Here is a 72,089-nt window from a genome sequence, read left to right as displayed (position 1 = left end):
TTAGTCGTTATGAAGTCTCGAGCAATCTCATTTCCATCCCCACCGATGTTTCCGCCATTGGTTAGGGTGTGATACTTAGTGATGGTGTTGGAATTGTAATGACGATGGTGGAGGGTTGTTGTGTGGCTGCCACTAAAATGAGAGATGTCATTTTCTCCGATCGGTTTTTTAAGCCGGGAAAATGAGGTGTGGCGGTGCTTGGTGTCTGCCGACATGCGTGAAGGTGGCTGGAAACGAGGGGTTGGATTCGACATTGGTAAACGTCGGGGTGGTGGCTAGCAGTTGGTGGTGGTGTTTGGTTAAAGAAGAAGACGGTGTTAATGGTGGGCCCCATTTCATAAGCTTTTGATAAAATATCCTTAACCTAACGTTAAAAATGAACGGAGTTAACTAGTTAAGTGAAAATAACAAATTTTGGAAACTTCAGGGGCGTCGATAAAAAAAATTAGGTGAAAGTGACTATTACATTAGCCTCCTTTTCTACCATTCCCTTTCATACCTATCATGGGTGATGGTGTTTCCCTTCGTCCCTTCTATTTTCATTAATTACATTAAGAGAGGGAGAGAGAGAGAGTTCGGGCGTGGGGGTGGGGGGGGGGGATGGAGAATTCCCTACCATTGCACTAAATGGGGAGGGGTGGGGTGGGGTGTTCCCCGACCTTATCGACTCTACGTCGTACTCTCCGACCTCCACATCGATCCCACACCCCATGGCGTAACAATATTGTTTTTCATCTGAGCCCAAACCTTCGAATGCTTTTTCACACCAAACACGATCTAACTCCTTCATTGCAATAATACACACAATCTTTCTTAATAATTACATAAGATCCTTAGGTTAAAAGAAGGCTATAAAGTAATTGGTAGCAAATTGCTACTAGCAATAGAATATTCGGTCATATTCTTTATCAAAAGATATATATATTGTCCTTTATTATTAAAATATTTGTAAACTAAATTCATTGTCCTATCTCTTGTTTTGCTGATTAAATTATGGCAATTTGTTGGGATATTTGAATTAATAATTGGATTCATGATTTGGATTGGATGTTATGGCAATTGCATTGTTTTCATATGTTTGATGTATGAAACATGATATCACAAGCTCTTGCGCCATTCTCCAATGTCACACATTTAATATTATAAGGGAGTGGGTCATGTAAAAAAACAGTATGTTTAGATATAGGGGTGGAAACGAGCCGAGCGGCTCGTGAGCTACTCGAGATCGGCTCGAGAAAAAGCTCGAAATGAGTCGAGCCTTAACGAGCCCGTGCCGAGCTTGAGCCTAAAATAAAGCTCGTTTGTTTATCGAGCCCGAGCTTGAGCCTCGCATGTGAAGCTCGTTAGGCTCGTCGAGCCTTATCGAGCCTTAGTGTAAACGAGCCGAGTCGAGCCGGGCTTATTTAAACTTGTTTACAAGCCGATCTCGAACCTAAAAATAAGCTTATTTAGTAAACGAGCCCGAGCCCGAGCTTCACTTATCGAGCTCGCGAGCCTAAAAAGTCTATTATTTATATTATTTTTATTTAATATATTAATTAATAGGTAATAAATGAGCCGAGCTCAAGCTTGAGAAAATACCAACGAACCGAGCTCGAGCTTTAAAAACAAAGCTCGAATCGAGCCAAGCCCGAGCTTTCATAAGTTAATCAAGCCTGAGCTCGAGTCTGGTCAAACTCGGGCTGAGCTCCACTCGTTTGCACCCCTAATATTTAGATATGAATCCGTAAAGCATAAAAAATGAATAATATGATATGATTGTAACGTATTTCTGAACTGTTATATCAAAAAGACAAGAAAAAACAATATGATCAAATATGTATCCTTTAAGTCACTTAACTTTTATTAAATTTTTAAATTTAATAAAGTAATCGAAAAAGGAACATATATAAATTTTAGTTATTGTTTAGTGATTTATTTTTTTAATTCCACGTTATATCAAAAAGACAAGAAAAAACAATATGATCAAATATGTATCCTTTAAGTCACTTAACTTTTATTAAATTTTTAAATTTAATAAAGTAATCGAAAAAGGAACATATATAAATTTTAGTTATTGTTTAGTGATTTATTTTTTTAATTCCAAATATAATTTTAAGTAGGAGGAAATAATTTAGAGAATAATTAATAATAACCATGTTTTATAATTACTAAATCTAAGTTAACTTGGAAAGAAAAAAAAAAAACCATTGCTAGATAGTAAACACAGTTCATATACATTTGATTTAGTTCACTTAATTTATAAAAATCACAGCATCGAAATACTTAATAAAAGTTATTGAGAAAGTTGTTTAGTAGCTATGAAAGAATTTTTCTTCATACAAATAAAGAAGTCGTATGAATGAATGATGCTAAACACACGACTGTAGATGACGTCATATACATGCTGACAACATATGATGTTCGGTTGATGACGTAAACAATTTGTATTCTAATTTTTTAGACCACTAAAATAATTAATAATATTATTATTTTTGGCCAGATAATATTATAGTCTTATATTGATTATTTTAATAAGAACCTACATTTATAATTATGAAATACGGAGTATGTAAATACATATTACATATTATTATAAATGTCTATAAATCTATAAAATCATACACTTAATAAAAGCTTTAACATATACACAGAACAAGTAAAAAGTGCAAAAATAATTAGTGTGTTAGGTAATATTTATCTTAGGTAAAATTTATAAAATATAAAAAAATAATTGTTAATATATACACTTAATTCGTATATAATATACATGTGGTAAATAGTTTGCATTATATTTCCATACTATTTGTATTTATATATTTAAAAATTGATACATTAAATTCTATATATTACAGCAAAAAAAATGTTCTAAGTCTAAATTAACTTTTTATATAATTTAATAAATAAATATACTCACCAAACATGCATAGATTTGCAGTGATGGCTTTTGTAATTTTGGTTTATGTTAACTTTTTCTTATTTGATTTTATATATACATGTATATATATTATTTGCACATGTGATTATATGAATTAGGACGAATTGGAAAACATTTAGACCAGTTGCAATGGATCCTGGGAGTGGTAATTATATTTTGCAAGTTGACGATGATGATACGTGATTGGCTCATTATTATTTATTTATTTATATATAGGTTAAAGAATTATTATATCATATCATTTATTATTTAATATATTTCGTACAACTAATAAGATGGAAGAATATATTTACAATTTGTTTTATTATGTGGATTAAAAGAATCTCTAAAAGCTGGCTTTTTAATCTTTTATGGGATAATGGGGACCAAGCTAGTAAGCTACGACCAAATCTACAGTTATTCCTAATTAAATAAAATCATAATAATTGTATAATTAAGTTTTGAGTTAATTACAAAAATATCATGTGTTATGATCTATCACACTTTTAGGGTATAAATGTAAAAAGTTACACGTTTGAGTAATATAGTTTTCAATTTATAAAGTTTAGTAACTTTCTTTATTTATATAACCTATACATATATATAAGTTTTGTGTAGGCTTTTAACACATGCATAGGAAACAGTTTAAATGTAAGACCAAGCGTACTGGGGCGTGTTTTTTAAAAATTTTTGCTTTATAACGCCCCGCCTACCATTACGGTAGGCGTTATAGGGCGTGATTTTTGAAAAAAATTGCCCCCGGCGTTTAAATTAAAACGCTCCTCAACACTTGAACCAACCAATCAACGGCTAGTTCTCCCAACGGCTAGTTGATTTAATTTTTTTATAAACCTATTAAGTATATATACATATATATATATATATATATATATATATATATATATATAGGGCTTGGTTATATAAGAAACCCTATCTTTTTAAGAAAACTATGGAAACCCATTGTGAACCATTGATTAGCTTACATCAAACTTGATCAAAGGCCATGATTATTTTGGTATGAATAAAAATAAAAAGAAATAAAAAGGACTGCCATTTTGTACCATCCAAGGGCATTTTCGGAAGTGAACATACACAATGGGAAATAAAAAGGACTGCCATTTTGTACCATTGATTATTTCTCTTACACACATGTTATATCTCTCTCCTCTCTCCTCTCTCCTCTTTCCTCTCTCTTCAATCAAGATCATGATGAACACCAAACACAAGTTTCGATCTTCAAGTTCAGATCTACATCGTGAGAAAGAAAAATGTTTGAAGATTGTTGTTTTAGAGAGAGAACGACGGCAGGATGAAGGTTTTTAGAGAGATGATTTTTTTTGTTTTAGAGAGAGAAACAACAATCTTCATCATGTTCATCTATAATCTTTATTTTTTTAGAGAGAGAGAGATTTGAATGTTCAAGTGTGTGTGAGAGAAGAAGGTTTGAAGACCCTTCTTCGTGTTCATCGGACGGGTATAGATCCGGTAAGTGTTCTTGAAATATCATTTCACACTTGATTTTTTGTTGAAATGGTTGTTAATATGTTTTTATGTGCTGAAAGTGTTTTAGTAATGGTTAATGGGGTATCCATGGTTAATGTTCATGTATTTTAAATAAATCAAAAACTTTAGGATGAGATTTTGAACGAGTTTTTTTTGTTGGTTTGGTTGCTTGTTAGGGGCTTTTGATCTTAACAGTAGCTGTTCTTATGTTGGTTTGGGTTGCTTGTTTGGGTTTATGATCTGAACAGTAAGTGTTTTTTTTTTGGTTGCTTGATTCACAGACTCAGGCCCATAACATGTGTTAAGCCCCCTGTTAGAATCTTATATAACGTGTGTTAATTTATAGAAACAAACCCTTTAAGATATTCAATTGACAAGCTTGATGGATTTAAATAAATCCAACTTTAGGATGAGATTTTGAACGGGTTTTTTTGTTGGTTTGGGGCTTTTGATCTTAACAATAATTGTTTTTTTTTTTAGTTGGGTTGCTTGATTTACAGAGACAGACCCATAACATGTGTTAAGCACCTGTTAGAATGATATATAATGTGTGTTGATTTACAGAAACAGATCCATAAAAGATATTGAATTGACAAACTGGATGGATGTAGGCGACGTTAATGCGGGGACATTGAATAAGTCACATCCTTTGGGAAAGATGTCTTCGTTCATTTATAGCATGTGTTGGTGGTTCATGCTGTAACAGAACACCATGATGTAACGTGTAATATGAAACGAGCCATTTATGGTAACACATGTACCGGTAATTTTGGAATATATAATATTGTATTCATGTATAAGCTAGTGGTTTACAAAACACCATGATGTGTATATATTGATCTAACATGTGTTACAATTTGTCTGTTCGGAACATGTAATTGCTTAACATGTGACAAGGGTGAAAACAGTCGACGGGGGCGATGAGTTTAATGGGGAGCTTAGTTAATATCGTAATCTTGTTGTAACCCCACTTGTATACATATGATAACATGTAAGCATCCATTATAACCCGACTTGTATTCAAGTATATGAAAGTGGTTTGCAAAACACCATGATGTGCATATACTGATCGTAACACGTGAACAAGTTAACATGGAACATACAAGTTAATATCGTAACACCGTATACCTGAATAAAATGTGTTAAGCCTCTGTTATACCTGAATACATGAGTATAAGCTAGTGGTTTCCAAAACACCATGATGTGTATATACATACTGTAACATGTGTTAAAGTGACTGAAAATGTATAACGTGTGTTAAGCATCTATTATAACGTGTGTTAAGACTTCCATAATGGATGAATAAACTACAATAGTAACTTAACAACAACAGAGTAAACATGATATAACGTGTGTTAAGCCTCTATTATAACATGTGTTAAGACTTCTAGAATAGATGCATAAACTTCAATAGTAACTGTAACAGTAGAGGTACAAATACGGGCGCCTCCACCATTATAATCTTGTTGTAACCCGACTTGTATTCATGTATATGAAAGTGGTTTGCAAAACACTATGATGTGCATATACTGATAGTAAAAACGTGTACAAGTTAATATGGAACATACAAGTTAATATCGTAACACCGTATACCTGGGATAAAAATGTGTTAACCCTCTGTTATAATCTTGGTTTAACCTAACATGGTGTCATGTATAAGCTATTGGTTTCCAAAACACCATGATGTGTATATACATACTGTAACATGTGTTAAGCGACTGAAATGTATAACGTGTGTTAAGCATCTATTATAACGTGTGTAAAGACTTCCACAGTGGATGAATAAACTCCAATAGTAACTTAATAACAACAGAGTAAACCTGATATAACGTGTGTTAAGCCTCTATTATAACATGTGTTAAGACTTCTAGAATGGATGCATAAACTTCAATAGTAACTGTAACAGTAAAGGTACAAATACGGGCGCCTCCAACAGAAAATGTGTTAAGTCTAGACCGTTTTAACATCGTGTACTAGAGAAAACAAGAAGAGTCTCACATTACATATTACTAGTAAACAAAAATACATAGCACTAATACGTGTTACATTGTACATGGGTTTCATGTCACATGTAACACATGCATGTCCTGAAGTTCAAACTATAACACGTGTTAGTTGTGTTGTGCTGTAACATAAACATGGTCATGATCCTTAAGCATCTGATCCACGTTTGACGAAACCAACGGTCCCGAGAATTGGATCTTGTTTCCCTTGTATCCATCACCATCCTAATAACAAAAAGATAAGATAACCGTTAAGTCGTTAACCACACATAACTATTAACACATTTATAGCCAAAAAATCTTTTTCTCAAACAACATCACAACTTTTTAGCTAAATTGCAATCTTTTTCTCAAATAAAATCACAACACAACCAAAAATCAGTTCATATGCAAACCAAGCATAACTTTTTAACACAAAAATAAAAACCTGTAAATTACATTAGCAAGTAACCCCTTTTAAGAACCATTTTAACCAAAAAAAAAAATCATGTTTCATCTCTAAAACAACCATTACACAAAAACCTATTAACAACCAGGTTTTATGAATAATTTTTGATATTTTTTCGTCTTTTTTTTTTTGAAAATTGTGAAAAGCAAGGAAACAAGATTAAATATTTCAGAGATTTAAACCTGGGTTGCCTAGAACACTTCTTTTTTTTTCTTGATTAGTGGTTGACTTTGACTTGGAGGAGGATGAGCAAAGTATTTTGATGATTTAGATTATAACTGCTTCCATTTTCTTGACATATATTCTCATAGCAAGAATTAACAGTAGTTACATGAAGATTAGATGCAGAACTCAAATCATCTTCCAGAATCACATCGAAGGTTGGGAAACTACGGACCGGCGACATTAATTCTGAGGTTGGTGGATTTGTCTCCATGGATATTAATGGAGTTACTTGCTAATTTGGAGTAAAAGTGAAATGGGGTTTCTCTGATGAATGATGAAGAAGATATAAAGGAAAATATGAAAAAGAAATATGGGGGAGGGTGAATGGTACGATTTGATGGGCAATTAATGAACATGTCAATTCATATTGGGGATAGTGCTTGGGGGTTAATGTAATTTACTAATATAACCTTGATGTCAAAAGTAATAGAAAGGGATCTGTGCAACGTGGCAAAATGTAAGCCACATATATAGTTTGCTAAGTTTTCTAAAATAATGGGGTTTCTTACTAAGCATTATCCTATATATATATATATATATATATATATATATATATATAAACCACCAAAACTCATCCATTTTCAACAAAAACAATCTCAAAACCTCTCTAAAAAATCCCACCATTTTTAAAAAAACTTGATGGATTCTCCTAGTTCTTCATCCATGATAAATTTTTACTACAACGAGTATTTTGCGGATGGCGATGGTTCGACCGATGAGGAGCTTGAGCAAGAGGCGGTTACGAGTGCATGTCAACTAGCGGAAACTACTACCCCATGGATATTATTTGAGCGACGGAATTTATCCTAGGTATTCGATTTTCGTGAAGACGTTTAGTGATCCTATTGATGACAAAAGAGCATACTTTAAAAAGGTTCAAGAGTCTTCACGAAAAGACATTGAGAGATGCTTTGGGGTTCTTAAACAACGCTGGCAATACTTGAGAAATCCTTGTCGTGCATGGAGCAAGCAAAAAATGAGAGATGCTATGTACGCTTGTATAATCATGCACAACATGATTTTGGAAGACGAAGGAAAGGCGATATGCCAGAATTATGTGCCAGAAGCCGTTCAACAGGAGCATCCGCAGGCGTCAATGGAAGAAAGAGTGAATAATGCGCGAGAGTTGCGTTACGAACCGTACCATTCCCAGTTAATGGTTGATTTGGTACACCACGCGTGGTCGGTTCGGTACGTACCACCTGAGGGAGAGGAAGAAACGGTGGACGAGGAAGACGAAGTTGGCGAGGGTGAAGAAAGCGAAGACGAAAACTAGTTTTTTTTTTTAATTTAATCGGATGTTTTTTTTTATTTCTAGTATTGTTTTTTTTTATTTTCTGTTTTTTTTTTTCAGTTTTTTTTTTTATTTCAAGTAATGTAATTTTTATTTTTAAATTAATGAAGTTTTTTTATGTTTTAAATTAAAAAAAATAATTGTGAAATGATTGAATGTGGGTTATTGGCATAATGCCCCACTACGCCACTTTTGCTATAATGCCCCCTTGCTGACTAGGACGACACGTGTCGTATAATGCCCCATGGTAGGGGCATTATAACCCTCTACCACTACACATGGTCTAAAAAAAGGCATATAAAAAAATAATTTAATGGGTGTTTATGTATATGTCATACAAATTATACGTAAATAATAAAAATATATAAACCACTAATTTTTTTTTTGAAGATTTAGATTTCTTCTCACACTAAAATCCTTTTCTGAAATGAATCTCTATGTGTGTATAAACTCTAACCTCCACCCCCGTCTTCTTTGTGGCTTCCTTGATCTTGATTCTCTCCTACAACGCTCCTTTTCTCATAAGTCTTGTAAGCATGTAGAGAAGGTGAATAGATTATTTTCGAAAGACTTTTGCTTTTCACTTGGAAATGTTAAACAATTCGCAAGTAAGGGAGTATGAAACTAAAAAGATGGCACAAAACATATAGTGGTCAAATGGATGTTAGCAAATTCACCCTACGTCCGTTCCTCAATTTTCAATCGAGAGTTTGCTTCCACTAAAATATAGTCATCAACTCATCTCCCCTTAAAACTTCTCTTTAGAAAGGTGGTAATGATATTTATCTTTTCATCAACTTGGGTGATCATGCTTACAAATGTCTTCAAAACTTACTAGGATTATACCTCACTAAATATGAGTAAATGGATATGTGACTCTTTGTATTGATCTTGGTTTCGGATGAGCAAACGATTTTCAGTCGTATAATCAAAGGCTTGCCAACCCATGCTTCCTACTTTACACGAAAAACTGATGCAAGCGGTAGAGAGGGTTTATCTCCCATTTAAAAATGTACATGTGCCACACATTAGTTGGCATACGGCACATTTGGTGACTAATTCGATGAATACACACGCATTGGTGAAAGTGCTACCTTAGAATACATAAGTTTTTGCAAGTGTGTTACAAAAGTTTTTTCAAAAGAATATCTAAGAAGACCAAACGAAAGTGAATCCAATGGCTATTAGGGAATCATTCGGGGGTCATCAAGAACATGGTGTTTAAAAGTAATAAGCTATATAATGTATGCATGTATTTGTTAAAGAGATTAACATTCTCAGTTTTAATACTTTATTTTTTTTATTTATTTGTTTTCTTTAACTCTCTCTCTTTTGTTGCAAGGTTTGGACCTTTTCCTTGTCTTTTACGATGTGGGCTTTGGCTTCTTTGCTGGACCAGACTTTGGGCTGTGGACCATCTCTAAAGGCTGCAAGAGTCCTGCTAGGTTTTCCCTAATGTTATTTATTCTGGCTGCTGGTGGGTGTGTCGCAGACAAGAAGACATCATCAGCTCTCTTTTACAACACTTTTAACCTTCTTATTCTCGCATGTTTTTCGTGAGAATTCGGCTGGCATCATAAACTTTTCAATTTCTGATGATTGTATCCTGTCATCAGTAAATCTGTGCTGAATAAATCCTTTGTATTTTGAAGAGTATTGATAATAAAGATCTTGTTCTTCGGTTTTGTTCACTGTTATTGAGTCTTCTGATATGGTATCAGAGCTCAAAGGGTGAATCTTGACATCTTGGTGTATTCCGCTGCTAGTTATCGTCGACTAACGGTCCCTGTTATTCTGTCATCTTGAGCTCAGTTTTCGGATCTAGGTGTACGGCTGTTCTTGGTTCAGATCACACCTGGTTCAAGGAAGGCTTTATTCACTTCGTAAAGCTTCGGATTGTTCTTTTTTGCCTCACAGTTTGTAACCCTAAGTGAAGGTTACAACTGTGAGCTCTTTACTTAGCGAACCCTAACTTGGGAAATCCCCTCGGTGAGATCGTTATGTTTTCTTTTTTTTTCTTTCTCCGTAATTGTTGAGTTGTAGGTAAGGGCTCCTGCACTAAGACCTGCGCTGGCACCTCCTGAGTGACGATCCAACGATCGGGAACACTGGTGCAGTTTCGCCGGTTATTGATTTGGTTTTCTGTTACTCCTTTTTGGTGTCTTGGTTGATTGCTTGCTTGTTTTTCTATATCTACTAGTTTTGTGTTCTTTGCTATCTTGTTTGGTTATTGTGTTTTTACTATAGGGGATAAATCTGAATCATCTGTCACTTTGGTTAGTAAACTTGATGCTAGTGATCCACTTTATTTGCATGCCAGTGATTCTAGTGGTCTTACTGTTGTTAATATTAAGTTGAAAGGAACAGAAAATTATGTGGTGTGGTCAAATGCTATGAAACTTGCTCTAATGGCTAAGAATAAATTAGGGTTTATTGATGGTTCTTGTAAGAGGTCAACAACTGATGATGTCTTAGCTAGTCTGTGGGATAGATGCAATTCAATTGTTTTAACTTGGATTTTGAATTCTGTTTCTGATGAACTGTATGTTGGTCAAGTTTATTCTAAACTTGCATCTGAGGTGTGGGATGATCTTAAGGAAACTTATGATAAAGTAGATGGCTCGGTCGTATTTGGTTTATTTCAAAAAATTAACCCTGTTAGCCAAAATGGTACTAGTGTTTCTGAATATTATCACAAAATTAATACTATGTGGAAACAATTTGATGCTATGCTACAGTTGCCTTCGTGTACTTGCCATGCTTCTACTAAATTTAATAAGTTTAATCAGTTAATCAAACTCATGCAGTTCTTGATGGGATTAGATGACGTTTATCAACCGGTTAGAACAAATCTCTTAACAAGAGATCCTCTTCCAACTGTCAAAACTGCTTTTTCTATAATATCTAGAGAGGAATCACATAGGGATTCAAATAGTTCCTCTAAGGTCCCTAATGTTGGTTTCGCTGCTAAATCTAATCAATTCAATGATAATAAAAAACGTTTTAACAAAGGTCCTAATCCCAACTTGAAGTGCACTCACTGTAATAAGATAGGGCATGTGGTGGATAAATGTTTTGAGCTTCATGGATACCCATCGAATTTTAGACCACGACTTAATCAGAACAATAATCAATGGTTTAAGCCTAATAGTTCTGCTAATTCGTCTGTGAACAGTACTGCTAATCATTCTGTGAGTGACAAATCTGTTAATAATTCTTTGAATTCTCTCACTTCAGAACAGTTTTCTCAGCTTTTAGGTTTGCTTGGTGAGAAAAAGGTTGATGATGGGTCTAAGACTAATGTTGGAGGTAAAAGTCACAATGTGATTTCATCTTTAGGTTGTTACAAGAGGTCTTATTGCTTTAACAGTAAAACATGGTCACATAATATATGAGTTGGATTATTGATTCTGGTGCTAATCAACACATGATTATGTCAAGTGAAAATATGTTTAATAAAGTTGATGTTTCTGATTATAATATAACTGTTAAACACCCTAATGGTATTGATGCCAAAGTCACTACAATAGGGTGTTATAAATTATCCAACTCTGTTATTTTAAGAGATGTCTTTGTGGTCCCTGAATACTGTGTCAATTTGATCTTTGTGCATAAATTGGCCAAGGATAATCAACTTAGGGTTGTGTTTGATGAAGACACTTGTTATATTCAGGATTTGTACTTAAAGAAAACCCTGGTGACTGGTAGGCAAACTGATGGTCTTTATTTTTGTGGTAATTCTTTCAATTCTGTGATTGCTTGTTTTAATAAAGCTGAAACTATAAAGCTCTGGCACTCAAGACTTGGTCATCCTGCTGATCAAGTTCTAAATGTTTTAAACTTTAAATCTGATAAAACCAATATAGACCCTTGTGAAGTTTGTCATAAAGCAAAACAACACAGAGTCCCCTTTCCTTTAAGTGAACATAGAACTTCTAGAATAGGTGACTTAATTCATTTGGATGTTTGGGGTCCATATAAGGTTTCAAGCATAGAAGGATTCAAATACTTTCTCACTATTGTTGATGATTTTACAAGGTCTGTTTGGGTGTATATGATGAAATCTAATTTTGAAGTTTTTGAAAATATTCAAAGTTTCTATAATCTTGTGAAAACTCAATTTGAAGTAAATATTAAGGTTTTTAGGAGTGACAATGGAACTGAGTTTGTTAATTCTCAAATGTCCAACTTTGTTTAAGTCACATGGAATTATTCACCAAACATCATGTGCTTATACTCCTCAACAAAATGGTGTTGTTGAGAGAAAGCACAGACACTTACTCAATGTTGCTAGAGCTCTATTGTTTCAGTCAGGTGTCCCTTTAAAATTCTGGTCTGAATGTGTTCTCACTGCTTCATATTTAATTAACAGGACTCCTTCTTCTGTGTTAAATGGTAAATCGCCTTATGAGTTACTTTTTGGATTTGAACCTTCTCTTAGTCACTTGAAGATTTTTGGTTGCTTATGCTTTTTTACTGTTTTGAATAATCCTGATAAACTTGATGAAAGAGCTGAAAAATGTATTTTTATGGGGTATTCAAATTTAAAAAAGGGTTATAAAGTGTGGAGTCTAGATCAGAAGAAATTTATTTTTTTCTAGGGATGTCAGTTTTCATGAGAACGTTTTCCCATATAAAACTAAGTTGTTTTCAAAAACTGATCTAGATTACACTGAGATTTTAAATAATTCAAACTTTTTTGATCTTTATGATTCTTCAAGTGACATAAATCCCGATGATGATGAGAAGGTGGAAACTGATTCAGCTACTGTGACTCAGCAACACAGTAGTTCCAATGAATCAATACCTCCTGTTGATACTCAGCAGCCATCCTCTGATGGTATGGCTGGTAATCAACAAGTGTATGAGTCTGAAACTAATCCTGTGAGGGCTGAGTCTAGTAGTAGCAATGAAGAATCAAACCTTTCTGAGGGTACCTATACCACCACTAGAAAATCTACTAGATCTGTGTCTGTTCCTAAGAAATTTGGTGATTATGTGGTTGAAGGCAAGGTTAAGTTTGGTTATGAAAGAGTCGTTAATTATGCTAACTTACCTCCTGATAATATTTGTTTTGCTTCAAATGTTAATAAAATTCTTGAACCTAGTTCATATCAAGAAGCTGTTAAGGATAGTAATTGGGTGAATGCCATGAATGAAGAACTTAGTGCTCTTCATAGGAATAATACTTGGTCTGTTGTTGATCTTCCTAAAGGAAGAAAACCTATTGGCTGTAAGTGGATCTTTAGGGTTAAATATAAGTCAAATGGAGAAGTTGAGAGGTATAAAGCTAGATTAGTTGCTAAAGGGTTTAATCAGAGAGAAGGAATAGATTTTGATGAAACATTCTCTCCCGTTGTGAAAATGGTAACCGTTAGATGTATAGTTAGTTTATCTGTTCAAAATGATTGGCCCCTTTATCAACTTGATGTTAATAATGCTTTTCTCTATGGAAATTTAAAGGAGGAAGTTTACATGTCTATGCCTGAAGGTCTAAATGATAGTCATCTCAATAAGGTGTGCAAATTAAACAAATCCTTGTATGGTCTAAAGCAAGCTCCCCGAATGTGGAATGAAAGGCTTGTAAACGTTCTCATGAAAATTGGGTTTTGTCAATCAAAATGTGATTATTCTATGTTCATAAAGTCCGATGAAAATGTGTTTGTTGTTATGCTAGTTTACGTGGATGATATCATTCTAACTGGTAATAGCAAACAAGAAATTGACAATGTGAAAAACTTATTACAATCCGAGTTTAAAATCAAAGACTTAGGCCTTCTGAAGTTTTTTCTAGGAATTGAAGTTATTAAAAGTCAAGAAGGAACATGTTTATCTCAAAGAAAGTATTGTATAGATTTATTAAATGAGTTTGGTATGAGTGGATGGAAACCTGTTTCATGTCCTATCGAACCAAACTATGTTGTTACAAATTTGTGCAAAAAGGAAGAAAATAATTTTGTTAATGTTAATGAATATCAAAGGTTAGTTGGGAAACTGATTTACTTGTCTCATACCAGACCTGACATAGCTTATGCTGTTCATTTTCTTTCTCAATATATGCATAAGCCAACTATGGCTCATTCTCAAATTGCGTTCAAGTTGTTGAGGTATTTGAAAGGTGCTCCTGGTGCTGGTTTAATGTTTAAAAAAGGTGACAGGTTTGAATTGTCTGCATATGCTGACTCTGATTGGGCCAAGTGCATTGATAGCAGAAGGTCAGTTATAGGATTTTGTATATTTCTGGGAAAATCTTTAATTTCCTAGAAAAGTAAAAAGCAAAGTGTTGTATCTAGATCTTCTGCTGAAGCAGAATACAGGTCTATGTGTGTTGCCTTATGTGAGATAATGTGGCTGGTTAATATTTTACAAGAGTTACAGGTTAAAGTCACTTTGCCTATTGAGTTAAGGTGTGATAGCACCGCAGCTTTGTCCATAGCAGCAAATCCGGTTTTTCATGACAAAACCAAACATTTTGAGATTGATTTGTTCTTCCTTCGTGAAAAAATTGCATCTGGAATGGTCAAAACAGTTGGGGTTTCTTCCGTGAATCAGTATGCGGATCTTTTTACTAAAGGTTTACAACCCGTCGATCACCTCAAAATGTGTAAGTGTTTGGCGCTTTCTAATCCATTTAGTATTAAAACTGGGGGGGGGGGTGTTAAAGAGATTAACATTCTCAGTTTTAATACTTTATTTTTTTATTTATTTGTTTTCTTTAACTCTCTCTGTTTTGTTGCAAGGTTTGGACCTTTTCCTTGTCTTTTACGATGTGGGCTTTGGCTTCTTTGCTGGACCAGACTTTGGGCTGTGGACCATCTCTAAAGGCTGCAAGAGTCCTGCTAGGTTTTCTCCAATGTTATTTATTCTGGCTGCTGGTGGGTGTGTCGCAGACAAGAAGACATCATCAGCTCTCTTTTACAACACTTTTAACCTTCTTATTCTCGCATGTTTTTCGTGAGAATTCGGCTGGCATCATAAACTTTTCAATTTCTGATGATTGTATCCTGTCATCAGTAAATCTGTGTTGAATAAATCCTTTGTATTTTGAAGAGTATTGATAATAAAGATCTCGTTCTTCGGTTTTGTTCACTGTTATTGAGTCTTCTGATAGTATTATATTGCATTATATGATTGTACAAGATGGCGGACATATTATAACTGAGTGATCAAATGATAAAGGAGAACCACCAAGCCATGGAACAACAACAAACTTTAAATCATACTTGGCTAGGTTGAGAAATTTACATAATAATGAAGCTCGCGATTCACTTCGAACCGATTTGATGGAGCGTATTTGGTCTACTACTTTTTTAAGGCTCGAACCGATTTGATGGAGCGTATTTGGTCTACTACTTTTTTAAGGTTTATCCAGTTTTAATTTTTACGTTTAGGTAATTTTAATTTTTAAGATTATGTAATTTTAGTTATCAAGCTTATGTATTCAAATTTTAAGTTTTATATAATTCTGATTTTTAAGTTTGTGTACTTTAATTTGTAATTTTAATATAACTTTTAATCTATACATATAATAAAGTAAACCAATGTGTGACACGTGTCATTTATTGGATGCACCTATTTTTGGGTTTTCCCGCCTTTCTTTTATATTTATTTTCTAATAATTTATCTTCTAATTTGTAGATAATATTAAATAGAAAAATGTTTATCTGATAATTATAACCCTTTTATTGAAATTTGAAAAGGGTTTCATGCTTTTTTGGATTTTATTAAAATTCATGACTACATTATATAATTATAAGTTTGAATATATATGTCAAAATTAAAAATTATTCTTCAAAAATTCAGTAACATCCATACTCTATATATACATTAAGAAAAATGTTAATAATTGCAAATAATACTAAATAGAAAAATGTTAATTGAATACAAAAAAAAATATATATAGGATATCATCAAATGTATATCGATTACTTAAATGAGTATACACATGCATGGGCGGTGATAAGGGTGTGCGGGGAGGACCACCGCACAGGGTCTGTGATTTCGAGGAACACGTGTTTTTTATATAAATAAAAACCGATATCTATGTTAATTTTTTTAAATAGCATACCAAACATGCTCTTAGGGTGAAGGGGGTGCTCACCTAATAGGTGAGTCCCCTCTCTTACGCCAAACCAATCCCCGTGTGCCACGTCAACTCCCCTCTTAAACTCCCCTAACACCCCCATTTGATGGCGCCACTCCCCTCTTAACTCCCCTTATTTTTTTATTAAAAAAAAAAAAAAAAACCAAAGAAAATCTTTGATTGGTTGAAACTGGCATGGCCCCACACAATCAGCCTCTCCTCCATCGGTGAACCCACGCCCAATATACACCCCGAATCGGGACCCCGCTTTGATGGCGGCGGTGTTCCCGATCGGGGAAACCTATCACCGCAACCACTCCCCGAAGACGCCCCGTTCACCCTTAGTGAGCCCAATACCCATTGGCATCTACAAAATGATGTTTGACCATATGGGTGTATGTGAGAGGAAAAAACCATTAAGTCAATAAGTCACTCCATACTAACTTTTCCAAAATCCCAATAAGTCTATAAGTTGTTTCAAAAAACGTAACCAAACATTCTCTTACTAAGCCTAATACCCATTTTATTTTAAAATTAAATATTAAAACATTACGAAAGAACATATTTTTTCGAGCTCAAACAGGGTACATAAATTCTTACAGATGACGATGACTCTATACACATGTATGAGATTTTTTTACTATTATTATTAGTTTCATTATTTATCAAATATATATAAATGTCTCCATCTTTAATTTGCATTTATAAGAAATATTTATTATATAGTTTAAATTGTTCAACCCGTGTAACACACGGGGAACTAACCTAGTTAACAAATATAGTACATTACTTTAGTAATACGATACACAAATATACATATTCTGTTATTTTAATAAAAGGAAATATAAGAAAATAGATTATTAGAAAAATATATAGTTTATAGAAAATAAATGTAAAAGTAGATGATGCCGACGACGTTGAGGTAAAAAGATATTTGAAAATGTTTAGTATTGAAGGTGGAATGTGTGTCTGTGAGTAGGTAATAAAATGCTATCATCATTATACTAATTTGATATGTCTAATTCGTCTAATTAATGTATTTTGAGATTGAATAGATTAATGTATTTGATATTGAATAAGTTAGGCGTGACATAGCCTTTATACGTCAAAATTACGTAAATATTTAAGTATTATGTTTGTCATTTTTTCTTGAATTAAGGTAATAAAATAATAATTAGGACAAAAATGTCGGTTATTAAATACTGATTAGGAAGAATGACAAGGGTAGCATTCATAGGCATGATGCATCATACCATGATATCATATGTTCTTACGTCATTCTATGAGTCACAAGGAGTATTGTTTATTTGCCTAAATATTTAATTAATCACCTATTACTTTATGTTGGAAAGATCGTGGCATCTTACATTTCTTAATTAATCACCTGTTACTTCTAACATATACGGTACATAATAAATAATACGAGAATTTAAAAACCAAAGTATAGTGATTCAATCTTGGAAAGATCGTGGCATCTTTCATTTCTTAATTAAGTTTCACCAATTTTGTTGGTTTCAGCCTTAATATTTAAAGTTTGTCAAAACCAGTCTTTAAGATTAATTTTGTTACAAGCTTCATCCTTTATCACTAACCCAGTTACTAATCCATGTTAAATAGCCTCACATGCATAGCATGTGAGGGTAAAACCGTCATTTCATGCTTGTGAGGTTATAAAACCCCAATAAAATCCCATAGTCTTCATCAGTTCAAACATCTTTCAAACTCACCCACCGGAATTATCCCGTCGGAGTTCGGAAAGTTGAAAAAACTCCGGTCACTTGGGCTTGGTAATAACTTTTTATCCGATACTCTGTTTTCTGCTTTGTTTTTGAATCTTAAAGTTTTGGTGTTTTTGGATGTTGCTAATAATACTCTCACCGGTAACATTCCACCGGAGATTGGAAATTTGGTAAAATTCACTGATCTTTTTATTGGGATTAACCGGTTTTCGGGTTTAATTCCCCCGGAGATTGGGAACACGTGAAACAAATAAAGAAACAAAAAACAGACCTCCTATTATCCACCAGCAAAACGACACCGTTAGACCATGTGTAGTGGGGCATTATGGGGCATTATAGGGCAAAAAAACGCCCCCTTCACCATTACATAGGGCATTATAGGGCATTATAGGGGAAAAAAATGGTTTGGCGTTTTAATGAAAACGCCTAATATCAATTGTGGAAGGTTTGAATGGGTTTGACTAGCCAATGAGAAAATACTATGTTTTTTTTTTAATGATTGGTAGGGGCATTATGCCCACTACACCACTTTTGCTATAATGCCCAAGTGTGACTAGGATGCCACATGTCAGATAATGCCCCATGGTGGGGGCATTATAAATTGTTACCACTACACATGGTCTTACCCTCAAAAAAGCACTCGAATCTCTGTGCACTATACCGTACACAAAACCCACTTTTCATTTTTTAATAAACCCCACAATCATCTTCTTCTACACCTAATCACACACCACCACCATGGCCACAACAATAATAATATTCATCATCATCTTCTTCTCCTCAAACCCCACCTTTGCAGAACAGAGCACCACACTCACAGACAAACAAACCTTAATCTCCTTCAAAACCCGCAAATTCTCCACTCATGGAACCCAAACACCCGCCATTGTCAATATGTAGGTATTTCTTGCCACAACAATCAAATCACCAAGCTTATTCTCCCACACTTCTCACTCAAAGGCTCTGTTCCAAACACTCTGTTTTCCCTTTCTGAACTAACTGTTCTCGATCTCTCTTCCAATCACCTCTCCGGTGAACTTTCCGGCAACATTTCACATCTCCGCCGGTTAGAACAACTCAATCTGGGACAAAACCAGTTTTCCGGCAAGATAATTCCGGTGAGTGAATTTGAAAGATGTTTGAACTGATGAAGACTCTGGGATTTTATTTGGGTTTTATAACCTCACAAGCATGAAATGACAGATTTACCCTCACATAAAAAGTTATTACCAAGCCCAAGTGACCAGAGTTTTTTCAACTTTCCGAACTCCGACAGGATAATTTCGGTGAGTGAATTTGAAAGATGTTTGAACTGATGAAGACTCTGGGATTTTATTTGGGTTTTATAACCTCACAAGCATGAAATGACAGATTTTATTTGGGTTTTATAACCTTACAATGGGTGTATGTCACTAATTTTTTTCAACATTCACTAATTTTACTACATATTGCAAATGGGTAAACAATACAAACCTGCACCTGGTGTGATGGGTTAGACTCGCGCCTGGGATCCGATTGTCACGAGTTCGATTCCCTAGGAGTGCTTTTTTTAGGAACCACATTTATTAATTGTTATATGTTAAGCAAAATAGCTTACATTTACTAATTGGTGTCAAGCCAGTCGTCTTTAAATAAAACCAAAGACTAATTATTATTATTAAATTTAGTAATTATTTTTTAGGGTAAATTACACTTTTCGTCCTTTATGTTTGTATTAGATTGCAATGGATGACCTTTAACTTCAATAATTATAGTCACAGTCCTTTATTTGGAAAACCCATTACATTATAAGTCCTTTAGCACAAACCAGGTTAAAATTTTCAGTTAATTTTATTCACTTAAGGATATTTTGGTCAATTCATGTTTTTATCTAAATGTTTAATAAATATAATTAAAAAATTGCATATACACCCAATTTCCTAACCCTTTGCAGATCTGTATCAATACCACTTAATACATTTGTGTATCCATATCTTTGTCATTTAAATATATGAATATAAAGCTTTTATACCTTTTCTCAAATCTTCTCCTGCATCTTCGCCTCATCTGTTTCTTTTTCTTAAATTTATTCCCAAAATCATTTAATACTTCCTGTCCTTCATCTTTTCCTCTATTTGCAACCGACAATGTCTTCTCCCTCATTCAAAACCACATTCAAAATCAAATAACTAACCTGCACAGACGGTGACGTCAGCCCTAAGATCCGAATCTCAGCATTAACATCACCAATGATCCGTAACTCAACCCAATCGTTAACGAGAGCATCTTTCACTAGATCCGCAGCATCAGTCACAGTTGTCTGAACCTGCCTTACACTGTGTGCGGGTTGGAAAAAACCGGGTACGGAGCCTCGACCTAACAGAAAACCGCGGTACATGATGTTGAATGTGGATGAGGCTTACTTGATTCCGACTGTGTTGTCATTTTTGGCGGTGAAGACTAACCGTACGGCTAGAGAGAGAGAGAGAGAGAGGTGTGGTGGCGACCGGAGCGACGAGGTTGATGTATTCGACGGCAACTTGTTGAAGCTTGAATTGAGGTTTTTTAGGTTGATGATAAGGGTTTGGGTTTGGGTTTGATTTGTGAAAAACTGAAAATGAAAGAAATAATAAGAAATAGAAAGATATATAGTAAAATTACTAAAATACCCTCATGTGCCTTGCACATGCTATACTTAACTGAAAATTTTAACCTGGTTTGTGCTAAAGGACCTATGGTGTAATGGGTTTTCCAAATAAAGGACTGTGAATGTAATTATTGAAGTTAAAGTTCATCCATTGCAACCTAATACAAACATAAAGGACGAAAAATGTAATTTACCCTTATTTTTAATACATCATAATTATTATTTAATTTAAATTGTTTAACTTGATTGATTTTTTGAGTTTATTGTTTTAGCTTATATTTAAGTTAATAAATTATAATTCAATTTAAAAAAAAAAGAAATAAGAAATCATACACGTATTCATATACGGATGTTTAGTGGTTAATTTTTTCCTTAACGAAACGAACACTTGTATATATCCTTTTGAATATGATACGTCTTTTTTGTGTTTTTTTATTTAGATTGTTTTAGCGTGTCTTGATACCGTAAACCGATATCGATTGAATTTCCCGCCAAAATGTATAAAGTATTAAATTTTAAAATTATCCATGGCAACGCGCGGGGGGTTGTGGGGGTAGTTATATTAATATTCCATTGTTAAGAACCCTTGAAACTGATCAAACTGTATATAAATCAAATCAAGTCAAATCTTGATGGATGCTAGTAGAAATATTAGAAAGCTCATCGTTTATACGATGCCCGTCATATATAACTAAACTCTAAACACGTTGTATAAACCAGCTGATTTGTTAATGCAAGCTATGCTAATATATGAACGATTAAGCACTTGTAATTCTTAGCGGCTTGTTGAGTTTCCACTTCTACCAACTCTAACATTTACATAAACATACAAATATATACATGATAGTCTCATAAGCTATATTTTTATTGAGACATGCGTGCATTTGGTAAAATCAATAGTTTGTGTTGTATAGTGTTGAATCCTGGTCCATACTAATATGAGACTGTAAACTGACCAACGTATTAAGATTTGACATGTATTGTTCCTTCTCAGTACATCTCCTATTGTTGTGAAATAAGAAAATTTAATTAATAAGTAGGAAAAATTACAAGTTTTGTCCTTTATCTTTATACCCTTTTTCAGGCGGTGTCATTTTTAACGAATTTTGACAAGTTTTGCCCTTTGTAAGGAATTTTGTTGCACGTTTTGTCCTTTAACCCTAACTCAGTTAGATTTTTTTGTTAAATATTACCACACAGGGGCAATTTGGTCTTTTCCCCATCCATTTCATTTCTTTCTTGTTTATATGAAACTAAAACAGTTAACACACACTTTATTCCCTCTCTTAGGGCACATCAGATTTCTGGCCGACACCAACCACCGCCCACTTCGATGACCAAGCAACCTCCCTCTGCCACCAACAAGTTATGAAGTATGCAAGAAATGTTAGGCGAAGCAAAGGAGTGCTGGATCTTAACGTTCCTCCAGTTGAAAACCTTGAGCAAGCCCTTTTAGTGGATGACAGTGCTCAAGGTTTATTATCATTATCTGCAACTCTAGGGATTCCTAGTGGTCAAGTTCATCAGCCAGCTAGATCCACACTACCATCACCCACAACATTTGAAGAAGTAAGTTTTATCATTTGGGTTCATATCATTAATTTGTACTTTGAATTTAGGCTAAAAAGATTGGGGGGTTTCTTGATAATATTCAGATGGCGGCGGTAATGGTGGATAACGGTGGTAGATGACACAACATTGGGGGGTTTCTTGATAATATTCAGACGGCGACAACTGTGAGGGGCTTTCTAGATGATGCCGGAAACCTAACTATCCGTTGCCGGAATAATATTCAGACGGAGAAACCTACTCCGATAGATTCTTTAAATAGGGTGTTCAAATCAATATTGATATTTTTGTTCCAATAAGATAGATTGATTATAGAGTGATGGGGATTGTGCAATGATGGGTGGTCGGCTTGTGGTGGCGGGTTGTATATGGGTGATCGGCTAGTGGTGGTGACCGGTAGATCTAGCGTTTTTAGTCTGGAAAATTGGGGATAGAGGTTGTGGTTTCAGTGGTGGGTGTTGTGCAAATCGGAGGCAGTGGTGGAGGGTGGCGGCGGCTGATGGCGCCGGTGGTGGACGGGTAGGGACAGAGAGTGGTAGAGAGATAACATTTTAATTTATTTAAAATGGTTAAGTATTTAAGTTATTTACATATTTAGTCCTCTTAGGTGAAATGACAAAAATACCCTTATATGCAAGTCATATTATTAGATTTAACAAAAAAATCTAATTGGGTTAGGGTTAAAGGACGAAACGTGCAACAAAATTCCCTACAAAGGGCAAAACCTGTCAAAATTCGTTAAAAGGACACCGCCTGAAAAATGGTATAAAGATAAAGAACAAAACTTGTAATTTTTCCTAATAAGTATGAAGGGGCATCATAATGATCCAAAGAATTTGTTATAATGGGATGTATAAAATAAGTCATAAGTCAATGTTATATAGTTACTAGGTGTCACGACCCCCGATCCGTTTTGCCCGATTCGGAAGTCGCGAGACAGAAACCCATGGTATTGGTATTTAATTGGCAGCGGAAATTTCAACAGGACCGTTTGTCAGAAACATAATATCAGAGTTTTAAAAACACCGATTTATTTTATTATTAATTTTGGGACAAACCCCATATTTACAGGAAAGGAATTTCACTAGGAAATCCTTTGATTACAGAAAAATGTTTATTTCTATTTACTGAGCCACTTTATTTAGCTGGAGTGCTACGCGGCACTTTTCCTTTTCTTTACAGTAAATTACCTGAAACATGTTTTAAAAAGATTTGATCAGCAAAAAATACTGGCGAGTGCATTCAATTTATACAAAAGACACATTGTTATAATATACAGTATTAAGAGCTATTACAATGTTTATATCAACCAATTACCCCAAATCGGTATTTGTCACTCGACCGGATCTGTGATTATGGTCATATCACACATTGGCTAACTCGTTGTCTAATGGTGAAGTTTATCAAGTAGTGTATACAAAACCCCACATACCAGCGGTAATTGTAGATTAAAAAGACTTAATCACTGTAATTATAACTTTGAAAACAAGCAGGGTTTTGAAAGCAATTTGGTAAAAAGAGAATGATTCACATTGCAAGTTTAAACGGTTAAAGCTTGCCTACTGGTTAAGCTGGTAAACCTAGTTAAATATACAATGCATACAAAACTAGGTTAGTAACTTAATTCAACATTTACGGTAATCGCGAGATCGAAACCTTCACGACGAATGACAAAGTATAGCCTAATTTAGGCAGCATTTAAACATCCATCAGACCGGTTTTAATCGATCGGATATTGTACCGTAGTAGTGATCGAGTTATTACCCCGTTATCGTAGCAGAGTTTTGGTACTTTGATCTATTAAATTGAGCAGAATTATAAGAGACAGAAGAAATTTGTCGAGCAACTTTGAAATGTCACAGAAAGCTCAATTTATAGCTATTTCGCCAGTCCCTCGCACCCCGCGACTCCCTCAGCGAAGATCTTCGCGGCCCGCGAGCGCCCACCTAGCTACGGCTAGGGCTTCCGTGTCATACCCTAGGTTTGACACGTGTCAATCAACATGTCTGATCCATCATTAGTCTCTCGCGGCCCGTGAGAGACTTCTCCTTACTGGGTCACGGCCCGCGACAGCATAAAATTTCAGTTTTATTTGATTTTTATATAGAATAAGGTTATAGGGGTTCGGTTTTACACTTACGGAACATTTTAGGGCATTTATGTGAGTTGTTACACTAGGTTATATAAAAAGAAGATTAAACTATAATTTGTGTCCATGTGGTTAGCTGGAAAAGACACATTAAGCCTCTAATCTTAAAAGTTTGATCCCTAAGCCCATATGGTTTCATAGTCCTGCAAATTGAGCCCTTGCTGGTAATAGACATTGTATTTCCATTAAATACAATGTGAAAAGACCAACATACCCCTAATGTTTTATTTGCAATTTGCGTCCTTGGCTGTAATATAGCATCCTTTCCCTCCAAAGTCATATTACAAACATGCAAATACCATCTTCCTTCTTGCCATAAATTACAGACCTACAATTACAACCTGCTTCTAGCCACTAAATTACAAACCTGCGGATACACACCTACGAATACAACCTGAATATAATACTACATTGTTGCAAAACATAATGCTACTTTTGTATATACATTACGACAAAACACTACCTTTGTGAATACTACATTCATATATGTGAATATATTGCTACAAAACAGTACTACAGTGCCCAAAACATATTTTCCCAATACAATACTACATTGTTGCAACACTGAAATACAATCTTATACCATTTGTCTAGGACAACTACTTGCTTTATTCTAAACATATTTGCAAAACAAAAAGACAACCTTATGCCATTTGTATATCCATAGTCCTTAACTTTAAGTCATGAAGATCCATAGTCCTTAAATGTGAATCATGTATATGAAAGCCATGCATGCTAACCTTAACAAAGTCATGCTAACCATTGTGAACAATTGTGAACACTTTCTTCTATCACAAAGTCATACTAACCACAATTGTTAACACTTCTTCTATAATTATGAACACTCCATTGTGAACAATTGTCAACGCTTTCTACTGTAACAAAGTCATGTTAACCACAACTGTGAATACTCCAATGTGAAAACTACACTAACATTATACACATTCAACCTAAATCTACCATTTACATGAATGGAAGTTAGAAATCAATTAACTAGGTTAACAACATGATGAATGTAAGTTAGAAGTCAACAATTTAACTAGGTCAACCATATCATTAATTATAAAAGGCATTACATACATAATGGGTAAAATTGATCATTACAATTAGGGGTAAAATTGGTCAACAAAAAACCCATAAAAAAGATCTACTTAGGCATCATTAGCATACAATAACATTGACAAACCACCCCTACTTAATCCTATGTTCCCTATCTTGTTCAATCCTTAAATCGAAGTTCTTGTTGTTCCAGAAATTCAACACCACCCGCAAATGGACTACAACGTCGCTAATGGTAGCATTGACCCTAGTTCTGGCTAGATCAGTTCATGTTTAAGTCCAAGTTTGAGGTATAGATGATCATTGAGTTATAAACACTAATAATGATCAAGAAATAGAAAGAAACATTAGCTCCGAGACATCTAAATTCGCCCCAATTGAAATCGCCGTCACCAAATCATTGGACTGTCGAAGTCTTCAAGTTCAAGCCGATGGGTTGGGTTTCGAGGGTTTCAAACCAGAGGGATGCAATTGGTGGTAAGGGACGAAATTGAAGGATACATTGAGGTATTAGGGTGTGAAGTTTAGGTGAAAGGACCATTATGCCCCCACCCTTAGCGTTGGCCGTTTGAATTTTCATGGAATACTCCACACCTTTTACTAGTGGGGGCTCAGATTGTAGGAAAATGAAACCATAGGAGCTCAAGGATCAAAATTTGAGATTAAGGACTCAACGTGCCTTTTAGAGCTAACCATATGGAGACAAATTGTAGTCTACTCTGAAAAGAAATTTACTTAGAAAAACTTGCTCACAATATCAATGTCCCACCATGTAAGGTAACGTTTTTATTATAACTTTGGCAAACAATACAACATGTATCATATCATCTCACATTAACAATGGGTCAAAACATGGTAGAATCGCCAAACGCATCACAATCTCATGTGTGCTTAATTGTTTTTTTTTCATATAAAAATCCATTTAAGTATAATTCAACCGTATATATGATGTGAGAAAAAGATAGCGATTCACAAACTTTATTATTTAAGATTTAAAACTCAAAACATTTAAAAATTTACAACGACCCACAAATCATCGTACGACTCCTCCCCAAGCAGTACACCCAATAATTATGCCGTACACTAAAAAACAGTCTAAGTATGGAATATCACAAAATGTTGATATCCCATGAAAGTAGAAGTTTTCAAAACTTCATCTATTCGTGTGTCACCTATTAATGGTAATCTTCGTCCTCTTCTAAAAAAATCGAATTGATTGTTTTGGTTTTTAAACTATGTGTCGATGACCCGTATTATTTGATAAAAGTATAAATATGGTTAATACTCAATATCTAATGCTATGGTTACAAAAAAATGTCTTTACAATGCATTGATGCTGATTAATCAATTCATTCTAGTCTAGCAATAGATAGAAGGTCGAACAAAAGTAGCAACTAAATCCTACATAATATGAGTCTACATGCAAACATGTATATTATACTTGAGTTATGTCACATATTGAAGGGATTTGTCACCAAATTGGAAATTCAAGGTTCATCATGAACATCTTACTATAATTAGCTTTACTTAAGAGTTAAAGACCAGTGGGAAATTAGAATAAACATTGGTATGAGTTAGGAGGTGTGAAGTATACGTTTGTTCAAGACTATTATTATTTTATGCACCAACACAACCGGGGGTTTAAGGGGCAACGCCCCTGGTGGAAATAATACTAAAAGCTCTTTGAATTCGTATAACTGATGGAAAATGGTAGGAATTATTAGTAAATTATAACTGATTATCAATGGTACTAATCAATTGTAATTTGGACAATCGGTGGCAAATGATCATCTATAGCAAGTTACCATTACTAGTAACTGATTAGTGGTAAACATTGGTATCGCTGATAGCATCTATGTTAAGGACTTTCCACTGATATAACTATCCCTTGTCAATAGTTATAACTGGCAAGCGAAAGATTGTGATGCAAACCTACAAGGTTGAATACACGACATAGCAGATAATACATTTAAGTATGCATCAATGAGAATAAAAGATGATTTGATTCTATAGTATAAGCAGGCCCGATTTTTGGCATGAGCGAGATGGACGACTACCCAAGGGCCAAACTCGCGGAAGGCCCGAAATTTTTACTTTTTTAAATATATTTTATGTATAAATTGTGTGTAAATTATTTTGGTGTGGGAGAGGTTAACAAGGCCAAGGTAGATGAGTTAGCTAGTGGCTTACATTTTTAGATGAAGAATTTGGGTTCGAGTCCCACTTCTACCATTTAAATTTAATATAACAGTGCATTTAAGGAAACATGCTAACTTTTATTTGGTTTTTACTTTTTTGTGCATTTAAAATTGTTTGTCTTATCCCTTATATTTTATTTAATTTTAATACATGATTTAGTTTTGTCATGTACTTTGTTTAAATTGACAAATATCAGATATATATTTTTTTAATATAAAAGATAACCGTATATGATTTATTTTATTTAATTTTAATATTTATTTTTTATTTTAGGTATTGATATTTGGTAATTGAAAGTTGAAACTTGAATAACTTATATTTGAAAATTGAAAGTTAAAACTTGTATTTTCATAGGGGCAATCTTTACTCGTCCCAGGCCCAAAACGTTTTGAGAATTCTCGAGATGGTCTGAGTAAAAGCATCCCTTGTGTCTTTGTATTGAAATTCCTTAGAAAAATGCGAATTTTAGGACTTTCCAACAAACATGATAATTGACAAGGGTAACAATCAGTAGGAATGGGATCAAATACAAACACTTAAGTTTGTAAGAACCGTAAGAACCAACACATAATTGACAAGTGTCCATCAATAAAAAATTAGTTTAGGGGTAATTTAGACCTTTTGACCATATTTAATAATAGCTAATTAAAAATAATTACAAAAAATATAATCAGCACAACACTATATAATTAGCATAACATCCTTAATCGTTCTTCATTATTAGCACATCGTCCTCAATCGTTCTCCATTTTCAACATAAACGACATTAGCACAACATCCTCAATTGTTCTCCATTATTAGCACACCAGATGTGCTGATTATATCTACTTTTGATGTTTGTTTGTATTATTTTGTAATTAACACATAATCAGCACGTTATCAGCACAATTATAAAACATCTTTTGTTAACTTTTTTAAAAATCACTTTTATAAATACAAAAAAGGTATAGCAATATGGTACTCATATTAAAGATAAAAAAATACTTGATTTTATGGTATATTTTTTTTAAAAAAATAATGAAATATATAAAAGTTATTTTAGTTTAAAAAACCTTGGTGGAATTTGTATTTAATGGAAAATAGTCAAATGACTAGCAATTTTACAAAATTACCCCTAATTTGTTAGTAGTAATTTTTAATTATAAGGGTTTTATTTATAATCAATATCAACCCTTGATTTAAATTACCAATGGTTCAGATCTGTTCTTACGGTTCTTATAATTAGCACTGTTTGTACAGGATCTCAACCCACAATGCCAAGAAAATAGTCAAACCTTTGTATCCATATTCCAAATCCTTGAGTATTGACTTTTATGAGTCAAACAAGAAAGTACAAACTCCAAACCACACGAACACACCATCAAACTGCTTCACTTTTCTCTCAAAAATGAACCATTTTATTCTACAAATACGTCACATCTCAAGTCATCCAAACTAAGTAATTATTATGTTTGCAAGAAAACATTCATGCAACAACTCTTAGATTAAAAAGTTTGTGTTATTTAATTATATTTATATAACTAATAATTATCCAAACCATACAACTTTTCATGTGACTCATTTCTTGTTCTTGCCCTCATCATAATCAAGAAGATCCTCTAACAACTTATCATCCAAGCATTCGAATTCGAACACTTCACGGTTCGCCACAGCCGACGAAGAGGCAGCCGCCGCAATGGAAGCGTTGTAAGCAGCAGCCGAAAAAGTAGGCGGGTATTCAGCCGGAAAGTTCAAAACCGCCATGTGACCGCGCATCTCATAGGCTGCCCGATCATAAGCTCGGGCAGCCTCATCCGCGGTAGCAAATGTCCCCAACCAAACCCGGGCCCCTTGCTTGTTGGGGTCACGAATCTCCGCGGCATACTTCCCCCACGGACGACGCCTTACGCCTCTATACTTAACCTCGTCTCCACCACCGCCTTCTCCTTTGCTACGGTCTTTGGAAGCGTTGCGATGATCCATCGTAGACGGTTTTCGTGATCTGCAGGTGATTAAAGAAGCTGCTGTGGAATTTATAGGTGACCGAAAAGGCTTCATGGATTTGAAAAACACTGAAAAGGTTAAAAAGGGTACCTGAAATTATAATTTGTAAAGCAATTTGTGGTCCAAAATGGTGTGTGGAATCTAATAGGGTAGAGTTGGAAGATCAAGAAGATGAAGAAGAAAAGTGTTGAATTTGTAAAGAAATAGGTAAACTATTATTAACTATATATAACGTTGTTTTATTCGATACACAATATTGTCTTTTGAGCATCTAGTTATAATGTTATATATAGAGAGGAAATATGCGGCCTATGAGAGTGACTGGATTCAATGATTATTCCGACCAATAAGAACACAATATGGGCCAGCAATTTGGGGGTTGACACTTTTAGTCCCTTGTGTATTTTTAACTTAATATTTCTTGACATATATATTAAAACTTCCATGAGTTAACAAAAAAGTAGTGTATATTTAGGTAATTATATTTGTTTAAACAATATTATTCGACTTTTTTTTAAAAAAGGTTACTAATCAACGTTTCTCATCGGTGGAACGAGAACGTGGTTCGAGAGGTTTTTGATCTCTAACAGTCCTATTTTGTAAGGAACAAAGATGTTCAACGGACTAGTTTTATGATGTTTTTTTTAGGTTTTTCACTTTAAAATATTATTCGACTTATTAAAAACCGTTAGTAATCAACGTTTCTCATCGGTGGAACGAGAACGTGGTTCGAGAGGTTTTTGATCTCTAACAATGCTAAAAGGCTTTGCATCTAATTCAATTTTTTGAAAATCCTAACCTGAGTAATTTTCAAGGCTTTTAGGCACTTGGGCCTTGGGATCTTCTGTGCGAGGCACCATTGGAACGTGTGGTCCAAAGATGACTGACTTCCAGCAGCCGGTGTTTTGCTGAGCTAACACATGGCCCATCCTACGTTGCCAAATATTGTACTCGGATCTGACAAGCATAGGTGGCTTGAATAGTGTTCCGGTGTTGTGAGGGTCCTGTAAGTGTGATGTCATCTTGGTTGTTTTACAGAACTTTTTGAATAATCAACTTTTATACATGATTACACTTTACTCTATTTTTCAACTGATACGGACAACTTTAGTATCAATGGATTTGAGCTGAACTTTTATGTCAAATTGATTGTTAGATCGAATTTGACTGTCCTATGCTCTGATACCAATTGTTAGGATCTGAGTTTGTTTGATTGTGTTTGTTTAATTAATATGAATAATGAAAGAAGATAGATCAGAGATGAATTGCAGCAGAATTTGAAAGTAAACTTTATAACACAATCAAAGAGAGATAGTTTTCAACAAATATGATTTCATTAGTCAAAAGATTGTATGAATTACAAAGATTCAACTATGCATGCATGTATTACTAAACTCCCCCTCGGCCTGAGCTCACAGTTAGTTTGTACAAGATCAGTGGCGAAGCTTGAAATTTTTCACGGGGGGGTCGAAAACGTATATACCCAAAAATTTCTATAGAACCGGGGGGTTGAAAACGTATATACCCAAAAATTTGTATACGAAAACTACATATATAACACTACTGGCTGAAAAGTTCGGGGGGTCGGGCGCCCCTCCCGGCCCCTTCAAAGCATCGCCCCTGTACAAGATGAATGGTGCAAAAGAGCTAATAGAACAGTACAGGTACTGTTCTATTTATAGTACAAATCTAACCACTGAGCATCTAAGCTGGCGTCACCTAGACAGTGACATCTAACAGACTAATAACCTCTAAACACTGATCTAGACAAACACTGTTACATTGAATACACTGATATACTAAACACTGATACTCCTTTCCATTGTTGTTGCGTAAGCACTGATGTTGCAGATCAGTGCTTACTTCAATGGTTGATCATGCCTTGAATCAGCAGTGCTTTAGTCTTCATCCGGGCTGTGACAATCAGTAGTTGTTAGGTCTTCTCAGTCTTTGTAACCAACAGTACTTAGATGAACAAATGTTAAGAAGATCAGACTTTAGGATGATCAGCTGATAGAAGCACTGCCATTGAAGGGAACTTAGAACATACACTGCTTATTGTGGATCAATTGTTTGAGAATCAGTTTTGGCTTTCAGTATCATCTGTTCTCATTGGTGGGCCAACAGTAATGAATAAAGACGTTCAACGGATTAGTTTTCTGATGTTTTTAAATTTTTAACTTTTAAAGTACGGTAAAATAAAAATAACTAATATCATATTATCTTCGGTCAAAAAATTCTAATTTATAAAATGGTGTTACGTATAGTATATAAATATATGATGACAACACATAATGACGTTTATCGACTTATGTATGTGTGGTTGGGTACAATTAACTATAAAGAAAATGATATCATGATGATGATGAAATAGTTTTTGGGACCATTAAGAATCATTAATTGCCAAGGAGAGATGATCAAGTAGTTAATTAATTATTAATTAACTAATTAAGTAATTAATAAAGTAATATAAATTAGGATTTGATTTGATAATGTAAGTGCGGTGACGTGCATGCTTACGATTTTTGATTACATAACCAAACAACACGTTATCTTAGCATAGGTGAGTGGGTATATTTAGTTAAAATATTGTTATTGACTTAACATGATCAATTCGATTAGATTAATGTTTGCAGTCAAATTATGTAACCGGCATTGGTGGCTTTTTTTAAAGGTTGAAAACAAATTTATTAAATAAAAACATTAAGATTAGATACGTTGAATTATGTCATCTTAAATATCTATATGTTGTAATTGAAGCTTGTTGGGAAGACTCGCTTAACGTTTCCTCTAATATAAAGAGAGTTCTAAAATCAGGTCGAATAAAGAAAAAAATTGATTGCTTATGATTATTTTTTTTACGAATTTTAAATGACACAATATCACATAAATCCAACAATAATTTGAAAATAGAGAGCTAATTTAGTTGTGATCGGAGATAATTAAAGAGGGATTATTGGAGTAATGTTTTTTAGAATAAAATAAGGATCGTGTCATTTTTTTTAAACGTCATGAATTATTATGCACGCATAAAAACGTTAATATTGTAGATTTAAAACATCATGAGATCTTGTCAACATGTGTATTATAGACGCACATCAAAGTGCCGGACACAAAAGTACACATATTTGCTTGTCTATCGTTTAACCAAGTACAAAGGTACATCGTATCACCTGACACATATACATATAAACTACATTAAGACTGGGGTGTGGTTTAAAACCCCTAGGGGCTTTATAGTGCAATGTCAGCGTCATGTCACATATGGGGCTTTAAATCATATCCCTTTAACTTGCATGCAATGGTTTAAAGCCCATATTAAACAAAATACAAAAAAAAAATAAAGAGAAAAAGATTTGATTGGTTGAAAAGAATGGGCCCCACCTGCTTTTCCCTTTAACGCTCGTTACTGCAATGGCGGAGCATCGATGACGCTCCCCCTTTGACACGCAGGGGATGGAGTAGGGGCGCTAACGAGGCTGATGTTGGCAGGGACGCTACATCACACCTCCTGACCTAAATAGTTCATTCTTACAACAAATCAAGACCCAAACAAAATAAACCATAGATTAAAACTTTTATACAATTTTAATTTAAGTTTAAGCAAGACAAAAATAATTTAACGTGCCACACAGCAAGCCTTCTTGTTTCTGTATGCTATCAGACCCAACCCAAGTTCGAAAAAACAGCTCAACACTGCAGCCCATCAAGCCTTTTTGTTATTTCTTGGCCAATATATTGCAGCCCACTCTTCTTTTTTTTTTTTCTTTTTCTTTTAACAGTCTTTAATAATGATAATTGACTTTCAAAAGATATGTTTATACGGGTTAAGTTATTCTACAAAAACTTCTAAGTGTAAGAAAGATTTATAGAGTGACAAGTGTCCAATAACCTAAACTAAACCCACTACATCACCACCTAAAACCTAAACACCCACCCCCACCCCACAACCACCAAAAACCTAAACCCCCCCCCCCTCCCTCGGGTAAAAAAAAACTATACCTCACCAAAAAAACCTCCAAAAAACCTAAACCCCCTCCCCCCCAAAAAAAAAAAAAAAAAAAAACCTAAAAAAATATCTAAAAGAAACTAAACACCCACCCCACCCCCCGGTAAAGAAAAAGTTTTTTTTTTTTTTTTTTTTTTTTTTTTTTTTTTTTTGTGGGTGATGGGGGAGGGGGGTGGGGGTGGAGGTTTAGGTTTTTGGTGGTGGTGGATGTTTATTTTTTTATTTATTTATTTTTTTTTGTAGTGGGTTTTTTTAGGTTATTGGACACTTGTCACTTTATAAATCCTTCTTACACTTCTTACATTAAGGATCCTTTGTATTTGATCCTAATCCATGTTTATACAAACATCCATCTCTTATACATACGCGTAGAGGTGTACAAATCGGTTTTTTTTAAAACCGGTTACGGTTATTAACCGGACCGGTTTTCTTCGTTCAAAACAAAAACCGGTTTTTTTAATAACCGGTTTCGGTTACTAACCGGTTTTTCAAGTCCAAAACACTAACCGGTGTAACCGGTTGGGACCGGTTATTAACCGGTTTTTTTCAAAAAAACCGGTTTTAACCGGTTTTTTTCAAACCGGTTTCGGTTAGTAACTGGTTTTTGGGATCAATAATAGTAACCGGTCACTAACCGGTGGTTCGGTTATAAAACCGGACCGGTTATAAAAAAACCGGTTAAAAAAAAACCGGTTTCGGTTTTTTTCCGGTTTCAGTTCTAAAACCGGTTTTTTTGTACACCTCTACATACGCGTACGCCCAATGTATCTAATCGAATGGTTATAAAGTACCTTTTTAATTCTATGTGTAAAAACATCCATCTCTTATATGTACGACCAAGATGTATCTAATCGAATTGTTACAAATTGCCTTTCTATATCTATACTATATAATAAAAGAAACCTATTGGGACACTTGTCATTTTCTCATTTAATTGATTAAAATTATTAATAATACTATTAATAATAATATTTTATCTAAATTAATACAAATTCTTATTATTAATAATATTTAATCAAATCTAAAATCTAATCTAATACAAATTTTTATTATCAATAATATTTAATCAAATCTAATAAAGTTGATATTAACTTTCAAATAATTAAAAAAAATCCACCTAACATCACAAATGTTTCTGTTAAATTCGATTAATTAATTTGTTCAACAATCACTATAATCTTTATCATTCAGTACCGTTAACCGATTTATCATCATACAACCTCCCACATATTCAATCATATGATTTTTCAATCTTATATTATTAACTAAATAAATAAAGATTAATATTCAATCTTATTCTACTTTAAATATAAAAAAATCTGTTAGTTCAGATTAATATTCAATCTTATCATACTTTAAATATAAAAAAAATCCTTAGTTTTTTTAAATATATATATTTTTTTATTATTTGGTATATAAAATCGTATTTATTCAACCCATGTAATACATGGGGGTTTTTAAAAATATAACTTTTTATTATTATTTGGTAAACAATATTACATTTATTCAACCAGTGTAATACAATGGTTTTAAAGATATAATTTTTTTTATTATTTGGTATATAATATTACATTTATTCAACCCGTACAATACATATGGTTCTTATAGATATAACTTATTTTATTATTTAATATATAAAATTACATTTCTTCAACCTGTGCAATAAACGAGGCTTTTAAAAAGATAATGTTTTATTATTTGGTATATAAAATTCACTTATTCAACCCGTGTACGGGGTTATAACCTCGTTCTATATATACAAACATCCATCTCTTATATGTACGGCCAAAGATGTATCTAATCGAATGATTAAGAATCACTTTAAAAAATCAAACATGTTCCACGTATTCTAAGAGAAATAAGCAACTTCCAAATCAAATTAAACCGGACTTATTGTTGCATTTTCCTTGTTTGTTTCAATAATTAGTTTAATAGTTTTATATTTATTTTAATATTCATTTTTATATATATTACTTAAAAAAGTAATATGAAAATTTTAAGCCAAAAAAGCAAACTGCAGTCGATGATTTTAGTGTTATCAAGTTATTTTAGTTTAACGAAAATTTTCCTAAAACCAAAGGGTTATCCCGTTAAACATGAATACGAGTTAAAAGGTGTGAAGTACACTTAACGAGATTATCATGAAGTTGTAGGTATATAAACAAATCATCAATCCTGGTTTATCCGGTTTCTTATTTACATCAACTACGCGAATCTGTACAGTTGAATCATCTTCCAAACTAACGTTTTCGACTTTAATTTCCTAATCGAATTTATATACAATAAAAGAATGTTCTAACAGTTTTTTTTTTTTTTTTTTCCAAATATCACCCGAAAACACAAATATTTCACAACGAGCTCCTTCGGGTTCTTGGCGGGCTTTGAGAACGCCTTTCATAAATATCATCAAACGGAAGATCGGATTTTCCTCCCTCGATATCACCCATATAAAACGTCTTCGATAACACGTTTGACTTTGACCCCCTCCAGTCAAACGGTTGTTGTTCAAAGCTTCGGTTCGAGTAATTATCATGGTAGTCGTAATCTTCTTGAATAAAGTTTGGTGGCTCAAGAAAGCTAGTTTGAGGTCCTGGGCCTGGGCCCATCACTCGTGAAACACCACCACCACGGGCCCACCAGTGGCTTTTACCGGCCGGGCCCACATTGCCCGAATAATGATGGTGTAGAACGCTTCCACGTGATAACGGAGCAGACGTCGAAGCTTTTAGATTACTCCCGATTCGGTCCTCGAAAAAGCTTCCCCAATTCTCGTCATACGGGACCAGCTCCCGACCTAAGTCGGGTGGGTCCCACACGTTTGCCATGCTGTCCTCTATCGGCGCTGACTCGACGTCACGTGGCCCGTGATGTTGAAAAGATGTGTAGTACCAGTCGAGAATGTACGGGTGGTTGTTTTGAACGAGATCAATGAACCACATACAATCTCGTTGGTACGCGCTTTTTGAAACGTTGAGGCCCGTGTCCCGTGAAAAGTAGCTGTTTGGGTCACCTTGCGCTGGGCAGGTAGGGGCCCACTGCGGCAACTGGTTCGGGCTTATATAGCTTGGTCTTATACCCTGTTCTTGAAACTTGCGTTCCTTGAACGCCTCGAGTGTCGAAAGGAATTGTTTTCCGTCGGCGCTTGGTTCCCATGAAGGATAGCTAGTTTGAAAGCTGCAAGAAAACGTAAAATCAACAAAACTTGCATTTTTTATCGGAGAGTTAAATGCCATTTTAGTCCCTGTGGTTTGGGCCATTTTGCCAGTTTAGTCCAAAGGTTTCATTTTTAACCTGTGGGTCCAAAAAGGTTTCACAGTTGCCATTTTAGTCCACTGGGTTAACTTCATCCATTTTTTTTGTTAACGAGAATGCCAATTTGGTCATTTTGTATGTAATTTTGTTAACTAAAAGGGCAATTCAGCCATATAAAATGACTGAATTGGCCTTCTCGTTAACAGAAAAAACGGATGAAGTTAACCCAGTGGACTAAAATGGCAAGTGGACTAAAATGGCAACTGTGAAACCTTTTTGGACCCACAGGTTAAAAATGAAACCTTTGGACTAAACTGGCAAAATGGCCCAAACCACAGGGACTAAAATGGCATTTAACTCTTTATCGGATGAAAGAAATGTTGAATAAGTTTGGGGCTCGGGAATACCTTAGGAACGATTTCTCCATTTTCCCCTGCGAACTTCTATAAGCACTTGACGAGTTATGTGGCGACGCATACTTGCTATTTCCATGTTTTTGGAAGTCGAATAAACTAAAACTGCAAACATAAAGATCATCAAGTGATTTTACTCAATATTTCCCTATTTTTTGTAATTTTTTAACGAAAACCGTTCAACCTCCACTTGTCAAAAACCGGCTAAGTACACCCGTGAAAAGTGACAACCAACTAGTTAGGGGCTATGTGGTTAATGTGATAAAAAATCGGATATCAGTCAAGGACCGATATTTGAGATATAGGTTATCACGGTGGGATATCGGTAATTTTAATATCATTTAGGATTTATATATATAGCAATTCAACACTAACAATTCAGTATACTTTTAAAACGCTAATAATTGTAGCAAGTAGGAACGGATTAAGACTTAAAACACTAACATTTAACAATTAAGACTTAAAACACTAATAGCAGCAATAAGAAGATATACGAATGGTGGAACTAAGAAGAAAGGTACTGATATCGGGAAAATCAGTGATATATCGGCAGGGGCGGACCCACATAGAGTGGGTCGGGGTCCCCGGACCCCAATGTTTTTAAAAAAATTAGTAGATTCGGTATATTAAATTGTATAAGGACCCCATAAATACAATTAGGTGGACACCATAAAAAGAAAAGGAAACCTGGTGTAGTGGTAAATCTCTCTCTTTACCAACAAGAGGTCATGGGTTCAATCCTTGTATAGCTCATTTTTCCTCTTTTTTATTAAATCTAGTTCAAACCTTGCTATGACCCGACCCGAACGAGGACCGACCCGGAAATTTTAATGTTTTGTTATGAAAGTTTCGACACCGAAAAAAATGGACCCCATTGAAAAAAATCCTGGGTCCGCCACTGTATACCGGTCAATTATTGGTGAAATATTAGTCAATATCGCCGATAATATCGGCACCGATATCTGACACCGATATTTTACCCGGGGACCAATAACCCATATATCACCGATATTAACTGCATAGGTTAGGGGTCCGGATCGATTTTAACAACATTGTACTATACCTTAATTGGAGATACAGAAACTAAGCTGCATGAGAAAAAGATTAAAGTAAAAGGAAAAATGAAAAAAAAAAGTGGTGCATATGAACCTGCAAACATGACCGACGCCTTCAACATCAATAGTGAAGTCCTCGATGAACTGCAGAATCTCATCAACCCGCTGCACCATGGACGCATATACATATTGAGCTAAATTAGGAAAAAATACAAGTTTTGTCCTTCATCTTTATACCACTTTTCAGGCGGTGTCCTTTTTAACGAATGTTGACAGGCGGTGTCCTTTACTAGGTATTTTGTTGCAAGTTTAGTCCTTTATACCCAACCCAGTTAAAAAAACCTGTTAATTGTTGACAGGCGGTGTCCTTTACTAGGTATTTTGTTGAAGTTTAGTCCTTTGCCTAGGTATTTTGTTGCAAGTTTAGTCCTTTACACCCAACAATAAACAGGGTTTTTTAACTGGGTTGGGTGTAAAGGACTAAACTTGCAACAAAATACCTAGTAAAGGACACCGCCTGTCAACATTCGTTAAAAAGGACACCGCCTGAAAAGTGGTATAAAGATAAAGGACAAAACTTGTAATTTTTCCGCTAAATTATCTAAATTTATAATATACCGATTTTTCCTTTTAAGAGTAATAATAAGTTAATAACAATACCTTTGGTACTACAAAGATAAGCAAGAACGGAGTTAAAAATATCGAAGCCATCTCTTCCAGCAACAACTTTCCGGTGTACTACGTAACAATATACATTTCCACATCAGCATCACAATAAAAAAAAAAATTGCAAATTTTAGCAAAAAGGGTATACCTGGAAAAGAGTCTCGAACTCCACTCGAACAAATTCGGTATTTTCTTTACCGCGCCATTTTTTCGGCATATAATGCGTGTGTTGAACCGTTAACGACATAGTCCCATGTGGATCAAGTACTAAAAGTTCATCCGACACAAGAGCCCGGCCTATGGCGGTTATCGCTCCGAAAACAGCTGCATACCAAAACAAATTACGTCCAAAAATCTGCAATCATAAAGGTCGAGACTTTAGTCAAAACGGGTCGGTTTGACTTTTCGGGTTATGACAAAAACGTGTGACGAAAGTACGAAACATTACATGGCCTTCAAGTAAAGATTCATCAACAAAAGCGATGATGATCAAGATTGCAGCAAAGCCACCGGAAACGAAAGATATGAACTTTGCGATGATTGAAAGAATAGGTGACGGGAATTGCTTTAGATAATCCGACGCGTGTGTAACGCTGCTGTTGATACGGTGCTTGAACAGATGATTCACCTCGTTGAATTCCCTGAATATCCATTTTGAAAGATTTGACCATCTTCTAGAAGAAGCGGTACTAGGATGCTTATAAAATTGTTCTGCGTGTGTTAGAAATAGATACACGAGCATAAAAACGACAAGAAACGGAGATAGAAGAAGCATTGCGATCCCGACAACCATTAGCCTTTTCTTTAAAGTGTTACGGTCCCTAACAAAGTCCTTTCTAATACAAAAGTTTCTGCAAAAGAAATTCTATGATGTTAGTTAGTACACATGACTATAAATACACCTTTTTTATGTGATCAAGATTCAAGATATACATAGCCGGAATATAGGCCGCAAACGAACAGAACGTTCAGCGAACTGTTGTGGCCGGAAGTTCGTTAATAAAGGAATGAAACGAACAAGAAGTTTCGTTCATTTATTTAAATGAAGAAACATGAACAGATGCCACGTTCGTTCATTGATGTTTGCGAATGTTCGGTAACGTGTTCGTTTATGTTCATTTGAGTTCGTTTATGTTCATTTGTGTTCGATGGTCCATAAGTGTTTTTAGGTTTTATATTCATGGGCGAAGCTTAACAAGGGCGGGAGGGGGCGGCCGACCCCCCTATCTTTTTACTCAGTAGTTGAGAGTATGTAGTTTTCGTATAGAAATTTTAGGGTATATACGTTTTCGACCCCCCCGGTTTTATAGAAATTTTTAGGTCCAGTGACTCCCCCCCCCCCCCCCCCCCGGTCGGTAATCTCAAGCTTCGCCACTGTTTATATTTATTTTAATACTTTAATATTTCAAAATTCCAATAAATAAATACTTAATAAGTATCAGTGTATTATATATTAAGTTCATGAACACGTGTTTGTTTTCGTTAGTTTCCATTTCGTTGCCTAAAACTAACAAACGAACACAAACACGTTCATTTTCTTAACGAACAAACACGAACATAAATCCCATTCGTAGTTCCTTAACAAACGAACACGAACAAGGTGTTGTTCGTATTAGTTCGGTCCGTTTGCAACCCTACCGGAATTTACCATTCAAAAGTAAACAAGTCGAAATCTGCAAAATCACTTTTTCTAATTTTTCACACTACAAAAGTCCATTAGACTTTTTCGATGTGATCAATATCAACGAGTACTTTACGATAGAAATAGAGGTTACAAACCTATCAAACATGCTGTGTAATATGCACCAATTTAGAGTCCATTCAAGGGTCTTGGTTAGCATCAGGCAATATCGTGTACCATCGGGACCTTTCTTGATGGTGGGACCCGCACCTGGGACCCACGAAGATATCGGGAAGGCTAACACACCTTTATTCAACATTCCAATCAAGTAGTTTTCCTTCCTCATCAATCTCATCACAATATCGTGTGCCGAAAGATCCTTGACCACACATAGTTGTCGTGTTTCTTGAATTTGGACCACTTTTTCGAGAATCGATGCCCATGGCATCGTTTGCATCTCATTGTCGGTTACGCCAAGACTTGCAACCAAAAAAAAAAAACGAATAAGTAAACTTTGCGTACTTCAAACAACAGAAAAAACCTCCAAATTTTCATTTAGAGTAAAATGCCAAAATCGTCCCTAAAGTTCAGTCATTTTTGCTTGTTCCATCAAAAATGACTTTTTTTTTGCATTTGAGTCCTTCAGGTTTGCGTTTAATTGCGATTTTCATCCTTGAGTTTGGCAATTTATTGCGACTTTCGTCCCTCGAAATTTGGCCAGCAGGGATGAAAATGGCTGCTCGGGGACGAAAGTCGCAAAAGTGGTCAAACCTCAGGGACGAAAAATGGCATTTTACTCTTTCATGGTGTGTTTGGATGAGCATTTTTAAACAAATATACAAAAAGCCCTAAATTTAATTACCCACTATTGAATACCTGTTAATGTAGAATTGGCGTATGTCGAGTGTATCCTTCAACTGTACAAAGAACCGTAGAAAGCAAAATATCCAATAAACGAAGGTGATTCCCAAATAACCGAAAATAACAACCTTAAAAGTCGTTAAAGGCGTCAAAGGATGTTCATGAAGAGCCTCTTTCGCAAGATCACACGGTTTTATCCCGGATTCAACAGCATCCATCCCACATTTCGCTTTTCGAAGACCATCCCAATCAACAAACAATATAAAAAAGCCCGAAAAACATATAGTAAACGCCAAACTCAAAAGCTCAACGATCCACTTAATAATGATGCACCATAGACCTTTTTCACAATAGTAGCTATAGAGTCTCTCGAAGAATAAATCCAAATCGGCTATCGGTTCGACTTTGAAGCTTTCACCGTTTAGAAGCCCAGACGGGCTTTCGCTACCAGGACTCGGGGCCCGTTGGTAATCGGATAACTCGATTTCAGGGTTAACATTGTCACTAAATGGTGTATAAGATGATTCACCGAGTAATTTTTGTTTTAAGTTGTGGAGGGTTGTGGCACCTATTTGCCCACCGAACATTGTTATATAAGATTATAAATATGCAGGAGAAGGTCGTCCATCCCCCAACGACGTTCGATGATTACACCAAGATTCTGAAAAAGGTAGAAAATCATGTAAGCATCAATCAAGAATCGCATAACCAAACCTCGTTGGTAGTTATTAGTTAGCTAGCAAACGGCCTCCAACTTTTACTTTCTAGCGTTTTAAATCTTTACGGGTCAATAATGGATGTTTTTAATATAGTAGGGACCGGTGGTCCTCATACTTAATAAATTTTAATAGCTATATACCTACTTTGTTGCTACTAGTATCGATCACCATACCCCATAATCTATTCAATAAGAACATTATACTAAACCACATTCTCACACATAAAAAAAAAAAAAAAAAAAAAAAAACAAATGGCCTGCAACCAATTCAAATAAGTTTATTATTCTTTTTTTTAGACCACTAAATCAGGAACTAGAATATCAGATTATTTAAAACAGAGACGATTACAGACTAATGGCAGGTAGACGAGCAACAAGTTGCGCTGCTACCCCCTTCTTAATAGCAAACCCTACCCTGCTAAACACAAAATTCTGCCCCTTAACATGCGCGGTGTTATGCAACTAGAATTGCAACCGAAATATCAATAGCACGTATCAAAGATCAAGAAAACACAAAGTTTGAATCTTTATCACAACAATCATATCACCCAAACACAAGTTATTTTTCTCGAAGCAATTCGGTGCAAAATCAGTTGCAGACAAATTAAATCCGCATCAAAAGATACAACAAATTCGACTCGGGAAACTTAAAAAAAGCAAATAGTTTGATCAAACAAGAAATTCGAACTATAAATCCCAAAGAATGAATCGAACAAAATACTGAAACCCCAGAAGTTATTCGGAATTTCGGATATCATACGTTTTTTATATTATACCACATTGTCACAAGAAAACAAGAACCAACGGGCCCACACCAATAAGTTCTATGATAGTACTTGTCTACTTCAACATTCAAATGTCGGGAAACATAAGATAAGATCGCTACAAGACGACCAAATATAGCATGCCTAACATGTAACAACTTATATGTATCTACTTATGTATAACATCACTAACGAATATAATCAAGTTTATGCAACTAGAATATATCCGATGCATCAACTTCTCTCACAAAAGCAACTATCGAAGATCAATAAAGCAACTAAAAAGTCATTAACATCAAGTAAAAAAAACACAAAGTTTGCATCTTTATAACGATTTAAATGACCCAATAACGAGTTATTGTTCTTGAAGCAATTTGGGGGCAAAATCAGCTGTATATAAATTAAATCCACATCAAAAGATTCAACAAATTCCACTCAGGAAACATCAAAACTTGGTTTTAAAAAGCGAGAGGCGTACAAAAGCGACGAGGTAAAACCGAGGCGCACAAAAGCAACGAGCGCAAAAACGGTGGGCTTTTCGTACCCGAGGCGCAAAGTGATTATATAATTTTTTTTATATGTATCCTATAGGTTTTTAGCATCTCTTATCCAAATTATAGCTATAAATAAGGTTTATATATGATTTTACCCATAAGTACAATCTAAAAAACCTATTGCACAACAGTTTGATGCTTACATACAGCATAAAAATACCCTATGTACATGAGGCGCGCGCCTCAGGCCTAAAAACCTCTAAAAATGCTTTTTTTTGGAGCTTTTCGTAAAAAGCGCGCCTCGGGCTACCTAAGGTGCCAAGGCTTGCGCCTTGCGCCTAGGCGCGCCGCTTTTTAAAACCCAGCATCAAAATAAGCAAATAGTTAGTGCAAATGTGCAACTCATGGAAATCCCAAAACACAAGGGAAAAAACACCGTTTAACGGACAGTACGTTGATCCCAAAAAAAAAAAAAAGAATCAAACTATAAACCGCATAATTGAATCGAACAAAACACTAAAACCTCAGAAGCGATTTAGATACTATATGCATTTTATGTTGCATAAACATTATTATATACCACATTTTCACAAAAACAAGATCACTTACAACACCACCAAATTCAACATGCCTAATATGTTATAAGTATCTATTTATGTAACATAACTATACAATTAAATAAAGTTCATGCAACTAAAATATCAACAGCACCTGTCAAAAAATCAAGAAAGCAACTTAGAAGTTAACAGAATCATGTAAAAAACACAAAGTTTGCATCTTTATAACAATTTTAACAGCCCAATAGCAAATTACTGTTCTTGAAGCAATTTAGGGCAATATCAGCTATAAACAAACAAAACCCACATAAAAAATTCAACAAAATTAACAAACAATTTGCCCAAATATCTTGGAAACCCCAAAAATCAAAACCCAAAACCCGAAACAGTTTACCTGTAAGAAACCCAGATGACAAACCACCGTTAATCGATCAAAAACCAAGAATTTCAAACTGTAAACCGAAGAAAACTGAATCAACGGAACCACTGAAACCCCAGAAGTGATTGAGAAATTGAAGTGGAATACGAAAACGATTGGATATAAGAAAGCGAAAAGATGAATAAAAGAGAAATCTTGATGTGATTGCGTGAAGAAGAAAGTGGAATTGTTTTTATGTGTTGCAAGAAAGCTTTTGTTTTGTTTCTCTCTCTAGAACTTTGATTTAACAAACAAGACGAAGAAGACGTGAGAATGATAATTTCTTTGTTTTTTGTGATCGGTTGTTTGGGCTTTTGGTTAAGTTGGGCCCAATGGGCTGTAAAAGTTGGGCCGGTTTAAATGGGCTAGGTTATGTGAAGTTTGAATTGAAATGATAACGGCTAAATAATTGAAAATTGTTCCAATTAAGAACTTGTAACCTAATATAGCCGCCAACGGTCATCTAATGGAAGCATGATATATATGTGTAGGATTTCAAAAGGTTTACACATCTTTGTGAGTTGTTTGATATTTGTTTCTTGGGTTTCATTTACGCGATAACGATTGTTGCTTTAGATATTTTTCAGGTGACGTTAAGTTGAAGAATCTTGAGTTTGTTGGAGAAAAAGGATAACGATACTACATCTTGTTGTTGAGGTAAGAATTGGCTCGGAGATATAATCAGGTAATCTACTTTTTTTGTTCATTTGAGTTCGTGTGAGAAAAAAGATAACGACTCTACAATTCATTTCTGATCGAAGAGATCGTCTTGAATATATATAATCAGGTATTTGTTTTTGTTACTTTTGAATTTTGGTAGAAAAACGACGACTCTACAATTCGTTATTGATATAAATTGTTTTTTTTTTAATTCTTTTGCTATTGATTTAAATTGTTTTTTTAATTCTTTTGCTTTCTATTAATTTGATTATATAATTTGTTTTCTTTTTACTGAGATTATTATATTTAACGTTATTTTTTCAAATTAATCGATTTAGAGTTTAATTCGTGATTACGGGTTTAATTGTATTGAAATCGGATAAGGAAGATTTCATTTTGTTTAAACGTTTTTTAAACTTTAATTATAGCTAACGTTTTTAAAACTTTGAAGATCTCTTTTTTTTTTTTTTTTGAAAAATATTTTACGAGAAAATAGCCTTTTTGAAAATTTACAATTACCGATTTGTCTGTTTGAAACTCAAATAAACAAAACGTCAAAGTATAAGGGTCAAAACATAAAACTTCTAAACTTACAAATAACTTCCAACAAACACCCCTCCCGCGTCCACGTCAGATTTCGCGCCAACGCTGACCTGTCACTCATCCACGTCACCATTCGCGCCAAAAAAAACCTACTATTTCACCACCATTCCCCACCATTTCCATCTTCATCCCTCTCATCACAGACACACACACACAAACACAGAATGAATTCAACCGGAGCCAATACGTCGTCGTTCGAGCCCAAAAAACTTCTCCGATCATCATCCGTCAGAGAACCACTCAAAACGCCCGAAAAACCTGCAAATCCGCCGCGAAGAGTTCTCTCGCGCCGCCAGCAATCTCTCCGGTCAGTTAAACAAATACGAGAAGCAGCGAAGCAGCTCCAGAAACCCGATCTGAAACCGTCAGATCCGTTAACATCAGATTCAACGGAAGTCGAGATCGTGAAACCTAACGCCGTTAAATCACTTCCGGAAAAGTAAGTCAGATCTCCAAATTCCAACCGTTTTCACCTTCAAAACATGTTGTTCATTACTTCATTACTGATCTATTTTTTTTTTTTTTTTTTTTTTTGTGTTTAGGTATGAAATGTTGAATAAATTCTTTCATAGCTTAACATCCTCTGTTAGACTGCTTCGATTGAAAGGGTCTATGTCGTCGTTCACGAATATTAGCCGTCAGGTTCAGAGCTTAACCGATAGGTATACTGAATGAATGATTTGTTACATTCTGTTGTTGATGTATTACTGTTTTGAATAATAAACTGAATGATAGTTGGTTTTCTGTTCATATTTTGTAGGAGTTTTGGTTATAATCATTTAGGTCAGCTTAAGTATATCATGCCAGAGGCAATTGAGATCAAGAAGATCCTTATTCGAGACGATCGGACGAGTTGTATGAAGCCAGATCTTCATATCACTTTGAATTTCGCTGTCGTGTTCAATGACGAAAAGATGAGTTCTGATAGCAGTTATTTACGGTTAACCAGATTGTTTCGATCTCGGCTTGTTAAGTTTTGTAAATCCAATCCTGAGGTATAATATGATTCAATTTGATTTTGACATATGTTTTGAAGTTTATATGTTGCTTACAGTTTTTTGATATGTTTTGGTGGTTGTAATTAGGGGGAAGAAGTTCCACAGGAGGAGTTACCCGAACCGTTTAATCGATCGAGCAGAACGAATTCAAACGCGATTCAAAAGCCCGATACAGCATATCCGTTATACGAAGAGCAGCCGATTGCAGCATCGCATATGCCACCATCGTTCAAAAGACGTTTCTCAAAACAAGTTCCAATCGAAAATGTAGAAACAGATAAGAAAAAATCCAGTGTGTTAATTGAACCTCAAGTTGACCATAGCTCCAACAATGTTATGTCACCAGTAAAATGGTCTGCAAAGTTACCCGAAACGCCAATCAAGGGCTCGGTTTCGACTCCGTCGAAGCTTGTTTCGACGCCATTCACTGCTACACCTGCGCAATCAGCGCGAGCACCGGTGAGGTGTCTTATGACGCCAGACGAAGAATCAACGATGTCTCCTAGCAAGTTAACCCGACGTTCAAGCGGTCGAGGATTAAGATCGATAACATTCGATACTCCTGTGAAGAATAAAACCGCACCAGCCAAAAGGGTGTCATCCGTTGACTATGACGATGACGATTTATCCGATATTCTCTCGCATGATCTGCTCGCATCGGTAATCTTGTTATAGAAATCTTTGTATGCATTTTTAGTCATGTGGTGTGTATGTTTTGACTCTTGATGGTTTGTTTCAGATTAGAGAAAGGGAACTGAAAGTATTAGAGGAAAATAATCCGGAAATCTCGCAGGCGAAATGGAGGAAACAAATGATTGCTCGATTACCGAAGCTATTCGACACGCTTTTGTTTTACTTTCAATCGATTAAGCGGACAGTTATTACAAAACCGGAGCTTGTGAACCTGATTGTTTCAAACCAGTTGGAAATTGTTGACCCAAGTAAGTCAACATGTTCATAGTCAAAGTTTCGACTAACTCCACTAATATAGATCCATTAAATCTATAATCTTGTTATCAATGTTTACAGGAGAAATTGAAGAACAACTCAGATTGTTGCTAGAGCTAGCTCCTGAATGGGTTTATGAGAAAACAGCATCTAGTGGTGATCTTTTGTTTTGGTAAGACCATCTTCGTAATATCGAATTAGATACATTCGGTTCGATACATTGTTTATTGACAATTTTTTTTTTAAATTTGCAGTGTTAACAAGATATCAAGCCCAGAGTCGATACGCACAAGACTATCGGAGGCTAACTAAGAGAACTAATTTAAATAGCTCACATAGACAATTAGTGATTCTTAGTCATTGTAATCTTTTAGATTTAGGTTTTTTGTATATGAGTTTTTACTTTTGGAATAAGAATATTCGTGTTGTAGTCTTGTAATCCCGGGTTCTAGTTTCTTGTTCCTGTTTTTTCTTTATCTATAAAAGTTTTTGCCGTTCGAAAAATAAGAGCTTTGACGTGGGATAAAAGGAAAAACTTGTTTTTAATAAAACTCCGATGAAGCTTGTTTCGACTCCACTAAGAGTACACTGTTTATGACCACTGGAGGAAAGGTAGATAGCGCCTAGTAAATTAACCAGGCGTTTAAAGATCGATAACATGCGACAATCCTATGAACCTGTCAAAAGGTATCCGCTGACAATGATCATCATCATCATCATGGTCTTCTTCCTAAGGATCTCCTTGCATTTCTTGTCAATCGATCACTGGTCTTTACATGTGCATGAGAAACGAGTTGTTACAGCCATCAATAGAGGAGCTTATGCAAATGATGATTTCAATCTTGAACGCGAAATCTACAGCTCAGATCATTGTAAGACGAATGAAGTCCACAAGAAAGATCCCCTTATACAAATATGGGATGGTCCAAGTTTTAAGGACCTTATAGTAACCTATTATTCGCATCGCGAATGGAAAAAGATGGAATAAGAAATTTCTGACTCTCACCATAAAGGTTTTAGACTGTCGACAATATGTTGCAAGTTTTAATTCATTGGCTGAGATAGTACCCTATTCAATCTACCCAAAGTCTAAGCTTAATGAAATAATTATTGGTGGTTAGCATCGGAAATAAGAGGGCATATTAAGGTTTCAAAGCCTGCCAAAAAAAAACAATTTATAAATATTTTACCTTTTGTTTAGGCTCTATTCAGTTGCCATTTTATGTCCTTGTTTAACATCATAGGCAAAGTATTTTGTTTTATGCTGCTTGATTTGATATATTAAATAAGAAAATATGCATTAGTTAAACCACTTTTCGTCGTTATTCATCGTTTTAACCTTGAAATCACCGTCGTTTCTTGTTCATTTCATGTCCAACAGTTGTAATTCTTGAACCAAGAATCTTTTATCTACTTATAGCAATAAGATTTTCGACATATCAAAAACCAATTATACAAAACTAACTATACACTAGTGGATCTTTGAAGATGATGCAAAGAGAACTATTGGAATTTAGAACACCCCAACATCCATCTTTAGGCACCAATAATTGGGGCGGTGCATCTCCTATGTTAGCTAGGGAAATACCGAAAGAGTCCTTGGAACAAAGGTATGCTAGGTTCAACACCGTTAGAACACATGATGAAATCTTTCCTACTTATGTCTTGCCTCAAAGTCAAGGTCAAGGTCAAAGTCAAACCAGTAAATCGTTTCGAAAGGGGTACTTGTTGAAGTTGATATGGCCGGATAAAAAGACGAAAGGGAAGCAAACCTTGGGTGCTAGATTAAAGAAAAGGAGATGGTTGCCTGAGTTTGACCCGAAGGGGAGATGGCCGCAAGGTTGGTGATCCAAGTTTGACTATGGAAAACGGGTCAACGATATGACAATGAGTTTGTTTGAAGTTCGGTTATTGAATCAGATATTGTTTTTTTTTTTTTTTTTTTTTTTTTTTTTTTTTTTGCATATAGCTGTTGAAGATCTATGTGACGGTGTTCTTGCTTTTGAGTCTTGAATTTATGGTTCATATATTTGCTTGCGAAACATTATCTACTAATCTAGTATCATAAGTCGGCAACATCAACTTCAAGTTGTTTCTTTGTAAGCCGGTCAATCTAGTTATGTACAAGTCAATTCCTTGTAAACGGGTCGACTTGGTTGTGTTTTGTGTCCCGTTTCTTTACTAGTTAAGACTTCGTGATTCGACACATTGGGTTGGTTTTGCTCTAGCAAGTTGTATATCGGTTATGGTTTGCCCTATATCTCGGTCCACCTTTTCCAATATTAGGTGTTTTATAGGCCCGTAGGGCTAGAGGCGGAAATTTCAACCTATATATTTATGTTATGGCGATTTGGGTTGTTTTATCTCAAACCGGATTCGAGTTGGTTTTATCTTAAAGTGACCAAACTAGTGTATAAACCCTCAATTAGGTTAATCTATGTGCATACACCAAAAACAATAAAAAACTAATCAAACAAAACACAATAAAAAGCTATAAGTGGCAAATTTAACTTCTAAGTATCAATTTTAACTTTTTATCATATCAAACACAAAAATAGAGCAGTTAACTAAAACCGAAACCTTTGTTTTAAAGGCGTTAATCACTCCGAAACGCTTATGATCTTGAAAGTCGAGGTGTGAGGCAAAGGTATTCACCTCACGAACACGAGAAGCTCGATATTCATAAAGTAGCCAAATGAAACTTCATGTAAAATGCGAAAACAAAATATCATTTGTACCACTAGCATCCGCCATATAACCACAACATTTTTTGCGCTCATTCAAATATTTGTCCTACATTCATTCGCGAAGTGTTTCCTAATAATTGCTGTACCTCACAAGATTCTTTATAATAAAACGGTTTGGAAGATTTATGCATTTCGAATAACCTTAATGAAGTAAAATGATTTAGAAGGCAAGAGCGCATCTGAAATCGGTTATGTGAGTATCTGATATGTCAGATTGCATAATCTTCATATCCTAGTGGGTGAAGGGTGAAGTTCTGGCACTACGCAAACCTAACATGAAATTTGTCGGTTTGGATTTAACCTAAACGGATTCAAGCCAGTTAGTTTTTGTTTAAGCCCACGAATGTGTTTGACTAAACGGGTCGGATTCCAGACAACCTGGCAGTTCATGAATTGACCCGTTTATATTTATGAAAAAATGTTCAAGTATTTATGACAAGACTTAAAACAATCGGGCATATAATGTCGACTTGAAAAGCTAAAAAAAAATGGACGTAATGATATGTAGTTTAAGTGCAACTGTTTTATAAATATTTATGTTTTGGGGCGTAAAATTGCAACTTTTAAAAGTAATATACACACAAAAAAATTAGGTCGAGTCGTGTTTAGGTTCATGTAAAATCTATCATCCCGTGAACACGCCCCATTAACCTTCGCTATGACTATATCTATCTAATAAACAACTACAATGTAAAACAAGGGTTTAAGCATTAAAATTTACTAGTAGGATTATTATTTCAGTTTCTTCCATGCATAAAACCAGACCATGGCCAAAACATAAGTTATGATCATAGAAAACTAGAGCTAATTCATGTTCAACAAAATCAACAAGACATAACAGTAATCACCGAATGATTACCATCGTAAAACCTGGCTGAAATCATTTCATCTTGGCCTCGGTGAATAGAACATGACGATTGACGCGCGGATCATACTTTCTGAACTCAAGCTTCGTTTGTATCTTCCTCGGATTCTTCTTCTTCACGTAGAAAAAACCGGTCCCTGCTGCTGACACGAGCCTTATAAGCACTGTGGCACTTTTCTTCTTCTCCCCCATTCTTCAATCTACAAAAACCAAACAATGAGCATGATTTAGCCTTCCATAAATCATCATATCACAACACAGAATTACCGATTCGTTATTTAACTTAATGTAGTTTTAGCAAATCAAATCTGAATTGATTTTGCTCTAACTCCAATCCTGTTAGATAAAAATTGTGGCTTCAAATCATAGTTGTTAATAGCGGATAGCGGATGCTAGCGACAAGCTATACGCTACGTAACGATAGAGATGAAACAGCGAGAGCTCGCATATGTTTAGCAACACACTAGAAGAAAATTTTAGAAATATTTTATAAGTGTATTATATCCAAAGAGGCCGGTTATTGTACAATTGGCCTTAACGCAAGGTTTAAAAGAACGGAAACGAGTTTCGAGGCGTTTTCCCTTCGCCTCACGAGGCGTAAGGCCGAGGCGGTATTAATAAATAAATATAAAAATTATATATATTATAAAAATAATAATACTACCTAATTTCATCATCGGATTCATCAAAAACACACTTAAAAAAGACATGAAATGCTTGAAATTAACACAAAAAGTCAAAAACTTCAAAAACAGCTATCAAAATCCCCTGAGGCGCACCTGAGGCGCAGCTTTCTTAGCGCCTCAGCCCCTTTGAGGCGCATATACATTAAAAACACCATGAGGCGCGCCTCAGACTTGTTTTTTGGCCGTTTCGCCTCGAGGCGCACGCCACAAACGTTTTTAAAAACCATGCCTTAACGTACAATGCGTACACTGTAAAAATATAACATGCGGTTTCACAAACCTGGACAACCTATATCATGCGGCTTCATAAACCCGGACAGCCCATGCGGATTCACTAAAACCCGGACACCTATAACATGCGGATTCACTAAACCCGGGACACCTATAACATGCGGATTCACAAAATGGGAAAATATAACATGCGGATTTCCTCTACTTCACAAACCCGGACACTATATAACATGCGGCTTAGCAAACTCGGAAAAATATAACATGCGGAATACTCATCGCGTACGCTCGTACGTTAAGGTCAATTGTATTTTACACTTTCTCTATATCCAAATACGCTGTTTTATACGTATATTTAACAAAAAAACCTAAAAATCGCGCTATTATTATTAACTATTAAAACAGATAAAAAAAAAACTAAAATCTCGCTATTTACTCGTTATGGAGGCTCCAAAATCAGATAGTGACACACGAGCACTTCAAATAATATGAAGTCAAGCCTAACAATCGAACGAATAACAAACAAAAACAATGCAGTGTGGAAAAGATAAAAAACTTAGAACAAGTAGAGATTTAAAATTTTATGTTTTAATTAATAACTGCATACATATTTCTCAAACTAGAAGCAATTTATTAAATTAAAATTGATGCGATTGTATATATAAACTCAAGTTTAGAGATCAATCACAGGTTTAGCAACTCACATTAGAACTTATATCGCTTAACTTTTCAAACAATTAGTCCGTAGCTTCAAATCACACATTCAGTTTAAATTCCCATTCAATGTAATTAGAAAATTGAAAAAAAATTACAAACAAAAAGCTTGGCGTAGAACAAATCCTTGTTATAAGTTTATAATCTATTCTCCGCCAAGCTTTTTGTTTGTAATTTTTTTTCAATTTATTGTTTTGAGTTTTATTTGAATCAAAGGTGTGTGAATTGTGATTTGTAGCTATTATTTCATTTCGTTCGAATAAGAAATGGAATTAGAGCAAAATAAATTCTGATTCGAGTTACTAAAACAGCGATTCATTTCTAAATTTGAATTCAAATATTCAATAACAAAAGACAATCAGTTGTATGCAACCATAGTCACATAATTCGCTGGTGATTTTCGTTTTGGTTCGTCTGATCCAATTCGCGGTACGAACAGGATCCGGGTTCGCAAGGGCAACAATTCAAATGTAATAGAGAAGAAATGGTGGCTAATCGAAGCTTACCTGCTTGCTTGCTGGCTGACTTGCTGAATCGTAGAATGAAAGAAAGAAAGAAGATCTGTCAGTCAGTCGGCTGTTTGTTTTTTAGGTTTAGAAGATGGACAAGAGGACGACGGCTGCTTTAGTTTAGTTTAGGGTTGTTTTAATTTTATTTCTATTTTTATTTTAACTATATATATATATTAGAGTAAATTACAAAAATCATAATTTAGCCCTAACTCAGTTAATTTTTGTGGTTAAATCTTACCAAATGGACCCCCGCATGAGGGTGTTTTTATGGTTAAATCTGAACAAATGGACCCCACATGAAAGTAAAATAATTAAAATACCCTCGTGTGAGGTCCATTTGGTCAGATTTAAGCACAAAAATTAACTGAGTTAGGGCTAAAGAACATAACTTGCAAGGGTTTGCAAACATCAAGTATGTTTTCTGTAATTATTGAAAATAAATGACACAGTTTGCAATTAGTGACATGTCGAAATAACTAAAGAATTAAAATATGAATGCTCCGGGTATGTCTATATATTTATAACTTTGAGCATATATCATATCATGCAAGTAGTCCAAAAAATATAATAAATAAAAATAGAACATTTTAACACCTAATGGGCTCTTCAAACCACTAACGGGGCATTGGGGCTTATCATATGTAATAAAATATACCCATCAAAAAACAGCCCAGTCATTGCAAACCACAAACTTGATTTAAATGGAAAATGAGTAGTGGCAACCAATTTGTATTATACTATGTATATGTGACCCATATGTCTACCAATGTACATTGACTCATCACATTATGCCATTAAACAAGTACATCCATGAGACATGTAAACAAGGTGTTGGGCTTTTTATTGAAATGGTAGCCTAAAATAATCTAAAGTAAAGTAATCTCATGTATGTACTCGCTTTTTGGTACAAGCTCAAGTAAACCCTCTATCCATTGTTTATATTCTAACCCTTATCAAATAACATGACATACATTATACACACACATGCATACATATGCACATGTACGATGTATGCAAGTGTTACTGCATGTAGTACACTAGTTCAAGATTTTCTAACTTTCGGCCTATCTTCTTAGATGAAAGATGTTAGAAGCAATGTTGTTTGTGGAAGTTAAAAAGTAATAAATAGTGGAAACAATGAGATCAAATGTCTAGAAATCATCTTATTCTAAGTATAATTATTATAACATGATAGAATGAGTTTATCAAACAAGTTGAATAGCAAACAAAACTTAGGGGTTGTTTGTTTGCCTCTTAGTGGTTCAGACCTCTTACTGGTTCAACACTTAATGGTTCAGACTGTTTGTTTCGCGAGCAGATGTCTGAATGGTTCAGACATTTGCCTCGTTCAGCACTTAACCATTCAGCAGTTGCCAAAGAGCCCCTTAATAAATGTTAAGGTAAATATAAATAACAACTATTATCACCATAGTTAAAGTTTAGTTAAATATTTTCTAATTCAGCCCATTCTACGTTTTATTAACAAATTATTTTTGTGATTAGGCAACATAGAAAAGTTCAAGTTTAGAAGATAATGATTGGGAGTTGGTCAAACATTCCTCTAGATGAAGATACAGCTTGTGTGTCAATATATATTTGCTTAGACTATAAATTATATATAGGCTATATTTTTGTATCATCTGGATTACACCTGTGAATGATTGCATGTGAACCACTTTTCTTATCTTTATTGTCTTGTGCTACATCAATGCCACTTAAATAATGACCATAAGATATTGTTAGATCAGTTAAAACTTGTGCTTGTTTTATGAGTTTAGAAATAAATAAATGAAACTTTTTAGTGAGTATGTGTGTTTTAAGAAGATTAGTATGCAAATTATAAGATCATATTAAAATTATATGTTAAGTATTTATCCATATTTAAGATGCAGACTACATGACACTAAAGAAACACCAAAACAAAAGCATAATTGTATCATTGCAATCTATCTTTATTGTATCAAACATGTCTTTAGATGGTAGAAATGTAGGTGTGTATATATATATATATATATATATAGGGGAATGTTCATTTGAGAAGAAATTTAATGTGAGAACAAAAAGAATTTTATCTACAAAACCTACACATATCAAAACCTACACATGACACTAAAGAAACACCAAACTCAAAGCATTAATTTTTTTCTCTTTAATTAATTAGTCAACTAATTTTTAATTATCCTACATATAATCTACAAAACCTACACATATCAAAATTTTCCTACATATACCCTACACATTATAGAATTTTATCCTAAACAATCGAAATTTATCCTACACATCTCGAAGTATATCATACACAACTCGTAGTTTATCCTACACAACTAGTAACTTATTCTAGACTTTAAATTAAGTTGTTTTTTTTTAATTTGGAAAAAGTATATATTTTGAAAAGTAGTTATAAATTTAATTTAATTAGTTATTAAAGAGGAAGAACACAAATTAATGATTTATGTAACTTTACCAATACACCATTATATTAAAATTAAATGCATATATTAAATGAAGTAAAATGAATCATCCTTATTGGTTGAAACTTCTTCTTTTTTCTTCTTAGACCATAGGTAATGGTTAATGCCCACTAAGGGGCATTTTTCATCACATCATCATCATAAGAAATTCCATTTCACACGAAAAAGGGCAATTACAAAGCAATGGCAGGTAGTCGGGCAACAAGTTGCGCCGCCACCCCCTTTTGAATAGAAAAACCAATTCTACTAAATACAAAGTTTGAAACCTTTAGCGACGAAGAATTACTGTTAACGACTTTTTGAACCCGATTCAAGAGTCGCACAGCGTCAGGAGCGAGACCACCAAAGGTATCAAACGCAAACGGGACAAACACATGTTGATTCTCCCGGCAGGCTTTCTCATGTTTTGCCACTTTGCTCGCCTCTGCCTTGAGCACCGCTTGCCCTACAACAAAGCCCTTGTCCTTGAGCCCAACAAGGGGGGAGACTCCAGTTAAATCTACACAAGCGTGTTTCCCCCCTTCCCATCCAAACACAAGGATGTCCGCCGGGCGTAAAGTGGACCTCCCCTCTAAGGGGTCAGTCAGGAAATTTACTGGAGCCTCCTTTTTGGCAGAGATCCCGGCCCGCTTAAGAACATCACATAACACATCTCTCACCCAATCATGCCGATATTTAAACCCTGGTAGCTCTTTACAGTGGATTGCGTGCTCGCCGAAAGAATCCAAACACGCTTTGCGGCATACCGGACAAGGCTCGTCAACTGGGAACAATGGAATCATCAGTCGGTATCTAAGGATAGCACGATATTCCACAGCCGACATGTGTTGCCCCAAGCCTTCAATAGGTGTGACAGACAGAAAATCCTGAGCATGTGGGGCACGTAGACATTCAAACACAGCTCTTTGCCGAGGGGATAAAACAAACTTCTCTTCAAACCTCTTGACAATTCGGCCATATAAGGCATTCGCCAGAATTTTCTGGGATTTAGGAGGGGCGGTGTCTTTAATGTAGAAACCGCCAATATCAAGGTCGGGAAGAGAACTATGCAAACGGTCTAACGCACTCCTGTAATCGGAGTCCAAAACATCCCCACCACATTCTCGGAGTATGTGGTTTTGTAAACCCCAAGATTTGAGCCCTTGAAGCCACGAAAGCATATGAAGAGGCATCCTCGGCCGTACAAATCCCTAAGCCTCCAAACCGGGTCGGGAGAGAAGCCAACCTCCACTGGAGATCTCCAAAAAAGGCACCCCCACAAACAACAATATCCTCTAATGCTCCCCGGAGGCCTTCATCAAAAACAGAGACGGCTCCCCCGACCAAAGAAGGTTGACACGTTCGAAGACCAAACAGTAATTTAGCTACACCCATACAAGAACGAAGCAAGAGGAGCTCGCTCTGAGGGTCGCGTAGGCGTTTAAGGCACCTCATCAGCTCGACTGCACATTTCGCTCTTTTAAGAGCCATACCACTAATAAACTCTGCATCACGACTAACGGCCCCCCCCCCCAGGAGTTTCACACCCAGCACCGGCCTTTTAAAAAATGTGTAATGGTTAATGCCAATTTCATTTATTACTTTCCATTATTTTCTTCTCTTTGGGCATTATTATAGAATGCCCCACCCTCTTCATACCCTTATAATGCCCAAGGGGGTGGTGTTGAGGGCATTATCAAACCTTTTCATGCCCTTATAATGCCCATTACACATGGTCTTACAAAAATTTTTTTCTCATTTGAACCCTCCACTATATATATATATATATAATACATATGGGAAGGATGACTACAAAATTGAAGTAATTGCATTTTTTTATGCATATAGCACAACTCTAAATGAACTTAATTAGAAGGTAAAATTTGGATATATTTTCGGGTATTTCGGATACTTCTGGATACTTGGACAATATCCGAAAATTTTTAAAATCACTATCCGAATCCGAAAATTCAGATATCTGAAATTTCAGATATTTCGGATTCGAATATCGGATAATTCAGATCAGATTTTCAAATACAAATAGTTTTGAACACCCCATCGCTAAATGTTGTTCTGGTTTTTATAGTAAAATTGTAGGGAGAGAATATGCTTTTCTTATTATATAATACCATCGATATCTTCTTCTTCCTATGATTAATTTTGATAATTGAAACTTTAAACCCATATTAATAAATAACACTTTTTAGAAGCTCACTATGTTAATTAAAGCATATAAAAATAGAAATGAAATAGAAACCAAAATTTATTTACTTTCCATATAAAAACCATAATTAATAAAACATAAAAAAAATCATAACCATAACTAATAAAACAAATCAAAAAGTTATAATTATGAAAATGAACATATAGAACAAAAGCATATATAAAATTTTACATTTAATAGGATTTATACTTATACAGACTGCAATTTGAAATTATATTGTAGAATAAAAAAAACTCTTCTTGATTTTCTCAATAAGTTAATATGTTAAAAATACATTTTTTTCGAATAATGATGTTGGTTATATCCGGCTATCGACGGGTCATCAATGCAAACATGGAACTTACATAATTAAAATAAGTTGTTTTACATGGAACTATCATGTTCAAGACATTAACTCTCCCGGTTAATACTCCAAATTACATATCAATACTTTCTTTTACAGCTAGGCTAACGGTGTTTCTTCTTATATATGCAGATCTCACGCTCAAATCTAATCAGTCCAGAACAACAAGTCCAACATGTATATGCTTCTTTTTACATATAATCGTAGGTTAAAATATTCCACCTGCACGCTTAAATACATATCTCATTACGTATTTTATCATGAAAATGGACATGTAAACAAAAATGATATTTCATCTATCAGAAAGGTGTAATTTTCTAATAATACTATTATAATTTAGTACATAAACACACCGTCATGTACATTTGTAAAAATCGAAACCTGTATAGTCATAGCTAGATTATATGTAAATGATAGCATAATTAACTATATAATTAAACTAAATCCCTATTTTGTGGTTTGGACTTTGAACAATGGCCTCCCATTCAAACTACACACTTCTAATATTAATATCCCTAGTAGATTTTTGGCTTCATATATAAGTTATAACTTATGATTATGTCTTAATTTATGTCTTATTAGTTCATTAGTTAATTATTAAATATTTTAAGCAGCTGCTTGAAAATGAGACTTCCTAAGTTTTGTCTTTTCCATGTCAAACAATGGTGTTTTCTTTGATAAATTTCTTGTCGTTTGGATCAAGAAATGCTGATGCTAAATGCTTCGATAGGTTCATTGCTATGTCGTTTAATGTTCTTGATTATTCTGATTATCTAATTGCATTTGGTTTTTTAATTTGATATCAATAAAATTTATAATTTATGTATATGATTATTTAAGCTTGTTTTTTTTTTTTTTTTTGAAAAGAGAACTTCATTGCACCACCGAACCCGAAAACCGGGACGGGAAAACAAAAAACAAAACCTTACATATTCACAAATTTACACCAATCTTCCCACTCAAACTTCCCTTTCTTCGCTCTATGTTTAAACCAAAAAAAACTAACAACTCTAACCTCGCTAAAAATCTCCTCAACACTACTTCTAATACCATTGAATCTCAACTTGTTTCTAGCCTTCCATAACACCCAACACGTCGTAAGCACAATACCGTGCAACGCCTCACGATCCGCCTTTTCCCTATCCCCCACACTATGCAGCTCAACTAAGTCTCTGAACGAAAAAATGAAAAACCTCGGGATCCGGCACCAAAAACTAACCTTTTCCCACACCCCCACAGAGATCGGACAAGCAGAAAAAATATGGGAGACGGACTCGAGATCTTCCTCGCAAAGGCAGCACATGTCATCAATAATCGTCATACCTCTGCTGCAAAGGGCGTCCACCGTGGGTATCCTGTTCATTTCAGCGCGCCATGCGAAGATATTGCATTTTTTGGGAATCCATTTACACCAATTCATCACATATCGGCTGCTATAATCGCGCGAAGAGCTGATGTGGTGTTTAACCGCCGCCACAGAGAAGCACTTCGACCCGTTACCCTGCCATGACCATTTATCCGTACCCGGCGATAGAGAAACCGCACCCAAGGCCCCAGAAAGCGACTGCCATTCCGAAAGCTCCTCGGCCGACTCCGGGTCATGTCTCCAAAGCCAGAGACCTTCTCCCTGAAGACGATCACGAACACAACATGTCTTCACTACTTCCAATTTAAAAAGAAACGGATACTTCTCCTTTAAGGGGACGTCAAACAACCATGGGTCCAACCAAAAAAGAATTTTATCTCCACTATTAACCTCACCTTTGAAGAAGTTACGGAGCGGAACATTCCCAACCAACGGCCTCTTAATAGAAGAAGCAATATTACTCCAAACTCCACCAAAAGATTTCTTCACCGGGAGGAAATCCCAGGCCGAGCCCCCAACATGAATTGCGTTCACAACCTTCACCCAAAAACTATCGTGTTCGTTCTTGTATCTCCACCCCCATTTCGATAAGAGAGCAATGTTGATGTCTCTAAGTCGTTGAATCCCTAAACCCCCCGAATCAAGAGGCGAAGCCACTCTATCCCATGCGACCCAATGCACCTTTTTAATCTCCGAGGATCCTCCCCAAAGAAATTTCCTCACCAGAGCTTCCAGATCCCGAACAACCTTAACCGGGGCTCTATACAAGGAGAAATAATAATTAGGGAGGCATTCGAGGACCGATCGAATCAAAGTAACCCTCCCACCAATGGAAAGCAGAGAAGCTTTCCATAAAGAGAGCCGTTTTTCCATGACATCAAAAACCGGTCTCCAGTTTTCATAGCGATTCATATTGGCCCCTACTATCAAACCGAGAAACTTGAACGGAAAAGAGTCAGCGTTACACCCAATGAAACTAGCCATCTCGGCCACCTCACTAGAATGAGGACCGACCCCGTACAAACTTGACTTCGAGAGATTGATCTTGAGACCTGAGCAAAGGTGAAAACACCTCAAGATTCTAACAACATTAATAATGTTATCCTTGGACCACTCACCCAAAATAACAGCATCGTCCGCATATAGGAGGTGGGAGACCACAGGGCCTCCGTTCGGAAGGGTGACTCCATTAATAATCCCCAGATTACATGCCTTCCTAATCATGCACGAGAGAGCTTCCATCGCAATGACAAAGAGAAAAGGAGACAATGGGTCGCCTTGACGCATGCCTTTAGAGCACTTAAATTCGAAGGTCGGGGCTCCGTTAACTAACACCGAGGCCCTAGCCGACGAAAGGACACCCTTGACCCACGAACGCCACTTGACCGAGAAACCCAACTGGAAGAGCATATCAAGGACAAAGTTCCAATTGATGTTGTCGTACGCCTTCGCAAAATCGATCTTGAGGAAGAAGATATTTTTTTTAGACCGTTTAGCCCAGTTTAGAACTTCATTGACAACTAGAGGACCATCCAGGATCAGCCTATCACTAATAAATGCCGACTGCGTTGAAGAGATAACTTTATCCAACACGAGTTTGAGCCTGTTCGCCAGAATTTTAGAGATAACCTTATTAATCATGCCCACCAAGCTTATAGGACGGAAATCGTTAAGACCGATCGGGTCGTTGACCTTAGGGATCAAGGCAATAAACGACGACCCACACCCCAAACTGATAGTACCAGACGCATAGAAAGCATCCATAATATCGACAAAATCAGATTCAAATAAATGCCAAAATCGCTTAACGAACCGGAAGTTAACCCCGTCGGGGCCCGGGGCCCGGTCATCACCACAACCGAAGACAGCAGCTTTAATCTCCTCTAAGCTAAACCGGGCATCCAACATCGGGGCGAAAGACTCTGGCACTGTTTTGAGATCCGCACAAGCCAACCGGGGCAGAACCTCGCAATCCTCAACGAACTTAGATCTGAAAAATCTGAAAACCTCCTTTTTTACTAATGACGGCTTGGACACCCAGGTGCCACTAATATCCAAACCATGCAGCGAGTTCGAGGCCTTCCTACAATTTAACATAGCGTGAAAAAAGCTCGAGTTTTCATCCCCGTCCTTAGCCCATTTAATCCTAGATCTTTGTCTGAAATCACTGGTTTTCCGATCCTCTTCCTCTTTTAAAACTTTTTTGCATTCCAGGAGGGTCCACTCCTCGTCTTCCGATAAATCCCTGACCTCCATCACGGCCTGAATGGACTCAAGATCAGATTGGGCCAAGGCCGCCACTTCCGAACCTTTGGCGAGCATCTCATCCCTCCATATTTTTAAATCAGCCCTAAGAATACCCAGCTTACGCATGAGACGAGAGTCCGGGGGACCAGGGCACCCTGGATCCTTCCCTAAGGCCGAAACCACGACCTCATGGAAACCAGTGATTTCAGACAAATGATTAAAATGATTTGTATCAACTTCGTGTGTTACATTCGGCTTTCTAAAAATACTAGCACGGTGCCCGCGTGATGCGGCGGGGGCGACACTTTGCATTGCGACACTTGTTTCTGATAGTTTTCTTATTCGTATAATATTTATGATAACATTATTATGGTGGATATATGTCATAAGTTTACACATATGTAAAAGTTTTGTTCTTTTATAAAAATTAATAATCAAAAGACAAAAAAATTTGTTTTTTTTTTGTATAAAAATTAATAATCAAAAGACAAAAAATAAAAGATAAGTTGTTATAATTGTAAAGTTTGTTTATTTTATTGGTTAAATTATAAAGTATAATTTTATTCTTTAAAGTTTATAACTTTTTCTAAATATCCACGTAGTACCCATCCAATAAACTTTAAGTTTAAAATTTTTGTTTTTATAAAAATAAAAAATAGTATTAGACTCGTAAGTACGTTTTAGAGCTTTAACTTAAACTGTTAAATTTCTGTTTTTTTACAAATATAAAAAATTTATATTTTTATAAGATTTCAATAACTGTTTTTATAAAAATAGGATGATAAGAGTTTATATCTTTATTAACTTTATATTATTCTAAGTTCATTTTTTTAGTTCCTAACTAATCTTATCTATACGAGTCTACTTTTAACTAATAATCCCTAAAAATATGCAACACAATCTACTACTATGTATCTAGTCAAGTTGGTAAATAATTATTTTAGAACTGACTAATATTATCTATAACAATATAGTTGAACTTATAATTCCTAAAAATTTGCAACCAAGTTTAGAATTTATCTAGTAAAGATTGTAACTTTCTGGAGTATTTTATTTATATTACTTGTTATAAAAATGTTTATAAAATAATTATTTTTTATTAACTTTATATCATAGTAAGTTCAGTTTTTAGTTTAGCTTTAAAGTTTATTACTTTATTACTTTTTAATTAAAAATGCAAATTATTAGATTAATATCCAAGAATAACTGCAATATTTTATAGTTTCAGCTTTACTATATCTAACTACAATATCTATTTATTGCAACTTTAGGATATTAACTTATATAAGTTCAGTTGACTTATAAATTTAGGATGTTAACTTTATTTTGAACTTTATTAATATGATTAATAACTGCATTATATTAACACCAAAGATAAAGTTCAAATATAAAATAAACTTTATTCATATGTCTAGGTCAAACATAACAACTGAAAATGAAAAAAATATATATAAAAACACTTGATAGATTTCATATTAGACTGCAGAAAATCTGTCCGTTTCTGAATTGACACTCGACGTATTTTTAATCGGGTTTTCCGGTTTGTGCTTGAATCGACGGTATCTTCTAATTCCTCTTCTTTGTCATTGTCCGCAGAATCGTCTAAATTAATAACCTCACTCCATTTCCATTAAGAAAGTCTCTTGGATCTCTTACTTTGAGTCTCAAACCTCGATCCCTATAAATGACAAAATTTGAATACAAAAGTTAAAAAAAGATTAAATAAACCTTAAAATTACATCTTCACTAAATTCACATTGAAGATTAGACTGTATGGACTAAACATTGCACCATAAAAAATAATATCAATACTTTTATCACCATCACCCTGCAATAAAACACACATATAATAACATAACGAACATGTTAATATAAAAGATATACGCAAAAATAATACTTAAAACCAGCAAAATCAATACCTTAGAAGCTTGTTCGACAAGTGTGTTGTTTAAATTGGCATGTTTATCATGCAACTGAATCTGAAAAATCAAATAAGTTAACATTCACATAAAAGTAAATAAAAGAAAAAAAATATTCACTGCTGCGATATAACAAAATTGACATTTCGCAACAATTGAATTCAGAACTGGATTCATTTTTTTAACTTTGTTTAGCAATAGATATAGGAGTGTCCTGCTATATTTATAGTAGTAACTATAGAAGTGAATTAGGGTTTAATTTTAGGTTTGTCACCCCTTTATTTAGGAAGTTTGTTGTGGTTAGTTTTAAGTTTTTATAAGATATAATAAAATAAAATGTGACACATAATATATTCATTTTATGTTGCAGTACTTTGAATTTCTTTTGTTTTTGTTTGCATAGATGGAGCTCATTTTTGTAGATTAGGCACATTAGATCACAAGTATTAATTACTTGTACATTAACGCATAATCGACTTGTACCTTTTAATCCGTGCGTCGATATTGAACAAGACAACTACCGAAACGTCGACAAAAATGTGTAGGTCGTCATGCTATCTTTTGATTTTTTTAAAACAGTATAGTTTATAAGATATGTCAAGATACGTAAAAAAATTATAAGTTTGTTATGGATGGGTGAATTGTAACTAATTATCTATAGTTTTATTAAAACGTTAGGGATTTAAGTGTAATAGTTTAGGGGCTAAAAATAAATAATGTTTAAAAGACCAAACTACCCTCATTTTAGGGGTCTTTCTATAAATAAAGAGGGGGAAAAGTTCTTATTTTTTGGGTATCTTAAAATGCCCCTCCCTCATGCATTATAATATAGTATAGATATATAAAAGGCCCATGCCTTAGTTTATAGAGTTTATATGTATAGATGAAAAGTCGAATGTCTTTTTTTTTTAATCAACATGTGATGTGTATTCATTAATAAGTAGGAAATTACATAATGACGGTAGGTAAACGAGCAACAAGTTGCGCCGCAATCCCGCTATTGAATGTGTCCGTGAGTTCAAACCACATGTAATGAACGGGAACCGTAGTTGATTACAAATGGTGTTCGACAGTTCCATACAAGGTTCATACAAAGCTACGAGTATTGCAAGAAGTATATGCATAAAATATTATTTTGTTGTCGTAAAAGAACTCACTTTATATAAAATGATTATGCGTGGATTTGAACGCGAGTCTCCCAAACTAATTTATATAAGTGTATGACGTTAAGTTGAATGCAAGTCTTGTACATTTGATAGGTTTTATGTCACACTATGAAAACATGTTATAATTTGATGACGACTAATAAACCTTTCTACTAATCGATATGACGTTTTTAGAGAAGATGAGTTGTGAAGGCATATCATAATTTAACGATGAAAAAATGACATCTTTATGTCAATCTATATGTCATGTTAAGAGAAAATCAAGATAACTAGAAGGCAAATCACATGCAAAAACATCTTTATTTTTCATCAACTACAATTTAGGAACATGTACACGTTATAAACTCATTTTTAATATTGGAAAGTAAGGTCTTTGATTGGTTTTGGTTTGATGTGGTTTAATGTCTCCTTCGAGATCAGGAAAGAATGGATATAAATATTATGGATTAGAATAATTGTCAATAAATAGATTATCAAAGATTAAAATACAAAAGGGTTGGATACAATACATAAGCAACCATCCAATACACGTGCACCGGCCCCACGTGCAACTATGTTTGTCGGGTCTTTTGACCATTCGTTTGGGCATCAAAACATATATATAGATTATAGATACATTCGAGTACACATTTCTCATTATTCAATCTACTTCAATGCGACACAAGTGGCATTTGGTATTTATTTGCTTAACAACCCAACCAGTGGCGAAGCTTGACCCGAATGACAGGGGGGTCGAAAACGTATATATCCAAAAATTTCTATAGAACCGGGGGGTCGAAAACGTGTATACCCAAAAAATTTTATACGAAAACTACATATATAACACTACTGAGCAAAAAGTTCGGGGGGTCGGGCGCCCCTCCCCGCCCCTTCTATACTTCGCCCCTGAACCCAACTATTATCTTGTCTTAATACATAAATATATAATAGGAGTGTTAAAGAAAGGTATATTACTTAGAAAGAATATAAATTATGATCAATATAATGTATAATATTAATGTGATTACAAAGGTGCATCTAAAAGTGTTGCAACGATATGTCTAATAACGCGTCTCATTTTCATATATAACCAATCGAAAAAGAGTATTAACTTTGGTAAAATAACTAATAATTAGTTTACCAAGAAATTAATAATAAAACCGACAACCTAAAATAAGAAGTAAAATTTTAAAAACTCCTCTTTCTTTCACAGCATTGTTAACATGAACAAGGCGTCAAACAGAATTCATGGGCTGTCTTTTAACGGGGTTTGGATCGCTGACCCTAAGACCATAAAGGAAGAGCTAAGAAAATTCTTTAGAAAACAATTTGCAGAACCGATGCGCCGTAGACCGAGTTTCATCAATTGGGACCTTCCAACTATTACTTTGGAGGAAGCAGAGATGTTAGTGTCCCCTTTCACAACAGAAGAGATTAGACTAGCTATCAAGGGGTGTGACGGGAATAAGGCTCCGGGGCCTGATGGCTTTACCTTGAAGTTCTATAAAAAATACCGGGATCTTCTCCAACCTATGTTAACGGCTGTCATGGGGGATTTCCACTCGTCGGGGGAGATTAGTGTTGGCTGCAATGCGTCGTTTATAGCATTGGTCCCTAAAAAGAAAGACCCACAGGTAGCAACGGATTTCCGGCCTATCTCTCTTATCGGTTCGATGTACAAAATCCTTTCTAAAATCCTCACGAATCGTCTTAAATCCGTTTTGGATAAGCTTATTGCCCCTACCCAATCGGCTTTTGTCGGGGGGCGAAATATCCTTGACGGACCGTTAATAGTGAATGAAACAGTGTCCTGGGCTAAGAAGAACAAGCGGAAATTATTGGTCTTCAAAGTGGACTTTGAAAAGGCCTATGATTCTCTGAATTGGAAGTTCTTATTCAAAGTTATGAAGTACATGGCCTTCCCGGATAAATGGATCGATTGGATTAAAGGCTGCCTCCGGTCAGGTAAAGGATCGGTGCTCGTTAACGGGTCTCCGTCGGGCGAGTTTTCCTACAAAAGGGGGCTCCGGCAGGGGGACCCGCTATCCCCTTTTCTGTTTATTTTGGCTCTGCAGGTGGTGGATATGTTTATGAGGAGGGCGGTCAGACTCGGGTTGTTTCATGGTTTCCAAACCCCAAATGAAGGACCGATTATTTCTCACCTATGCTACGCGGACGACGTCCTATTCATAGGAGAATGGTCAGAGCATAACATAGTGTCGCTAAAACACTTCCTGAGGTGCCTCTTTCTGGTTTCTGGACTCAAAGTGAATCATAGTAAATGCAAATTGTTCGGAGTCGGAGTAGGGGAAGATGAAACTAGGGGTATGGCGGCAATTCTTAACTGTGAGGTTGGTTCCTTCCCTTTCCTGTATTTGGGAGTTCCTGTCGGTGCCAACATGAAAAAGGCGGTGCACTGGCAACCGGTGATAGAAAAGTTCCAGAAAAGGCTCTCCGGTTGGAAAGCTAGAACCCTTTCCTTTGCGGGTCGGGTTACTCTCGCTAAAGCAGTTCTGGGCAGCCTCCCCTCTTACTACCTCTCCATTTTTCTCGCTCCTAAAGCGGTCATAAACAAGCTGGAAGGAATGAGAAGGGCTTTTATTTGGGGTAAAACGAATCTGAGACATAAAATAAATTGGGTTAGATGGGAAAAGATGTGCAAGCCTAAGAAGCTTGGAGGGATAGGTATTGGGGGCATTCGTCATTTTAACATTGCCATGCTGTCCAAGTGGTGGTGGAGATATAAGGATGAACCCACTCAATTTTGGGCCTCTATCATTGCCTCTTTCCACAAATCGGCCCAAAGTGACAAGCTCGTGCCAATCAAGAAGTCGATACCGGGGGTTTGGAAGGATATCAGCTCAATGGATACGGTTCTCGAGAAGGAAGGGTTGTGCATCCGAGAGAAACTTAAAGTTTCGGTGGGTGATGGTGCCACCACAAGTTTCTGGAAGGATGTTTGGATGTCAAATGAACCGCTCAGGTACCGTTTTCCCGATTTGTACCGACTCGCTAAAAATAAGGATGTTACTGTGGCGGCTTGTTGGCAAGGAAGTGCGGCTGGTCCGGTTTGGGCTTGGGACTGGAATAAGAATCCGACATCGGCCAGTGAATGGGATCACCTCGGAGAGCTCACAGCTCTCCTCTCGGATGTGGGATTAAAGGGGGGCAAAGACCAGTGGAGATGGGATAACGAAGACGGCTTATCTTTCTCGGTGAAGGCTTTGCGGAAGGAATTAGCAATCCAAGGGCAAGACCAAACTGCAGAGCTGGTGCATAAATGGAACTCTTGGGCTCCCCTAAAAGCTAATTACTTGCTTTGGAGGGCCCTCATGGGGAAAGTTGCCACCAAAAAGGGATTGGTAGATAGGGGTGTTACATTGCCGGATTCTTTGTGTGCTACCTGCGGATATGAAGAAGAGTCGGCTGACCACCTCTTCGCAAAGTGCATTACGGCACGGAGCGTTTGGTGGAATATTTTCTCTTGGCTAAAAATTAAATGGCCTTCAAATCTTGACAACCTAAACGAAGTGTTCAAGACCCTCATTAACAGCCCGGGTAGTCAAATCTGGAAAAAACTAGTGCACATGGTAGCGGTGGATACAGTCTGGCGATTGTGGAACGCTCGCAACCGAAAGGTTTTCGAAGGGGAAGGCTGTTCTACCAGGAAAATAGTCGATTCGATCAAAGAGGAATCTTTCATTTGGGTTTCTAACCGGTCTCAAAAACCAGCGCCATCGTGGGAAGATTGGAAGGCCTTCGATGTTCTCAGTCTTTTGTAACTGGTCCCTTGTTTCATTTTGTTGTGTTTGTTTGGTTTTGTCTTTGTTTGTCCCCAGCTCCTTGCTGATTTCTTTATCTATATAAAGAGATATTGCCGTTCAAAAAAAAAAAAAATTTTAAAAACTATACCAATTATTACTTTTTGGAATTATGGACTTGTTTTTACACTTTTTTTTCTTCGTATTCTCACCAATCACATACGAGTCAATCATTTGAGTTATCGATCACTAATTATATGTATTTTAAGATTTTCAAAAACTTTAATTTACCAATGCCATTATCATCTCAAAGGTATGCTTATTCCTAGTTTTGTCTTGATTCTTGCCCTCTTTCTTATTCCTCGAGTTAATAATCCAATTTTCATATTGGATGCGGATCACATGACAATCCTTCATGTCCCCACTTGATTAGTATCTTCATCTATTTCTACAAGCAACACTTAGAAGTTAATTTACTCACCATTTTGATAAAAAAAAGCCTAAAATCCATAGTTAAGGTCACATGATACGATCCTAAATCATACCCCCATATAACTTGACCCATCATACCTTTTTCACTTGATTCATTCTTTTCAATTTTCAACCCAAATCAAATCAAATCAATCTCAATTTTAAGATTTTATTTCTAGTTGGATTGGTGTACCTTTGATTTAGTGGTCTAGTTTTTTTTTTTTTTAACGACCAACTAAATCACTGGATAAGCATCCTGAGATGCCCTCAATTAAGCAAATGCATCATCTCCTCTATAATGGTCAGAGTTGGATGCATACCCGAGCCACCAAGCCACCGGTTTCTGGGAAATCCCGCCCCCCAAAGGCCCACTGGTGTAAAGCCAAGTTCGACTTAGTTTCGAACTGGCGACCTCCAAAAAGGCCTAGTACTAAACTTCATTGTCACCACCAGTGTCCTTCAAAGTGATGCTAGTGAGAGTTGAACTTGAGACCTCAAGAAGAAAAACTAAGTGACTAACCATTAGACCAACTTGTCAAGACAGGTCTAGTGATATGTGGTATGGTGTTTGCCTCTTATAAAAGCAGTGTAAATTCAAATAGTTACAAGTAAAAGGTTATATGGTAGTTACATGTAACCTGTTACTATATTTCTTGGTCTGGTGTCTATATTTTTAAATTTGTTCCAAATCAAATGTTACCAAATCAAATGTTAAATACCTTTAATATGTCCAATTGTTTGGTTTGGTTAAGTTTACAAACTAGAAATAAATTTAAAAATTAAGAAATTGAGTACGAAAACATCTGAGCAGACCCTTATTTTGTCATATTGCAAGTTCAAGAAATATTTTTTTAGAGAAATTATTATGTAGTAAGTTGTAATCTCTTATTCAATCAAAATTCAAAACTAAAGTTTTATAATAATACAATAGGTGTGGTAATCGGCGGGACCCGCGGTGATAGGAATTTGGAGTGGATATCAATGTATATATTTTTATTTAATTTTTATATATTTACAAAAAAATATATTTATAATTATATAAAAAATAATAATTAAAAATGTGAGTATGTGACTTATAATGGATTAATGGGCCGACTAAATATGGACTCAAGGGGCCGTATCTAGTATAATAAAACGTCACACGTGCGAGCCGTAAGCTGAGGAATTTATTAGGGTTTCCACTCGTGCGGGTCTATGTCACGTGTTCTAGAGAACTATTTACATCAATACCCCTTCTACTATGAAACAAATTTTATTTGTGTCCCTTAAGAATTATTATGTAGGCTTTCTAGTTACAAATTGACATATGTTCATTACTAGGGGTTGACCCGTCCGCGTTGCGGGGCGATGACCGAATAATTCTTAACCAATTAAAAAAAAGTACAATAGTTTTGCTAGAAAAAAAAGTAAAAAGAGTGTTACTCAGCTCCTTAACACGATTTTTAGCTGGGGGCAAAGTCATATTTTTATTTTTACTTGAGGGAAAATCAAAACGCCGCCCGCGTTGCGAGGCGCTAAACCAAATATTTCTTAGTTTAATATTATGTACACATTTATTTCGGTTAGTTATACATGCTACTTATAACACGATACAAAAAAAGATGCATCAAATTAACTAAATAAAGAAAAACACTATCATAGTTATGATAAAAAAAAATAACTAAAACGATGGCAAGCGTGTAATTTAGAGTTGGGGGCAAAACAATAATTTGTCAGGATGAAATAGCGAGTGCTAGGCAGCTGTTTAGCAGGAATAAAAACTAAATTGAGTAAACTAAGTAAAATAAAATACAACCATAGTTTTGCCAAAAAAAAACTATGGCAGCATTGCAATTTTTAGCTTGGGTAAAATCGTAATTTTAAAATGGAGGTAAAATAATATTTTTAACTGAGGGCAAAACCATTTTTGTATTTTGAATTGGGGGCAAAATCGTAATATTTTTACTGAAGGCAAAATCGTAATTTTAAGCTGGGAGCAAAACAAAAATTTTATTTTGAACTGGTGGCAAAATTGTAATTTTAAATTGGAAACCAAATTGTAATTTAGCAGGATTGTGGCGGTGGGCAAAACTATAATTTTCTTTTAACAAGGTAAAATCGTAAATTTAAGTTGGGGGCAAAGCATAAATTTAATTTCTAACTAGGGGCAAGATCCTAATTTTAAACAGGGGATAAAATCGTAATTTGGCAGGACCTATAAATAACTATTTTATGTAGGGCAAAATCGTAATATTTTTACTAAGGGCAAAATTGTAATTTTTAGCCGGAGGCAAAACAAAAATTTTATTTTGAACTGGTGGCGAAATTGTAATTTTAAACTGGGAACCAAATTGTAATTTGGTAGGATTGTAGCGGTGGGCAAATCTATAATTTTTTTTACCAAGGCAAAATCATAAATTTAAGTTGGGGACAAAGCATAAATTTAATTTCTAACTGGGGTAAGATCGTAATTTTAAACAGGGGAAAAAATCATAATTTGATAGGACCTATAAATAACAATTTTATGCAAAAAAAAAAAAAGGAAAACTTGGCCACCACTTTTGGCTAACCAATTGAGAGAACTATTCCCGCCGACTTTGGCAACTTATGTTTGTATGC

The 72,089-nt window shown here is 35.2% G+C and overlaps 4 protein-coding genes and 1 long non-coding RNA gene across 6 annotated transcripts; 2 read left to right on the top strand and 3 right to left on the bottom strand.

Annotated features, from left to right (window-relative positions):
• Nucleotides 1–22,076: 22,076 nt before the first annotated feature.
• Nucleotides 22,077–22,971, top strand: LOC110914729. The gene is made up of 2 exons (XR_002578542.1): nucleotides 22,077–22,386; nucleotides 22,473–22,971. It is a non-coding gene; the product is annotated as an uncharacterized LOC110914729 (long non-coding RNA).
• Nucleotides 22,972–29,184: 6,213 nt separating this feature from the next.
• On the bottom strand, nucleotides 29,185–30,015 carry LOC110914731 (ethylene-responsive transcription factor ERF096). Its single transcript, XM_022159485.2, has 2 exons — nucleotides 29,867–30,015; nucleotides 29,185–29,793 (listed from the first exon to the last, which is right to left on the bottom strand). The coding sequence occupies exon 2, from the start codon at nucleotides 29,753–29,755 to the stop codon at nucleotides 29,351–29,353; it is 405 nt and encodes a 134-aa protein (XP_022015177.1). The 5' UTR covers nucleotides 29,756–29,793; nucleotides 29,867–30,015; the 3' UTR covers nucleotides 29,185–29,350.
• A 5,926-nt stretch (nucleotides 30,016–35,941) lies between these two features.
• LOC110910413 (autophagy-related protein 9) lies at nucleotides 35,942–44,847 on the bottom strand. The gene is made up of 9 exons (XM_022155066.2): nucleotides 44,581–44,847; nucleotides 41,669–42,314; nucleotides 40,951–41,271; nucleotides 39,620–40,022; nucleotides 39,320–39,526; nucleotides 39,166–39,243; nucleotides 38,600–38,670; nucleotides 37,445–37,555; nucleotides 35,942–36,959 (listed from the first exon to the last, which is right to left on the bottom strand). The coding sequence occupies exons 2-9, from the start codon at nucleotides 42,238–42,240 to the stop codon at nucleotides 36,134–36,136; spliced, it is 2,589 nt and encodes an 862-aa protein (XP_022010758.1). The 5' UTR covers nucleotides 42,241–42,314; nucleotides 44,581–44,847; the 3' UTR covers nucleotides 35,942–36,133.
• Nucleotides 44,848–45,862: 1,015 nt separating this feature from the next.
• Nucleotides 45,863–48,252, top strand: LOC110910414 (CDT1-like protein a, chloroplastic). The gene is made up of 7 exons (XM_022155067.2): nucleotides 45,863–46,306; nucleotides 46,410–46,529; nucleotides 46,628–46,862; nucleotides 46,953–47,525; nucleotides 47,605–47,806; nucleotides 47,895–47,985; nucleotides 48,068–48,252. The coding sequence occupies exons 1-7, from the start codon at nucleotides 46,032–46,034 to the stop codon at nucleotides 48,123–48,125; spliced, it is 1,554 nt and encodes a 517-aa protein (XP_022010759.1). The 5' UTR covers nucleotides 45,863–46,031; the 3' UTR covers nucleotides 48,126–48,252.
• A 2,997-nt stretch (nucleotides 48,253–51,249) lies between these two features.
• Nucleotides 51,250–53,686, bottom strand: LOC118487352 (50S ribosomal protein L33-like). 2 transcript variants are annotated; one of them, XM_035984127.1, is made up of 2 exons: nucleotides 53,560–53,686; nucleotides 51,250–51,625 (listed from the first exon to the last, which is right to left on the bottom strand). In XM_035984127.1, exon 2 carries the CDS (start codon nucleotides 51,615–51,617, stop codon nucleotides 51,441–51,443), a length of 177 nt encoding a protein of 58 aa, XP_035840020.1. In that variant the 5' UTR covers nucleotides 51,618–51,625; nucleotides 53,560–53,686; the 3' UTR covers nucleotides 51,250–51,440. The 2 variants fall into 2 exon arrangements, with proteins under 2 accessions (XP_035840020.1, XP_035840021.1); XM_035984128.1 differs by lacking the exon at nucleotides 53,560–53,686 and adding an exon at nucleotides 51,693–51,773.
• Between the last annotated feature and the right edge of the window lie 18,403 nt (nucleotides 53,687–72,089).

The sequence above is a fragment of the Helianthus annuus genome, chromosome 15 (assembly GCF_002127325.2).
Source record: "Helianthus annuus cultivar XRQ/B chromosome 15, HanXRQr2.0-SUNRISE, whole genome shotgun sequence".
In the NCBI taxonomy this organism is placed as follows: domain Eukaryota; kingdom Viridiplantae; phylum Streptophyta; class Magnoliopsida; order Asterales; family Asteraceae; genus Helianthus; species Helianthus annuus.
Note: the sequence above shows the minus strand (reverse complement) of the source record. Positions and strands in the feature narration are given on the sequence as shown.

Coding starts and splice junctions, on each gene's coding strand:
- LOC110914731 (XM_022159485.2), bottom strand. CDS start 29,755: ATGGATCATCGCAACGCTTCCAAAGACCGTAGCAAAGGAGAAGGCGGT.
- LOC110910413 (XM_022155066.2), bottom strand. CDS start 42,240: ATGTTCGGTGGGCAAATAGGTGCCACAACCCTCCACAACTTAAAACAA. Junction 40,023..40,950: donor TTACACAGCATGTTTGATAG/GTTTGTAACCTC, acceptor TTTCTTTTGCAG/AAACTTTTGTATTAGAAAGG. Junction 37,556..38,599: donor GGCGTCGGTCATGTTTGCAG/GTTCATATGCAC, acceptor TTATGTTTGCAG/TTTTAGTTTATTCGACTTCC.
- LOC110910414 (XM_022155067.2), top strand. CDS start 46,032: ATGAATTCAACCGGAGCCAATACGTCGTCGTTCGAGCCCAAAAAACTT. Junction 46,307..46,409: donor GTTAAATCACTTCCGGAAAA/GTAAGTCAGATC, acceptor TTTTGTGTTTAG/GTATGAAATGTTGAATAAAT. Junction 47,526..47,604: donor CGCATGATCTGCTCGCATCG/GTAATCTTGTTA, acceptor GGTTTGTTTCAG/ATTAGAGAAAGGGAACTGAA.
- LOC118487352 (XM_035984127.1), bottom strand. CDS start 51,617: ATGGGGGAGAAGAAGAAAAGTGCCACAGTGCTTATAAGGCTCGTGTCA.